Raw genomic sequence first — 70,576 nt, 5'->3', positions numbered from 1 at the left:
CTTCTTTCCTCCTAATTCTCAATTTTAATTATTTTCACTACTAAAATAGAGCATTTTCGTCAAGAAATCAGTTTGTTTGGATTGTAGTTTATTTGGCAATTTTTATTTGCTTGCATCATCAACGCATTTTTATTTGCTTTCTTAAATCAGTTTGTTTGGATTGTAGTTTATTTGGCAATTTTTATTTGCTTGCATCATCAACGCATTTTTATTTGCTTTCTTTTTTTTTTTTTTTTTTTGAGCTGAACCATGCAATTCTGACCCACGGTTTATGGCAAAAAAGAAACAACTTAGCTTTTGCTAGACTTTTTCCCCCTAATTCTCAATTTTAGTTGTTTTCAGAACTAAAACGAAGCATTTTTGTCAAGAAATCAATTTGTTTGGATTGTAGTTTATTTGTTAATTTTTATTTATTTGCATCATAAATACATTTTTATTTACTTTCTTTTTTTTTTTTAGCAAAACCATGTAATTATGACCCACAATTTACGGTAAAAAAAAAAACTTAGCTTTTGTTAGACTTTTGCCCCCCTAATTCTCAATTTTAATTGTTTTTCCACAAAAAGGAAGCATTTTCGTTAAGAAATCAATATTCATAGTTGACCATGGTTTAACTTGTCACGTACCCTTACTATTTTAATCTTCATTGTAGTCGAATATCTAGTGTAAAATAGAATAGAGAATGTGTATGGATATCTAATTGAAGGTGTGTGGATATAATTTTCCAAAAAATATATATTTATTAATGAGATTAAAAAATCCTTGTAAATTGTTATTCAAATCTAAATTATGGAAAAAAAAATTCAATATTCAACTCTGTTCGAATTTGCTCTTTTTGCTCAGTTGACCCCTTTTTACTGATATATTTGTTGTTCTATTTCTTGCTATTTCATAAGTTAATTAACATAATACATACCAATATTTGACCTTTCCTCCTCTAATCCTGGTTTAAAGTCATTCTTAAGCAAGGCAATAGATAGGCATTGAGATTCGCACATTAAATAGGAGGAGAGATGGATTTGGTGGCTTAAACAAGGAAGTCTAAGTGAGAATGTGAAATGTTTCAAATTCACGTCTTCCAACTTACTCTATAAAGAGATTTTAAAAATAACAATATTAATTATTAATGATGTGCGAGCGTGAGCACCTAGGCCGAATCATGCTTATTACTCTCTGATTAACACTCATATTTTCCGACTTCGCATACGATCCGGATCGCTCCTATAGATTCGGATCGTACGATCCTACGATCCGGATCACGATTTTGACAACATTGATTAACAATAGTTTCCAATCGATTATCGATCTGTCTATTTATTAGTATAAGCCCTACACTTGGCTGCTATAGAATATTTTTTTGTTTTATTCTTTTCTTTTTATTTTTGGAAAAAGGCAGGGCTTTCATATTATTGGCTTTGTGATTTAGAAGCCTATTACTGTAACTTTATCAATAATTAAAGAGTCTGAATAAGGGATGCCCAACTTCAAGTGTTATATTTTTTGAAAGATAAAGTTAATTGAAAAAAGTATATAAATGTAAGGGAGGGTAATAACTGTAAGTGTGTGTATATATGATAAGTTGAATAGAATTTAGGTGTATTAACGAGTATCTATTGGACACCTGTTAAAAAAATCTTTTCTTCATTAGTCTTATTTTTTTAAAAATATAATACCTGAACTACGTCTTAACACACCCTTACTTTTAAAGTAGATTGATGATGTGGTATTTGCTTTCCTTTCCTAGCAATTCTTATATTGAATAAAAATTGTTCATGATTTTTACTGGTCATGACCGACTGATCTTCATTTTTTTTTATTACTTGCTTTGAAAATTCAAAAGTAAAACAACAAGAATAAAGATTGTACCAGGTGCAAATTCAAACAAGTTTTTTCACCTTGATCAACAAATCATGGAAACTAATAAAAACTTACGTTTGAAAGCATTACATCCAAACACTTGGGGCCACCACGTAGCTGCTTAAGGTTCTTTTTTCTTTCTTTTTTTGATCTTTTGAAAAAAAGAAAAGTCCCATAACCACATGTGGTACGTACCATTAAAAATTATTTTGGTATATCGCATTATTCGGAAAGAAGTTTTTGTTTCTATTGAAAAAAAAACGTTTTCCAATTATCCTTTCATCTTCTTAATTACTGCCTTATCTCACATACAATCACCAAAAAAAAAGAAAAAAGAAAAGAAACAGTATTATTCAAAAAAAAAAAGTTTAAATTATCTTCTATCCAAAACATACTCTACAATTTTCATTACTTCAATTGGATCATGTCCCTGAAAATAGCGGTTTGTACAGAAGGAGGGATGTCATAATCTGATTCAACAATCATCTCATGGTTTTGGATTGTTTAATCCAAATTCGTAAGTAATTGCTGATTGATTCTAGTCATCCATAGTGCTTCTTTTTCTGCTCATTAGCCGTCAAGTCCAAAAAGTGTTTTTTATTTTTTTTTAATCATTGTTAGAAGTAATTGAATGATAAAGTTCCTTTATCTCTCGTTTCCTTCTGTCAAATGAAAATTTAGATTTTTGGTTTACATATGCATTGCGTGCTAGTACAAGTTTTACTCATTCGTACATAGGTTTAGTGAGTAAAATATTGAATTTAATCATAAGTTAAAAAAGGTGATCTAAGTTGTAGTGCTTATTTAATAGTATTAATATAGAGTTGAGTCTATGCAACTTAAAAGTGTGCAGGTAATGGTCCTAAATTTCCAATGGATGCAAGCTGATTTAATTTGTAGACATTAATTGTCACTTTCATGTATAGTCCATAGTACCATACCCAAGGTTTAGTATTATGGACTGGACCATATTAGTTGTCACTTTGTATTCTCATTGAATTTTAGGTTATTCATAGAGGGTCCCAAATTTCTTGTATCCTTTCAAGGGAATATATATATAATATATGTATGTATATGTACGTACATAAAAACATATATATATATATATATATATATATATATATATATATATATATATATATATATATATATATATATATGTATATATCTACACACACATAAGCATTGGCCATTCATTGATGCACTTAGATCACATTTAACCTACTATATGAATTCAGACGTTAACAATTATTATCTTATTTTACATTTATATGATTTCTTTAATTAACATTACGTTTTCAAAATATGAACATCTGAACTCCATTTTAATGAATACCTATTGGACGCCTGTTAGACAGACTCTTATTTGATTTCTATTCCTAACCAACAGACATACAAGTAAAAGAAATGAAAAAAAAAAGTAAAAGAAATTAGATAACATCATTGGCTCCCACTAAACGATAGCCTCATGTTTATTGTCTGATTACGTATCAAAACATGCCCAAAACGACAAGTGATAGAAAGGCATTGCTCACCTACATGTGGGAACCTCTTTTATTGTTTAATCCACAAATTGATACGTGGGAACCTCAACTCTTGATTTCTTATTAATCTGCTTCTCTAAAACTGTAGTAATATATTCGAACAAGTATGAACTTCCAAGTCTTGATAGAGATCTTAATTTACTTTTTTTTTGGAGGGTTCTCTAAAAATTATAGTCAATTTGATTTTCTTGCAAGGAAACTGGACCTCTCGCTATCGTGGTGACATATTCAGGTGAGACAAGAATCGGATGAAACATTGCAATAATAATATTGCTCTTTCAGCATCATCATTATATATATTTTTTTCTTGCACTATTCCACCAGTTCATGTTCTTTTTAGCAAAAGAAAACAATCATCTTTTTCACTAAATCTGCTGTAGTTTATGCATAAATAATTTGTGACACTTTAGATAGTACATTTAAAGTTACTGACATCATGCTAATATGCCAAGCAAAAATTTCTTGAATGTTTTTCTTGACCAAAACATAGGGAAAAAGAAGAAAAAAATAAGGCCTACCACTGCAAAGTAAAATTAAACCAATAACGTCTTTTCCACAAATTAAAATGCAATCCATCGTGATGAAATGAAAGTCTCTAGGCTTATGACCTATTGGAGACCATTATAGATGGTGGCCAACAACAATCTACGCATCCAATTCATTTTCTAGCTAAGATTTTGGAATATTTTCTTCCAAAAGGGATATGGTGCAAGTGATTCTTGAGGATTTTGGGACGATGTAATAAATGGGATTAAAAGTGGAAGATAAGACCGGTGTTGGAAAACTTTTTACTTTGGATCCTCTCAAATATTGCATACCTTATTGTGCTATGAGTGCTTCATCATATTCAACCATCTTGAAAAATAAAAGGCACCGACAACAGGATTGTATTCCACCTGTCAAGGCCTAATTCGTGCCAAAGTTAAAAGGGGCAACCACTCTTTTTCTTCTGTATGAGTTGAAATGAGCTAATGGTGCCAAATTCTTCAAAAGTATGGACATTGGAGAAAATTTTTCAATCGATTCATTCAACCATGTTCACTTACTTTTATGTTGCAATGAATACCATAGATATATATTTTTAATGTAACTAAGTGTAACTTAGTTGAAAAGACGCTTTACTTATTATCGATAAATCTCGTATTCAAGTCATTAAGGGATAGATAAAGACTCGGAACTGATTCTTTTTAAAAATAAATAAAAGAAAAGAGTACCATGTTCATTTTAAGAATTCACCATTTCGAGAGGATTTATGCCTATAAACAACAACTCCATTCTATACACAAAAAGTATAACTTGTCATATTTATCATTAGCTTGCAAAATAGGACAAAGGAGGGTGTGCAACCAATTCCACGTGCCTTCTTGGCGAAGGATTGGATCCAAGACAATTTGAGGTGGACTATACACATATGACAAATTTGATATGTGATGAGAAGAGAAGTAACGAGTGAGGTGATGATCAATTTGTATGTATGTGTGAACAAAACTACAAAGCTTTTGCATGAGATGGAATGCTCAAGATACAGAATAATAATGTTCCAAAATGTTTTAATTACTTCTTTCTTTGTTTTTGGAGAAGTGAGCAAAGCTCCAATATCAAATTGCTTGTGTGACCACAGGCCTTAGGCCCTAATGGCTCCACAATATGTTAGATTGATAAAGACTAGAGCTCATACATAAGCTTAAATGCTGAAGGACTCTATCCTTAGAAATTCTGCTCACATAGTGTAGAATCTAAAAGTTTGTGCACCCTCAGACATGAGCCTATAAAATTCTAGACCATAGAAAAATACACACAATGACAATGGAAAAGTCTTGATGATTCTACTAATTTTGTGAGAGGTCATCAATCACATTAATACAGCCAAATTACTAAATTAATTTTTGGTATGGGCCTAGAGTTGCTAATGGAGCATTTTTTGGGGTTAAAAATCTAGAAATGTGCATTATTATACACCACATACATATGAAGATTCCGTCACCTATAAGACTACGCCTTAAATCACTCCCATGTAGCATGCATGGGATTGGAAAACTAACAAATTGAATATCAAAATTATTGCTCCACTCGAAATATTTGTATGTATTGCCGGCCAAATTATACAAGATAACGTGACATTATTGGACATGACATTACTATTTTCTCCACATATATATCTTCTGATACTTGGCTGAATAAAAAATGAAGCTAACTGTACTAATTAGCGTAGAACTTAGCATAATGCAACAGACAAAAAGGGATTAAAAATCCTGCAAGGAGATGTTGTTTCTGTATAGATTGCTTTCTGTCATTAATCATTATTTATGGCCAGTTTTTGATAAGTATGCAGCAATCCAATTTAATGGTTTGTCAATAGACCATATCTAGTAGCATAATTAAGGTGATGATGTGATACTTTCTGAATAATTTAGGAAGAAATCATTTTATCAGATGCTTTACTTCACACGGCAAATTGAACAATTTGTTTAATGTGATTTGACTAAACCCCTTTTTGCCTATGTCAATTGTTTGTAGTTTAGACTATCTTTTCTCTGGTTTTCCAAACACTTCAATCATTATATGAATTAAAAACAAGAATGTCCTAATCACAATCTTATGGCAAACAAAACAGCCAAATCAAGAAAACGGTACATGGACCAAATCCTCCCATTCTATGTTCAAGAAATACTATCAGTAAGACATTCCAAGACAATCTTTGCTCCTCTATTTAGGTGAAATCTTTCTGCTACCCTCCATTTGTTTTCTTCCCCTTTTGCACTTGATACTTGGCATCAAGAATAAATATAATGTTTTTGCCGTATAAATGACAAAATCACAAGCCAGAATGTATGTTTTTCTTAACCACCAGCCTAGCCTTTGAGCTGATGATCACCACCAAAGCATTAAAGCTTAGTGGGGTGGGAGCCACATTAACAATGACTTTGCTTTAAAAAATCTAGGCGGGTGTATACTGCACCCGTTTGGTCCGGTGATGGTTCAGTCCTCTCCGGATTACCCCTGGCCCTCCTTAGGTCCGCCCGCTCCCCCTAGTGTAGGATAGATAAGGTTATACAACAGTTATCGTCGCTAGAAAAAAATAATGTATGTCTTTCTTACACGTGGCAGTTTCTAAATTGGCCAAGTTGCCATCCCCCATGGCCAATTATTGAAGAGCTAATAACCTAAGCTTTGTTAACATGGAAAGGTGATGAAAAATTTTAGCAGAAGTTCCATTGGCATATATGCTCTCACGGGTGGCTTATGAATGTTCTGTCATTCACATGACAGAAGACCAAATCCTCAAGCACACACACATATATGCTCTTGTTATCCTGTTTGCCAAGTCACTAAGTCTACCTGCCACTAACATGTGGAAATTAAGTGAAAAGTTTGATTCTATCTGGGATAAATTCCAAGTGTTGTGTCATCATAATATAGTCTTGTGGACTTTATAAATACTTCCACAAAAGTTGGATGCAATGATCTATAGCATGTGTGAGTGAGTTGTTTTGAGGAAAGAAAACAAGGTTCACAACACTTCCTGGTCCCCAACAAGAAAAAAGTTGTAGTAGGGGATAATTATAAGATGGACCAAACTTAAAAGAGATTCCCTAAACCTGTAATCGAAAATTTTCTTGGATTTCTAATTTCTAAAAACTGTAAGCCCAAGAAAACGGGGGGAAAAAATCTGATCAGTATGCCATACCCTTGAGCTTGTCTCTGCATGTTATAAATAATTTTGGTTATACAGGTGAATTATGTAACTGATATAACAAGAATGGAGGCGTGTGGATACCCAACAAATGTTTCTAGCCGACCAAAAAGAAGAAGTGATGATCAAATACCACAAGACTGAAATTTTAAAAGTGTACAAGGGTTCTAGCAACCAGATTACAAAAAAGGAACGTCATTTCAAAGTAGTGGTTGCTATGGATGAGTGTTGTTCATAAATACTCTGATGATTCATCTAATATAGTACTTGAAAAGTTTGATGAATGAAATGGAAGTGCCAAAAGTTGTAGGGTAAAGATGACCTAAAAAAATCTCCAAAACTCCTCTTTCGGCCCCAAAATATTTAATATGGCTCCCAACGAGCAATAAAGAACTGTTTTGAGTCTTTATAGGTGAGAGACTTGAGCAATCATCATGACACTGGAAGGGCTATAAGCCCTTCTGTCACGCAAGATTTACAACCTGGCCTTTCTTTTTTTGGGGGTGGTCCAAGGTAACTCATAGAGCTACCCCTCATCCTCCCCCCCCCCCCTCTTCCTCTCTTTCATCCCCACCAAATGAATTCCAATAACAGAAAGGATGGATTTGCAGATAAAGTATAGAACAGATGATTATCCCATGTTTGCATGACCTATATCCCTGGGGTATAACTTGATTGATTGTCATTATTGTGTCCATTTCAAGGCAATTGTAAGCACCAGCATTTTCTAAATCTTCGCAATAATCCATGAGGTGACAACCAAATTGGCATGTGGAGTTCACTTTTTCACAGCAATTAGCAAAGGGCATGTGAAGACGTATTCCTTTAAAAGCAAAAGGAGAGGAAGTGAATGTCAAATTTACAAGTGAAAAAGGTACATCGGGTTCAAAAGGAAAACATGGCCTGTGACTGAAATCATTACTCATTGACCTCCTCAGCAGCGAGAAAAGTCTCAGCATGCATAATCCGCCATATTTAGTACTACTAAATACAGCAGACATCCTTAAAGATGCAGGACAACTGTACCCAAACCATCAGTTTGTCCTACAAACTGCTGGTGTAGTCCCAAATATAAGTATTTGGGACTCTCTCTACAAAATAGACAACTGCATGGAAGTAGATGTTACCAGTTCTTGGAATTTGAATGGCTAGTCCAGATTGAGCTCATCTACCAATGTATGAAGCTCATCAGTTATTAAAAATTACTATGAAAATTAAGCTTATAAAGAAATGTTTTATCAGTGCGGTGGACTCCGTGCAACTTGCAGATGCTAGAGAGCAACGCATTGCAGAAGAAGGTCCATCCACAATAAAGATAAATTTACCAGGAGAAGCCAACAAAGGCACAGACACCAAACACCAGAGACACTCGAACAAAAAAGAATTCAAAAACAGCAAGTTATTAGGTCCACTCCAATTGTTTAGCTTACACGCAGGAAACTGTGTGGGTAGCATATATTAAGAATCACAACCTGATTACATTAGTGGCCTTCATGAGGCACAATTAGAGTGAAAAGACTCTGAAGGTGAGGGAGAGAGAGCAAAGAGTCATAGTAGCTACCGATGGTTACGAATCATCCATGCCGAGCAGAAATATGGACAGTCTCAATCTATGCATTTCCAAAACTGTACCACCATTAGTTCCCCTACTATTTGAGAAAAGTAGAAAACTAGAAAGCAGTCTGTCATTAACTTTACGACTTACTTACAGTGCAACAAATATACATCATTTCCATGAACCAAAAGAATGTTCTGTAAACATAGCAGAAAAATAAAGGAAAGAGATCTGCAATAGATCACAGACTGGGATACATATTGACCAAATCAAAGAATATGACACTCCTCTTGTTTTTAAACTACAATCTCTGGATTGTGAGAAACCCAGCAGGACTAAGAAGCGGGAGAAGAAGATCACACTTCAAGCCGGCACCACATAATCAAACCCGTACTAACAAAATCTAGGTCACAATAACGCAGACAAAAATTGCTATAAGTGCAAACCAGGCATGAAATACCTATAAAAGCAGGTTGCTCTGGCAGAGAAGATGTCAAAACCGAAGTCCGCAAGTATAGATAGAAAAAGAGTTGATAAGATGGTTGATGTTTTGGATTTTGTTTCTAGAAGAGATCAGCTTTCTTTTTCAGCATGTCTTGCTTCCACTTAGGCAATTTATAAAATGCTTCTTTTGTCATTCCCAGTACAGCCTCAAATTCCTCATCAGAGAGATAAGCCTGAAAATCACGGGAGGCAACTCATTATGACTTTGCTTATCACTAACTGACAATCCATCTACAAACTCTAATTAGAACTCCTATGTTGTCAAGATATGCCATACTCTAAATCCATAAATTAATGAACCAACTAACCTCCCTGCGTTTAAAATCAATGCCAGTGACAGGATTGTCAGATTTAGCCTTCAGTTGTTCATAACTAAATGTACTTTGAGTACTTTCACCGCCATTCTCATCCTGCTCTGAATCTGGCTTTGGTTCTGAATCTTCTCCATTGGTCTGAACTGCAAGCTCAGCTATCTCAGCCTCAACTTCTGACCCTTCTTTAGAATCTTCAAGGTCCGGAGGGGAATTTTCACTCTTCAACCCCGATGCTATCAGCATTTAATAAAATCTTACATTACAATATGCAGACATGCTTTTAAAACAAGAAAAGAAAAAACATCACCACCAAAACCTAGTGCTTAAATTATGTTTGAAATTAGGAATGGCTTTTCAGACATAAAGACTGACACCAGCAAAATGGCTTAACTAGATTCTACATAATTAGCTTCAAATCTGATTTTCTAAGGAGCTAAACAGTATCAAATTTGTGGAATATGCGAACTCCAAGAGTAATCTCTTAAAACGCTCATCCTTGTGCTTTATGTGAGTAGCTAACACTTAGCATGAGATAAGAAAAAAACTTGCCAAATATTTCTGTTGTGTATCACAAGTGCGGAAGAAACATAATCCAGGTTCAACAGACAGATTTATTTATGCAACAGCATAAGAATGCTGGGTAGTAATTCCAAAAGCCATAGGTACAAAGCAATAATGACAAACTAAGAATGATTCATATGATTACCAGGACTGCCAGTTTCCGATGTTGGACTTCGACCAGGTCGAGCTGGAGAAGAATCAGGTGACCGCTTTTTTTCAGCAGTCAGAACAGATGATAAAGCAGCAACAGCAGCTGCTCTTTGTGATCCCTGACTCAGTCCTGCAGACCTTGCTGCAGGAGTAGGTTTTGCAGAACCAGTTGAACTAAATGCAGAGTTTAAAGCTGCTAAAGCAGAAGCTCTTTGAGTTGGTCCGCCCTGATTTGTACCATTTGAGCGTTCCTGGTGGTCGAAAAACCAAAAAGGTCAAAACATAACACACCACATAGTTAGCAAGAATTTCCACATATCACCAAACAAAACAGTTTAGACAGAAACCAATAAATGCTCCTATAATTCAGCAACTTTCCCATCAAGTGGGCAAATAATATATTACACCTTAAAGATGACTACCATATTTTCTCTTCAAGATCACAAAAATTCAGCGAAAAAGATTAAGCACCAATACCATGAAGCATGACTGCCCAACATTATCATTTCCATAAAGCTGGAAGTGCAAGCAGAAATATTGCTACCAAGCATATAGCTTAGGTATCAGAGAAGGAACCAGAGAGCCCCTTTAATAAATTAGGACAATGTGAACCATTTTTCCTTCACTTTGCAAGAGAAATAAGACAAAACAGATTCGACATCCTTGCAACAAGTTTCTCTGATTATACTTTCTTTTTCGCTCAACTGTATCTCAGATCAATACATAAAATCAGAAACATAAAGAAAAATCAGAGCTACAAAGTTTGAAAACTGCTATTACAAGCTGTAATCTAGCCATCAACTTAAGTAGTTAGAATTGAAAGAGATATATCCTGTGGATGATGAGTTAAACATATCATATTCTTGTTCTTACCTCTGTGGCATGGCTTGCACCAAACAGCAGCAAAACCTTCTTCTGGAATGAGTTTCCATGTGCCTGTTATAGTGAAAGACAATTAATAGCATTCTCACACACACATCATCTACTCAAAGGAGGCAGTATTGAGACAGAGAGATTAAGAGATGAGTAAATTGACATCCATATGGATGTTCAAGCCATGACAAAGAATGCCAATGAACTCAACTAATGGCACAATCACTTTGAAGCCCCACCAGTGTATCTGATTTACAGACATAATAATTAAATGATGTAAAATGACACGGGATATTCACAAATGTGCAATGACAAACCATATGACAAAAATATTAGCCCACATCTAATTTTGATGAACAATAATTTTCAAAGAGATATCAAGCCTCAAAATGCTCAGAAATATGGGAGCAATTGCTAGTATGAAGTAAATCAACTAACAAGAGAATAAAAGACCGGTCACACTACAATTAACTTCAACAGTAAACGACCTGAGATAAATCATGCCACTTGGAGACACCCTCCAGCATACTACATCACTAGCATAAAAAGACAGCAAGAGAGGGTTCTATTGCCATGAACAAATCATCCCATGAAATAATTTAAACTGCAACCCATTTCAAGAGCGTCACTCTTTTACAATTTCTCATTCATTTCTAAGGGCATCATGGCATTGCTTTTAACACTTTGTGTGTTAAAAGCAGGACCAACAAAGCATAAGTGCAGACCATATCCAAGATCTCCCCCTATGCCTACAGAGTTGAGATGAATCTCTGTGCAACTATCAAGCACAAATGACACTACACCGTGAGATGAAGTCAGTAAAATGAAGAACTGTTTGATACATCAGACACCAGAATCTGTTTTTTATTTTCCAGATTTGGGATATTCTCCTTGAGTGTAACAGCAATTTAATATAAACTAGTAATTCTTCTTTCAGAATATCTTCAACAAAATCTGGGATCCATAAGCTCATGAAAGCTAAGTGTGCTATTTTCTGAAAAGCTAGAATGGAATCTTGACCAAAAGGGGGTTAAAAAAATTCTTCCCTCTTATTTGACTTTAACGTTCATTCCCCACATTGCCTCTGACTGAATGCAATTTGTTAAAGGTGATTAAAGCATGTCATATACATTAACCAAACATTAATAACCCTAATCCAGTATCTCATCAACAACTGCAAATAGACACATTAAGCTTGTACAAGGCATAAATATTATAGCAAAAGATTCAACAAAAAACCTACTGATTCTACCTAGGAAGAAGAATGAAGATTAAACTGAAATGGAGATAAAATGTGTGTCAACATACCATAGCTTTTGCAGGATCCCATGAAAAATATGTTGTGAAGAAGCAGGGCTCAAATCCTTCTGTGACTTTGTATAGTGGAACCTTAGGAGACAGCCCCTCCAAAGATGCAGCCAGCTCTACATATTTCTGAAATGATCTCAGTGGTTAGTAAATGAAAGGAATAACGACATGTCAGCAGAGTAGATTACAAATGCTAACAGCAGCTTAAGTTATACCTGCCCATTTTCAAAAGCACTCTGCTTGTCTTTAGCATCTACTGACTGACCAACCCAAATAAACACTTCAGCATGTGTATCGAGTATCAAAACATCCTCAGTCAGCAGATCATCTTGGGAAAAGTTGTAGACTTCTTCAATCTAGGTTTGATAATTAGCAAATGTTAGTAATAATACATAAAGTAAAACTTGCAACCAACTTTAAGGTCAAGCACATACCTCAAATTTCCCTGACAATCAACATGCGGCAGGAAGCATCATCAAAGAAACAGTTAGAAGTTTGACATTAAAAGAAGTAGACATTTGGATGACTAACTAAATGAGCTACCTTTGTTAAATGAAAATGTGAACAAGTGGGGATCTCTGGACACCTCTGGAGTCACTTTCTTACTGGTGTAACTTTGCTTTCCTCCCAGAGCAAACCAGAATGCAGAGCTCTCAGTTCCTTCTTTAGTATGTTTCATAGCTACTCCTGGCTGAAGTAACACAAGAAAGTGGACATGGGCACAAGAAGTGACCAGTTCAGTTTTGGATACAAGATTACAGTCAGGCTGTGGGGGAGGGATGGGTTGGGTGGTATGGGGGGAGGGAGTGTAAGTGAGAGGTCCTGGGTTCAGGACCTCCCACTTACACTAAAAAAAAAAGTAAAAAAAAAAAAAAAGATTACAGTCAAGAAAGGAAACAAACCTAAATTAGCTGTGTAAACTCCTTAAATTTTAGGCTCAATTCTAGAAACACAGCAATCTTGGAAAAGCTACACTAACTACATGATATCATGGTAAAATCTTTCTCAAGGCCAAAAGAATGTGCTCATTGATATCCAGAAGTCTTGTCCCGCCACTAACTCGAAACTCATGCTAAGACACAATCAGTCCAACATCTCCAGATAATCATGTGGACACTTTTCTTATTGCTTTCACAATGCCTTTAGGCCAAATATTCAATTGTTTTTGCCAAACATTTTTGTCAAATATTTTCAGAAACTCTTACCTTCAAAAATTCAGCAACCTTAGCCGCTAATTGCTGCTGCTCAAATGTACTCTGACTCCCATGCCAACTGAATAATGAAGAGCCAGATTGTAGAAGGAAAGATTCATTAGAGTTCAACGAGGCTGGAACCTGAAATGATGATAAGATGCACCTTAATCAACTCAAGATATAAATGTAATTTCTCGATTAGATAATTTATTAAAAGAAGCAAACAAAGTGCGTATTCAATTAACAACCATGTTCATGACAAAAGAGGAGACGAGGAAAGAAGTGTTAGAGAAATCAAAGGCAGGCCAAAAACCAAGCAACCAAAGAGGGGCAAGAATCAATATAGGTCAAATTTTAATTCCTATTGTCAATCATTTAGAAGGTGATCAATTGTCCTAAGGCCTGATTTATAATATGGGGAAGCTAAATAAGAGAAGATCCCCAGTATTATGTCTCTAGATAAAGAATTACAAAGCCCTGAAATCAGTGAATTAGAGCCAACTGCACTACTGATTTGATTACGAAAAACTTCTTTACATGAAGCTCAAAATGGACAAATAAGTATTTCAGTATGCAGCCCGAACAAAAGGTAATCCTGAAAAGGATACAAGGCATCCATATCATTTATGGCCAATTCATAGCCCATAACATATTGCAGCACAATTTTTGCATTAAAATTCTGAAAAGGACTAAAGTTTTTACATAAGCTGCAGAATGGCAGCTTCTCACAATAAGCTTTTCCAGCTTAAAATAAGCTAAAATCAAAAGTCAAGCAAAGACCTTAAACCTAGGTATTTTTAAGCTTGAGAAAACTATAATAAGCTATTCTTAAGCAACTGAGGAGAGACCCTATATTCAATTAAAATGACATTACTATACTTGAATTCTAGACAACCAGAAGGTTGATGATTAACCATATGAAATGCACCCAAAAAAAAGGTCCTTGAGGAAAGAGCCACCAATGGAACAAGAATAAGAAAATAATCAGTATATCTATGAATCTTGAAAATCCTATGGAAAATGACATCTGAACAGCTGAAGTGGAAATTGGATCAAGCATACCGCATCAACTTGAACTACTATGTCATTATGCATTGATGTTCCAGATATCCGAATGAGTGCAACGGAATCAGGAGTGTAAGTTTCATCATTCAATCCTTTGTCAGCTATGTAATTCTTATACCCAGAGCTGACTCCACCCTGTAATGGAGCAAAGAATCAGAAGCAATTAAACCAATACATTAAAAAAGTCAATCAGCATCAAAATTGCACAAAGACCAAGTACCTTAAGGACCACCATTGGCTGAAAGATGGCAACAAACTGCGGCGGCTCTTTCCCTTGATATATCCTACCCTGTACAATAAGTTTATCTCAATATTCATTTCATGATGCTAGAACAGAAAATAGGGCAAAAGAGAGTAGCAGTAACATTACCAATACAGGTCTTCCCTTCAGCGAGTTGCACATTGTGTTAGCTAGCCCGGCGGCCATAATTTGGTCCTCCTAAAGTCCGGACACAAAAATTCTCATCAGGACCAAAACAAATTATACATGTGCAAAGTTTTCAATGACTGATAAAAAAGAAATTTATCGTTTGTGCCAAGGGAAAGTATTAACATCGGCATATGGATGTATGCCCAGGACATGATGAATGATCATATTAAAAAAGACATCAAAAGGGGCTGAGTTTTGGAAAGATTCTTTCCCCCTTGGTCCCCTACACGAAAAAGTATAATAGAGGGGGCTTCACTTAATAAGTTTTACTGGCTCAAAGGTGAGACAGCCAATTACTTTAATATACTGAAAGTACGGTGATGAAAACAGTTTGCTATCAGCGACATCATTACTAATATCACTTAACAATAAAGCTCTCTTTCTGCAGGACAAACTAAAGCTCTTTAACTTAACCGAGGGTAAACTTGAAAATTGCAGACAAGCTCAAATGTATAAAGAACTGATGAATGCAGTAAAATGAGAAGCAAGTAGTTCTTATTTGGGGCTGTAAAGTGACAACAGCAATTACCTGAATGCTATCCTTTCCAATCCAATAGCACAAGTAATACTCTTCTTTCTTATCATGAGAATGGTAGGTGTAGAGAATGATATAGCAATCTCCGCTAAAGAATTTACCAATATCTTCTATGGGAACTGGAGTCTTTGCACTGCCATTAATGCACCAAACCTGGATATGGTATGAAAAACATTAGACACAAAACAAGGTAACCAGATTATGAACCCTCAGTAAAGATTTTATTAAGAGACATACCTCAATTTTTCCACCTACTTCTAGCAATGGAGGGACTTCTTCATTCACTGGAGCACTTTTGCTTGCTCCCTTAACACCAACACCTTGTTGCTTCAGCAAAGCTGTCAAGTATGAGAGAGTTCCAGAATTAAAGAAACGCACCCAACGAAAGGTCAAGTTTGTTTTCAAATGAAACCAACTTACCTGCTACTTTTCCTCTTCCCTCCTCAGCAACAGGTGCTGATCCTGATGGCCAAGAATCAAAGTTGGACTTAAATGAATGCGTCTCATAACCTTGAATTAGCCGTGTTATACTGGTTGACTTCGGTCTATTTTGGCCAACAACAAACTCCTGAAAGTGCGAGAAAGGAGTAAGAGTTTGCATCATCTAAAGAGCAGAAGAAGAAAAAGTGTAAAACTTGTACCTCAGCAGCTTGAATGGCAGTCTTCCTCTCATCGACTTGAGTTACCCGGCCAACCCAAACAAAAATCTCAGAGCCACAATCCAACAAAAAGCACTTGTTATTCTCCAAAATAGATTTTGAAAGTTCATCATCTACAGGCTTAACCTGACCATCCACAACACTAAAGAGAGCCAAGCCAAGGGCAGAGTATCAAAGTCAGCACCTCATATGAAACTAGATCAAAGCATCAAATCACAATATAAAACAGCTCAATACATGTGACTGCATGAGAGAGAGAGAGAGAGAGAGAGTTTCCTCAAATTATGACTGCAAAAGTAAAAGATCATCCAAACATTTCCACAGAAACATATGAATGACAAAATATCTGCAGATACAGACAACATTAATGAGAGCTGCAGCTATCCAAGCAATATCATATGTTTCGTGCACTAAAGTACTCTCACTCTATTGAATTGAGCATTTATTTAATATGAACCAAAGCATGCACTCCTAGTTTACATGTTGCCAGTCACAGATGAGAACATACTGGACAATGGATGCTTTGTATAGAAAAAGACAAGAACATTTGTAAAGTAACAGTCTGGATGAAGTTAATAAGCCAGAGGTAGAATGACAACAGAATCAAAGAACAATGACTAACACATTCAGAATCACTTCGCGTTTATGGTCATTTCTAACAATTGAAAAAGTAACAAATAACGCAAAGAACTCTAAAAAAATGATGAAGTGAATAACAAAAAACATGGCATTTTCACATCCAAAGCAAAACGATCTTCTTTTGAGCTGTAAATTTAGTTTCTACTGGAGTTTGTGCCAGCTGCAGACAACAGTTTAAATCATGACTCGTAAGTGCTTTTCAATTTAAGAGAGATAAATAACAAGAAATGAAGGTGGAACAAAAGGATAGTACAGAAGGGATTATTACCTGTAGAGTTTTGCAGGAGTCTTTTCTGGAATAATATCATCTTCACTAGCAACCTTTTTTCCAATTGGTGCAAACCCACCAAAAAGGACCCAGAATTCACCAGAATCGGACTCTGTCTGCAACTTTCCATCATCTGATACAGGAATAAATATTAGTATAAGCAAAAACATATTATATGAAGCTGTACTAAATAATCATTTATATACACTTGGACTAGTTAAAAAACTGAAGGAACATGATGAGACTAGAGAAGCCAATAATATGCTTACCAACAATTGCAACATCACATGTCCCCTCATGATACTTTTCCTTCAAAAACTGAATTACTTCCAGTGCTTTGGCCCTCTCCTGTATGTTGGAATTTGCACCATTGAACTGAAATATTTTATCTTTGGTATCCAGGATAAACACATCATCATGATTCAGTGAGGACCGAGAAAATGGGACCTAGGAAAAGGAAAACAAGCTTAGGCCTCTTTGAAAATAGCTCGATTAGAATAGCACAACTATCCAAATTCTTCTATACCTGCTTTAACCTTACAACACGTTTTCCTTTACACACATACAACCGTGTTTCAAATTCTTCCTCCTCGGGTTTCTTAAATCCAGATGCCACACCACCTTCCAGCGGTATAATACATGGTTTGAAGTATGATAAGAATTTGTCAGACTCATGACCTTGGAGTTCCCTGTGCTGTACAGCACGGCCACCAAGAATTGCATCAAGTTCAACAGTTTTGATAGCCGCCGTTCCAGCCTCATCCTGTACCAAAGTTTCAGAATGATAGTTAAATTTCACCTCAGTAATGGTTTTTACACAATTAAAAAGAGGCAGACAATACCTGGCTGGTATCCTTTCCAAGCCAGAAATGTATGTCATATAAATATGCTCCTCCCTTGCCAGGTGATGTCTGAAAGTGTAAATGGAAAATACAGATCGATATTAGTTTTTATAAGTTCACTGGATCCAAACTTAAAACAGGATAAAAAAAGTTAGCTCTTCCTTCAGTCATAAACACTCAATTCGTAAAAATGAGGCCCAAAAATAAGATAAAAAAGAAGAAATATCGGAAGCCATATGCACCTGCAGGACAATGTATGAATCACCCGAGTAAAATTTACCATAATCAGATTTTGGTAAAGGAACTGGTTGGAAGTTCTCAATTCTCCAAATCTCTGTCCCTCTATAGCGAAAGTTAAGTTCAGCCAAAATATGGTATGGTCAACATAAAAGAAATTTAGCACAAAAGGAATCAGCAAAGACAAACATACAAAATCCATGAGCGTGTTTGGATTGAAGATTATTTGGAAAGGTTTTTCATGTTAGCATAGTAGCAATTTTCGCAATGTGATGTATGTGGGATAAAAAGGTGGTAGGAAAATGTTTGGAGGGAATATTAAGAAAAACTTTGTGGAATAGCACTCAATCCAAACAAACCCATCTCATTGCAACATGTGACTCGTTCCATATTTCATGAAATAAATGGAATAACAAATATTGAAAGATCAGTATAATCATCCACTGTAGTCTTTCAATGAGGATACATTCTCTGACCAGCTCCCTGAAATGCAGGTTCTAAAGCTTTCACAGAGCTCGACATCTTGTCAAATGCTTCTTGCAGCCAACTCTTCCAAGAAAATAGTGAACAAGACTTTTAAAGCTTAAAGGTCCAGTAGCCTTCACTCTCTGAACAGTGACTACACAAAACAAACAGCAGCAGACAGGCTTAGCAAGAACAGAAAACAATATCAAGTCAAAAAGGTCGAGTCCTATATCATGATTTTAGTGAATGATGCAAACTACATCAAAGACTACTTTGGACAGATAGCATCCATTGTAAAGAACATGAGAATGTTGTAAATTTGGTAACTTAAGAAACTAAACCCATTCCAAATATGGGAAAAGAAAACAAACTGGAACTTAGATGTCACAGATGTTCTAATCTTCAACAAGAAGCTAGATGTTTTTGTCAGTACCTTCAACAAGCAAATCATTCTTTGCAAGTATAAAATTCTAGATCACTGAGCCATTTTGTATAACAACAGGCTAACAAATCTGCAGTGTAACTTGCTACCTTCAAATGACCTAAGAAAGTACCTGCAACCTGTTATGCTCCTGCCCATATCATATACTTCTAAAATGAAACCCCCTCATTTTATGTCCTTCATTTAATACAAGCAGATTCAAACTGGACACACAAGTGAGCGGCATCTCATTAATCCACTCATAGTCAATGAAAAGCCAGGCAGCAAATTCAGAAGACATGCAGCTGAAATGGTCACCAATAGGTCCCCTTGTTGGGCTTAATATTGTGCATTCTTTTTTGCAAGATGTGATACATTAAATTCAAAAGGAAATGCTGATATAGTTTCAGCATCAAATAAAATCATCTGATGCATGCAGGGCAACAATCCCTAAAACCACAAAAGTGGCAAAAAGCTGCTTTACACTTCTTTCTTTGATGAGTAGAGCAAAACTCAACTCACTTTTTAAATGCTCAACTCCCGATAAAAGACTAATGGTCTGGCAAAGTACGTTATGTAAGCTAGCTCGATAAAATGGCCTAGAAGGATAACAATAATGTAATTGATCATTGCTTGAGATTTTCATTGTAGTGAACCAAGATTTAAAGGCTTAAAGTGCAAGTGCTGGTAATATTGAAGTCACAGCATGGGAACATATCTCACTTTCCAGCTACGTTCTCCGCAGTCCCTGACATAATTTACAGAAGCTGCATCTCTCTTCCTTACCCACTCTTTGTAGCTTTGATGATCCAGAGCAACATTTTTGTGGGGTAGAATGCAAGCTGGATCGAGCTTAACTTCAGCTAATCTCTTTCAATATACACATTTCTTCAGTATAGTTGAACCATTCTAGCCACTGGCAACATCCAAATAAACACATCATCCAAGTATCCATCTGAAAAGCATTTGGCCCTTTTCTGTCTTGAACTCAACCTCCCCACAGCTGAGCTAAAGAAACAGTCATCAGCCAACCACTACAGAAACTTCCCGTTACAAATACCTTTCAGCTTTAACAAGAACTACTCCCACGAATCACCTTCTTCTCTTATTTTCCTTATTGACTTCCACCACTTCAATTAACCAATCAACTAAGATCGGAATCATTTCCTAACGAGAGTATCATGGAAAACTGATCAAAGCACCCAACTTCAACAGATTAGAATAAAAACCTCCAAGAAATTGATAAACCTCGAGAACCCACCTTCAGATACCCACGAATTTGATCAGAAAAAAGGATAAAGCTTGAGCTCAGTAAACAAAGACCCTATCTTTTTTCATATCCCCATTACAAAATCCACAGATCAAACAAGACTCGTAACAAATTAAAACGATTAAATTTCAGCATGCAAACCATTTAAATCAAATCAAAATCATCAGAAACACAAAGACACAAAGAAGATCATTTACAAAGCAAACACATTACAACACAATAACAACACTAATTACGCCAGACCAATGCTAGTTAAACATTTCAACCTCAGATCAATACAAAAATTCAAGAAAAGAAACCCAATTCCCAAATTTCCTGAAAAGCAATAGATCTTAACAGAAGCACCAAAGCCACAATTGACAGGCCAAGTATTGAGAGACTCACCTGAGGAAAAACTGCAATCAATCAATCAATCAATCAAGGCAATTCTTTCTAGGAAAGCTAATATAATTGAAGAAATTGTGGAGGGACACAGTTGTGAGGTGGGTTTAGAAAGAGAAACAAAGAAGGGAAGGATAGAACGAAAGAAAAAGGGGCATGGAACGAAAAGAAGAGAGCTTGCAAAGCTGGCAAATTATATATTTTTATTTACGTTTAAATAAACAAAAGTAGGCAAATATTGTTTGAATGATACGTAAAAATAAAAGCAAGGGAGAGAAAGGAGAGGAAATAATTGATCCCTTTTTTGGTGAATTCTCTCTCAAACTTTTCTTAGCTTTTCTGAGATTTGTTGCCAGAAAATTTGATAATTCTTTTGCAGAGTATATTCACAAATTTGAAAAAGAAGAAGAATCCTGTATATACATCATGATAATACAGGTGTATATGGAAGTGTATTTGTACCTTTCAGAGAGAGAAAGAGAGAAAGGAAGGGGGGGAAGAGAGAAAAAGGTGATGGTGATGGAAGGAAGAAGAAAGGATCGAGCAAAGGAAGAAGGCAGTTGTGGCTGGCAGTGTGTGACTGTGTGAGAGATAAAGAGGAAAAGCTATCTGCTTTGAGTGGCGTGATGAGTTGGAGAGAGAGAGAGAGAGAGAGGGGATTATGACTGATTATTAACGGTTAAATGGTAATAATGTAATGAAAACATTGATGAATTTTCGGGCAAATTTCCAGGTTGGCTTTTTTTTTTTCCGTTCTCCCTTTATTTTTTGTTTACCTAAATATAATGTCATAGCAATACGCAAATTGTATAGCTGTAGGAACTTGTGTGTGTGCAATCATTTGTGGCAAATGATTAATTACTCTAATAATATTGGGATAGGAGATTATTTGAAATAATTACTCTAACAATTTTTATGATATGTGAGATAAAAATGTGGTTAAAAATAAAACATTGATTGAAAAATACAAGAAAAATAATTATATTTTGGATAATATGAATATCCAAACACACTTAACATTGCCACCATCCAAATGTAATGGACATAAATTTTGTTTGTGTAGTTATCATGACAACAACTCAAATGTTATTTTCACACCAACTCTTTTGTTAAAATGACAAAATTACTCCCCTTCTGTCTGAATTGCATCTTGAATGTCAAATGATATGGTCATAGGTTAAATGTGTTCTTTTTTCTTTTTGTGACAACAATTTTTGTTAAAATGACAAGATCACTCCTCTTAAATTTGAGCTGCATCTTAACTTAAGAAAAGCAAATTTAGTATACCAACTAAAAGGGACGGGAGGAGGGATGGATTTGGATGATTCGGAGGAAGAAGAGTATAAGTAAGAGATCTAGAGTTTAAACTCTCTCATTTATACTAAAAAAAAGGTATACCGTTTAAAAGTTGTACAAATAAAATCCATACTCGTGGCCTTAACACCAACCCTTATGTATGGCTGTATGCATATGTATTTTCATTTTCTTGCAATTAGACAAGGAGAATGATTAGAGGAAATGGGAGATTGCATCCAATTCCAAAGCTTATTAGTACTATTATAAATCAGATTTCACAATTCCTTTTGGACGTCATACCTTCATATGTTTGGATTGCCATTTTCTGCCAGAAAATTGAGTTGTTTTCCGTGATCACATTTTTCTATTACCTTTTTCCCTCACATACATCAAATAGCTACAGTAATTTTTCCATGAAAAATGACGGAAAATGCAATCCAAATAGGTTGGACCCTTATAAAAATTTCAAACATTTAGAATATAAATCACTACTATCATTGATAAACATTGAGAAGCATGGTTCCCTAAGGGAACCATAAATTTTTTTTTTTAAACAATTGGTTCTAAATTTTGTGGTTTAAACATTTTGATTAATGATTTATATTTAAAAGTTATTAAGCAGCTCTCTTCCTTGATTGATTGTTTCTGTAGTGCATAGTGTTGGAAAATTTTACAGACATCTAGTCCATTGTGCCACTTTATCATGCAGGCAGCAGGCTATTACATAAAAAGTGTTATGCCACGATGTAGCTCGCATTTGTAGTCTACAATTTTCATAGTTAAACAGAGAGGCGAGAATTGCCTAAGATAGTCCCTCGCATTTGCAAGTTATTCTACTTTAATCCACGATGTATTTTGCAAATTATTTTATTTGCTCTACTTTACATTGGTGGAATGTAAAAATTATTTTTGGCGACTCTATTGTCTAGAGAGGTACCTCTTTACTCTTTAGACTATTACATGTATTAAGCTAATAATTAGCAAAAGCTCATATTCCACCCATCTATCACACATTTATATGCAATTTAAATATTCTCAAATTACCTACAATTGATGAATACTATAAAAATACTCATACTTTTCAGTTAATTATAAAATAAATAAAAAGACATTTTCCGTGTTATGCTTTATAATATACTTCAATTTGAGGTAATTTTAGAGTTTGTATATTGACAATGACATGTCATCCAAGTTTAAACAAAAGCAGCAAAGTTATATAATGATTTTGTACATTTAAAAAGGCAATAAAATGGTAAGGCAATAACAAATTTAAAATCTTATGCACAAGGATAAGAATTAGCATTTTAATTAATGTAGCACAATATCTTAAAATTATGGTAATTATTTTAATTACTCAACTATTAGATATATTTGCATTTTTCAAGTATGAATTTATATAGTATTTTTTGTTAAACCCGTTTTTTTTTTTTTGCTCCAACCTTTGATCATACGTTTTATTAAAAAAGAAAAAAGGCTAATAGAGTATACATACTACACAGTTTCATTTTATACCGATTCAAAATTTTACCCTACGTGCTTAGCCCATTCAAATTGAAAACTTGGAAGTAAAATGACATTTCTTCCAATTGCACGTCACATGCATGAAATAATGCTTGCGAGTAGCATTTTCATGCAAAAAAAAAAAAAATGGAGTTGTGGACCAAATTACTACGTTTCGTATATGTTGGGGGGGGCTAAAAACAGGTCATATAAAATGTGAGGGCCCATTTGTAAAGTTTTCTTTAGATAAAATTACATTCACCAAATAATTGTAGAATTGTGAATATCAAAATCAATGAGCTACCAATAATACACTGTTTAGGTCAACCAAGTACTTCAATTCAAATCAAGAAAGCACATTACAGGTACTCAGAAAACAATTGAACTCATTTGGGTAGAAAAGGGAGCAATGCCATGCTCATTTTCAAACTAGTTAAAGTTTATGCAAATAAAGGAAAAGAAGTCAGAAGTGTAAAGAGAAGAAGAGGGCATTCTTTAAATGCTAAAAAGAAGAAATGGTTGAGAATTTAAGATACATGTGAAGGCAACACAAATGGTTGAGGAAAATAGCTTTTTGTGCAGCTGGTTTGTATAATAAGAGATTAGATAGGACACATTATTTGAACCAGTGGAATCAATCAACTAGAAAGACGTACTTTAGAGGTCAATCTCTATGAAAATTACTGATTTCATCAATGGAAGTCTATACCAGTTCGAACAGAGCCCCATTTGCTGTTCAATTATTTGTTTATAGTTTTATTATGTAAGTGCTAAGACACTTGTGCGATGAGAGTAAAATTGATTATATAAAAATATATCTGTTACTTAAAAAAAAATTGTTTACCTTTTCAATAGTTTGAACTTGACTACTGACTAAGGCATCATTAGCTCCGTCACTTTGGCTAATTCTCTGTAGTGACAGATACATTTCAATTGGGGATTACCTTTGTAGTGACAAAGAGGGACAAGGGGCAGGAACGCTTATGTGCATTTTTGCACACGACGTAATTTTGTTTGCATATGGTGTAACACTTTCAACAACGTGTAACTTTAGAACAAAATTTTGTAGGTCCCACACATGTTGTTAAAATTGAGATACAAGATGAAATTTGGACTGTACAATTTTTTTGACCAAATCTTAGCCATGAACTGCCAGCAACCGTTCCTGCCCCTCTTCCGACAAAGAGGTACATTTGGAGTTAAATAAATACAATTCTGAAATGCAAGGGTTGATATCTTCTCTTTTTTGTGCATGTCCCTTTCTTATTTTCCTGGGATATTTGAATTGTAAAACAATCGCAATAGCATAAAGATGGTAACTAAAAAAGATAGGAAAGAAGGCCAAACGACATTCAAGAACCGAGGTTGCATATGATTCTAGCTGCTTAGGAGCCGCTCAAATAGCTAGTTGAAACATTCTTGATTTGGTAAATATTCAACTCGTTGAGCTTAATAGGGCTCTACATAAAACGTAAAGTTTGCTAAGTATTATCAACGATCATTTCGATTAATAAGAAGGCAGAAATATGAGCTTGGTTTTGATGTAATACTCCGTTCGAGTTGTGTAATCAATATACCAATCCAGTCAAGCTCGAAATTGTGATTAGATACTCTACCGAGCTTGAGTTAAGTTCGAGTTTTGCTCAACCCAAACTTAGGTCATTTTGGTTGAGCTTGAGTTATATAACCTAGACGTGGACTTGACCAATTCATTATTGCAGCCTAGTGGGAAGAACTAGGAAACAAGTTTAGGAGGGGGAGAAGGGATGGTAGACCAGTTAGTCCCATTTCTTTCTCGAATAAAAGAAAGCTGGCACAAATTTTTTTTTTCAACAAACAGAAACGGTACTTTTATATATTAACACTTAATAATACAAGAGTTAGTTATAAAAAAGGACGATTACTCTCGTATCTTTTTTTTCTATATCCATTAGCCACACTGGAAACTCATTGTCCCATTCTATGTCATGCACTAACTTGATTGCATGTTGAACTAGTGTATGGCTACACACATTCCCTACTCTATACACAAAAGAAAAGTTACACTGTTCAAATTCTTCCTTGATAGTAGTATATTCTCGTTAGGTCATATGCTTCTTCAAATTCTTCCTCCTCAATATCCTCGTAGTAGTATATTCTCGTTAGGTCATATGCTTCTTCTTTAAACTTCAAATGTACATATGGGCGCAACAAGGCATGCAAAGTCGTACAAATTCCTTAACTGTAAATGTTGGTGTGCTTTGTTGGCTCAAAAAGTTTGGTTCTTCTTTTTCCCACTTATTGCTGCTCTAGTGGTTAAGTTAGCTTTTAAATTGTCTGCGAAACACACATATATAATAGGACCACATTTGTACTGGATCAAGCCAGGCATCTTTAGACGTGAATAAGCAAAGCTCTTTTCTGGATGCAAGAAAGAAAGGGTAGAAAATAGAGAGATTTCTTGTTACTATAGCATTATTCTTGCAAACCTCCTTGGATCTTTTATATCACCTTCAAAATATTGTAGTAATTTGGGGTTACAAGATCATTTGCCTAATGGACATATGTACCTCAAATTTGTGGTATATCCCAGAGAGCTCAGTCAAAAGTAATCAGAATATTCGATGCTTCTTCCTTGTTCTTCTGATTATGAATTTTTCCACCTATAATCTGGTTGCTGGATTTTCCCTCTGAAATGATTTTAATTTGTTTAATTGGCTGACATTGCCTAATAAACTTCCTTATTTTTTTTCAAAAAAAGAGAAAAGTATTTTTAGTTCTCCATACTACAATGTTTCATCAACTCTTATTATCTTATTTTGTTGTTACATTATAATATCTGGTATTCCTTTTAACCAGTTTTTTATTTGTGGAAGAGAAAAACATTGACTCAAATTGCTGTAATAAATATGAAAAAAACTTAAGGGGGCCGGTTGGTTGGCCAGGGGCGGTGGAGAAGGGTGGCAATTGTAGGGCTGCCGATTTGCTTTCCACAATTCCACTAGTAGACACAAGTCGATTTAATTCATTTTTCATTTTTCATTTGGACACCTTTTTTTGAGTTTGTTTTAGAGGAAAAAAAAACTCAATATACTTATACGAGTCAGTTGTAGAGGAAGGGACACTTTGGTCACTTGACCGAATCCAGAAATATTAGTGCCTTTTTAAATGGGATAATTTCATAAACCTCCCTTGAGGTCTCTAACAATTTCAGAAAGCTCCCCTTAGGTTTAAAAAATTACACTCACCTCTCTTACTTTCACTATTTATGCTTCAAAATAGGCCCAATAGGCTACCACTTCCTTCAAATGTCCTAAACTACCCTTTTTGTCAAAAAGATAAAAAGGAAAAATAAAAAGAGTTTTGTTGATTGTCTTTCTTCCAACACCAAAGCCAACAAACTCTTTCTGCCAAAAACAAAAGTTTGGAATTTCAACTATGATAATTGCCTTCTTCCAAGCAACGTCACTACAAAAGCCAAGCAAACACCCGAATTTAAATCAAAATAAATTTCAATAATTCTAGCACTCAAAACACTACAACCTATTTTATGTCCAGTAACCCCAACCCCTACATTTACTACACAAGTCAATTAAATCCGTTACTTTGTGCTAAACTAGAAAAAACTCGACCTTAAATTATACCCAAAATCAACATTTCATTAACAATCGATAACATAACTCTTTCATGTTCCTCTTTTTCTAGCCTCCTTTATTTTTTTTCCAACCACCCATTTCTAAAACCCATCCATCTCTCATGTTTTTGACTTTTGACATCACTAAATTTTATCACCCATAATCAACCAACATTGGATAATATAAATAGACACAAAAAAATCAAACCCATTACACTTAGAATTAAAAGGATAAAAAGGATGAACCTAATCATATATTTGCAAAAAATAGATGAGAATAGAGATAAAAAAGAAGAAGAAGAAGAAGAAGAAGAAGGGGGATAAATACGGGTAAAGGATCACAGATAGAATTTGATCATAAATTGGAGGAAGAATATTAGACAGAGAGGAATGGGTAGCAGGAATCTAGCAAAAAAAAAAAAAAGGAAATGGAAGAAAGAGTAAGGTAGAAAGGAGGAAGCGAGAGAGATAGAATAAGTCAATTTTGATTTTTCTTGAAATTTCTGAAATTTTCCAAAAAAAGAAAGTCATTAAGTATCCTATATAGGGGTAGTAGAGTACTTTTGCAGCAATAGGAAAGGTATGTGTAATTTTGAAATATTAGGGGAAGCATCGTGAAGTTGTTAGAAACCTCAGCAGATGTTCCTTTTTAAATATTAAATTCCTCCAGCAGTGAGTTGATTGAAATGGATCATGAAAAAATTCATAATTTGAGGGACACTTTGCAACTCGAAGAAACTTCAGATTAGTGTTTTACAATTAACCCTGAAGAAAATTACTCTTTCTATTATATTTCATTTAGCCAAAAAAAAAAAAAACGCACACTTAAATATCCTCAAAGGTACATCATATCCAACTACCAAATTTAGATATTCTTCACAAAGCTCCAAGAAAAGAAATGTCACTATTGGCTTCCATCAAAATCAATCAAAAAAGAAAAATGGGAAATATCGGCTGAGACTTTGCTGGTGGGCCTTTCTAAAACCGGGAAAGAAAAAGGAAACAAAGAGAAAATGCTTGTTCGCGGGGCCATCTTCCAATAAACCTTCTTTTTCATGCATTTTTCTTCCATCTATCTTACAAACTTTGAACTTTGATTCACGTTATGGCATTCTTGAAGATATATACATATACAAAAATTTGTTTTTGAGAGAGAAATGTTGGATTCATCGTCCGTGGACGGTGGTGGGGTATAGCAGAAAACAACCACCATGAAACGGGGAGAGCAAATTCAACAATGTTTGTCGACATTAGGGCTGCAAACGAGCCGAGTCGAGTCGAGTTTTGAGCTAATCGAGCCGAGACTCGACTAAATTTTACCAAGCTCGAGCTCGAGCTCGAGCTCGACGAGCCGGCAAATTTCGAGCTCGAGCTCGACTCGAATCAAGTCGAGCCGAACTCGAGCTCGAGTTCGAGCTCGAAAAAAAATAAAAAATAATTATTTTATTTTTAAAAAAAAAAATAATATTTTTTCTTAATAAATAATAAAATATTAAGGATATATACGTAATTTTACTATAAAAATAAAAAATAAAAAAATATATATAATATACGTAATTTTATTATTAAATAAAAAAAAATAAAAAAAATATATATATATACCCAAGCTCGCGAGCCTAACGAGCTTAATATTCTGAGCTCGAGCTCGACTCGAGCCGCTCGCGAACGGCTCGATTCGTTTGCAGCCCTAGTCGACATCAACCAACGAGATAGAGAGGGACTTTGCTTTGAGGGAAATATAAGCTTAATTCACACACGTAAATTGTTTGCCAAGTAATTTTTTTCTATCAACTTTCTCCCAAGTCCAAGAAGATATAGAAAAGCAAAAAAAAAAAAAAAAATCCTACATAAATAATAACTAGCTGGTGATTGTGATATGACCTTTGTGTTGTATCTACACGTATATGTATGCACGTCTATGCATGTAGTTATACATGTGTTGTGTATAATTGTATATGCATGTATTATGAATACTAAGTGTATATATATGCAGTACATATAACTGGCAATATATGTAGAAAACGACAGCATTTTTTTCGGCAAAACAGAGAGATTTTGGAAGGAAGGGTACAAAGAAGTTTTTTTGTCTCAAGACTTCAAGAATCCAAACTGACAAACACCGGGAATGGCATGTTCGCATGTTTGTCATGTCATTTCATGGCTCATCACAGTTTGGCAGTTAGAGTTACCCTCACGCTTCTTGTCATCTTATCTGAGTACATATGGTCAATAGCAGCACAGCCTAGTCAACGGGGCAAAGGCCTGCACAAAAGAGTAAACAAGAGCTAGGGATTGAGGTCGGAAATTTGAGGTCCATCCAGGCTCAAGTTGAAAACAATTCCAGTGAATATGCTTGTAAACTGTTGAGATGTCTGTTTGTGTTACTTTTTGCAGAATCCAAATGGATATTTATAGATGTGTTTGAGGTGGTGTTATCCAAACCCGGACTGGACCAGTCGGTTCGATCATGAACCCATCTTCTTCCCGAATTAGTTAGTAGCACAAAATCGTTCTGTCAAAAATTAGTCAAAACCATAAAAAATTTGCCACAATCATTGACTCGATTCATTTGTTTTATCAGTTTTTTAACTTTTCTTTCTTGTTTTTTCCAAACATAATTTAAGTTACCTAAATTGTAAAACTTTCATTTATTAATAGGAATAAAAAAAATGCCATCACTTAGTATAAACACCAAAAACACTCATGCCCCATAATGATCTCTAAACCAAGAAGTTTTCGACCCTATCATCATCAATTTATCATTAGTGATTCCAACTTGCATTAGAAAGCCATATTCCAAACAAAAAGATCTCAAATTGGGTACGATTTATTTTAATTTAGTTTTTGAGAATGGACATATTTTAGACATGAATTCACATTTTTATATATAATTTTTAAGCGTATATTTAATTGCAAGCCTAATATTTTTGGAACATTTTGCATAGTTGGCCGAAATATAACTAAGAATTTAATTTCAATATTTTTAAAACTTATAAAGATATAAAATAATTATGACATCAAGCTAATGTCAACGGATTTTTTAGAACAGTTCGACCGATCAGACTAGTTGACCCCTAACCTAATAATTTAATGGAACCGGTATCCGGTTTTAGGTGGCAAATGCTGCCTATGTTATTTAGATACTTATGTCCCTAGTGAGTGACGCTTCCATTATGTAACAAGAAATTATTAGATATTATGTATATATATCATTACATAAGATCACATATTCAAATTTCAGTACTAACATGAGGATTGTATTCGTAAGCAATTTGTAAAAACTCTTAGACCTATGATCCCAAAAGCATGTCATGTGAATGTGATAGTAATTGAAGCTAAATTTATATAAACTTTTTATTGCAAAAAAAAAAAGGAAGTATCATAATAGAGTTTCCAAATTTCATAAGTACTACGGTGCACGAAATCCGTTCAGTCTATTAGTGTTTCAAAAGATGGAACCTTGTGTTTTCTCTTTTTCTTTTTTGTTTTGGGCAAAATAAAGCTCAAGATGGGCGAAAGATCATCCATTTTAAGGCCACGGTGGGTTACTGCCCTCTCAACGACAAATCGCTTGTAGCCAAACTCGAATCCAAAGTTCTACACTATTAGACAAGGTAAATAAACTTTGACAGCAAAAATTTTCTATTCAAAAAATCCTTTTCAACTTCTAAAAGAAGCCATATATGAGTTTTAACATCACTGGTACTGCACAATCATCAGCTTCACATCAAAATCTAAGAGCATTTTGGATGGAGATTATTTGCCATTTTTTTTTATCATGAATATATTTTTCAATCATTTTTTAATTTTATATACGTCACATTTAAAAAATGTTATAATATTTTTCACAAAATTATCCCAAATAATCTGCTATTCAAACACACTTAGTTCAAAAAATACAAAGAAAACATGTACTTCAATCCTATTATTTGGGTGCTAAATTAGCAAACTAGTCCTCAGTTTATATTAACCTTTTTGTTAAAAACTAAAAACTTTTGAAAATTTGATTGCGCTGTTATAGCATTTGACAACTAGACGGCTGTGACCTTTTTCTGAGTTTTTCATCAGAAAAAGGAAAAAAAAAAAGAATAAAATCTTGACACTTCACCAGATACCACATAAAACTGTATAAATAACCATCAAATATGAAATGACCTATTTTTTTGGAAATCAACTTCCTCATCTTTGATAGCTCTAGGAACAGTAACCATTAATTGATGGAACTTACCATGCATGTTGTATTGGGATATCAAAGATTTAAATGCATGTTGTCTGGCCCTTTGCCCTTTGCGCATCTCCAGCCACATGGGAGGTTAAACTAGGACTTTTGGGGCAGGCAGGACATATTTAAAATGTTTTAAAGCTCTACGGCTATTATTTTAAGGGTCGTTTGGGGTTGCGGTAATATATTGAAAAATACTTTCTTAATAGAGTTTTTGTTTAAATTTATAAAGTACTTATTAAATGCTTTTAAAGTATGTTGTTTTGAAACATAGTTCAGTAAGTATACTTACTGTATTAGATAATGTGTGATTTGAAAGTTTTTAAATATATTTATCTCTTTATTTAGTTTATAATATAGAATAAAATGATTAAATTTAATATTTTAATTTTTAAATCACAAAAGTATCAAATTTGAACTCTTGCTAAAAGTACTTTCACACCAAAAATTTTATTTCTAATTTTATGGAACGATATTCACCAAACGCCTTAAAAGTACTTTTTAACACTTAAAAATGTTTTTTGTCCAAAAGCACCGCAATTGAAACGGGACCTAAATATAAAAATATCATGGGCCCTTCATTAAAAAAAAATCTTGGGCCATGATGAGAAAGCATATAGGGCCTCCAGCAGGCAGCGTAACTAAAAGTGATGAATGGAAGGGTTAAAATTCCAATTTGAAGTTTGGTTGCTTCTCTGAAGAAGCATTAAGGGCACCATAGGTCCACAAAGTTGATCTTTCCCTAACGAATTAGTACAATAATTAAACACCTCCATGATGTAGAAAAATAGAAACCCTCTGCTAAAACAATTTCAAAAGTGGACAAATACATAGTGTTATAAAGGTAATAATAATTCCTTTTCATTTTTAGTTGTGTACACATACTATTATAAAATACATACACAAATAGAGATTAGAGTATAACTTTTATCCAGTCGGATTTTTCTACAATAATAAAAACGTGTTCAGATATGCGCTAAATATGTTACACTCGTGAAAAATTCACAGGACAAGTTCCTTTTGTCTCCTAAAGTTTCTGTAGTGATCAAGAATCGTACATGCTGAACCCAACCAATTGCCTAACCTCTCCATCTTCACCAAACCCATCCTTAAAAGAGTAATAACTAGTTTTGGCAGTTATATAGAGCACTTCAACAAAGTTAATAAATGCTTGTTTCATGTTTTGACATTGCTAGATGCCCCAAATCTTCTTTCGTTCCTCAACAGGGAAGACAGACTAAAACTATTGTCAGCTTAGAGTGATAATAGGTATTGCTTTTATAGCAACTACTAATTCCTGGCAATGCTCTGAATTGCAGAAGGAACTGCCAACTGCTGCTTCATTTACTTACACTCAGAGCCAAGGCAGTAAAGGTTGGTGGTTGCATCAAACTCTTCAAATTTCTTTTTGACTGTTCAAACTGTTCATCCACCACCTATTTAGTAATACTAACATGTTCAGATCAAAATTCACTAGGACCAGCAGCAGACAAAAACAGGCGTCACATTTACCAGTTAATAAATGGTAGGTGCAAGAAAAGACCACCGGAATTCCTAAAGAACTGGAGACTATTAGGAACTGTGTGTACTGAAAATAAATGGTAGTGGAAGAGGACTCTGCTTCATAAACTTTCCCCTCCATTTTTTCTGTTTACCACGCTCCATTCTGGAAAGCTCCCCTTCCTGATAAAACATGGCCATGTGGGGAGTTAACAGCAATACAATGTCATGGAATTGGTGAGGGCGGCGAAAAAAGTTGGGAAACCGATAGTAACAAATAGGAATGAATAACAGGATAGATAAAGCTCCAGTTCCATCAAGTGCTTGCACCAGCAAAAGGTAAGATAAAGGAAACGAGGGGCCCCCACCACCTGCCTGATAAGTGCAACATAGGTCCCCAATTCCGGTTAAAGAACCAAGTCCACCAAGAAATGTGCCAATCAAGCACAATCATATACAACTCCAAGTAGAATAGTGGATCACACCAATCGAACACAAGGTATGTCTGGCGCGAAAAGGATAATAAGCAGAACACTCACAATCCTGTGACATAAAACAGTCATGATTGAGTATAATGCTTCCTGAATCTCCATTCTGCGGTTCAGAAGGTTAAATAGGTTATGTGATTGGAGGCCCAAAGACAAGTCTTTCCTGCAAAATAAAATCCAGTCAATGGCACACATCATAATCTGCAGCATGTCATCTCTGAACAAGAAATTTAACATTGAAAAGACCTACAAAGACCAAAAATCACATAAGGATCACATTTAAATGCAGCAATGCCTTCATCAGCACTATACAGAAGGATGGTGGGATGGAGGAACCGAGCAAACTAACAAAAGTTCTCTTTCTTTAATTGGGTAACTAACAACCAAGGATACACCATTTTAGGCATCAAATGTTTAGAAAAGATGGGCCAAAAAAAGGGGCATATACCAAATTTATCTAAAGAGGAAAAACAAATGAACAATGCATGCTGTGAGACCAAATAACCAATATATCGTTTTCTGGCACCATGATGCCAGTTAGTAGCTATAATGTGATACTAAGTATTGAAAACTATCAGAGAAGGTAAACTGGCAGACAAGCTATGCATCAGTCTCTAACACCTCTGATGACCAACACAGTAATAAGATGACTATATAGCAGCAGGGAATTATCAAATAAGAAGAAAAGGATACTCAGCAACCACAAACAAAAAAAAAAAAAAAAATCAATCGAGACCCAAGTCTGTACTAGAACATGACATACAACCAAAAAATTAAACGCAATAAAAATGGAGAACAAATATGAATCAGCAGTGACCTGCACAAACCATTCATGCAAGTCATTGTCTATTTGCTGCATCCTTTTTGAACTAGTAAGAACTGTTTCTGCTTGAGGCATTTGATGGATAAGGAAGGAACTCATCTATGCTCTTTTAACCTCAACAAAAGTTGACTCAGACCTGATTGCTTCATGTGAAACCCCATCATAAACCTGTATGCACTTCTTAGCTAGTGAGACCACTTAGTGTTTTCTTTGGAGTTTAGATTAATAAAATCCCCATACGATCATCCAAAAAAATGCAGCTAAATATTTAATCTATAACAAATCAAGCACCACACTCCAATAATGCTTCCAAGCACCATCAGTGAAATGTCTGAAAGCCATTTTACAAAGCTGCTGCCAAGACCTTCTTGAAAATCAGTTGCAGATACTCAAAACTGCCAAATTCAAGAAACTCAATTCCTTTTCTTATCATCTTCTTTAGTCTTCTTAAGTACCTTTGGCCTTGGCTTCACGGGCTTCAAGAAAGAAACTTGAAATTTAACCATAGCTCCCAAAACTTCAGTTAAAATTGATTCAATCTCAAGTCCATTAGGCTCAAAAAGCCGTAAACAACGTGCAACTGCCTCCATCGTACTCATGCAACCACTAAAAGGTTCCTTCCTAAGAGTCAAATCTGATTCAAATATTGTCCCACCCTCAATCCTATCATCATAGTCCAGGCAAGCCTGAATGGCAAACTTGGACAAGAATGATAAACTTGCATGCAACATCTCCTTGGCGTGCTTCCAGGTTCCATCAAATACCACCAGAACACAGTTAATCATGTCAGAATCACCTGCTGATGAATTTGGCAGTTTAAACTCCGCTAGTGGTAATGCATCTTTTCCTGAAAAATCACATCAATGATACAACATTATAAGCTAACAGCTCAAATTAAAGTTTGTATGGAATTTGATATATTCAATTGCGAAAGAAGAAGGGAACCGAAATAATGGTCTCAGGCATAAGTCAGTAATATATCAAAGAGTGTCAAGAAGCCAATCTTACAGGTCTGCATCTTATTCTTAAACTTTTTTTATTTCACAGAGTTTTTGTTGTAAATGATAGAAACTCTGATAATCCATCCGGAGTAATAAGGTATAAAACCATATTAAAATTCTGACAAAGATTTCAAACCTTTCTACCAAAAATAGTCTTGTTCTGTTTTCTACACAAAGATCATCATATAGCTTCGTCATATAGTTTACCTACTACTGATGAAGGAAGTCGGATCATTAGGATCCCCCACTGAAGGGTGAGGCGGAAGGGGTTCTTTGTACCCCTACCCTGGTCAAAACCGCTTGGTGCTAAACCCATGTATGTATACCGAAGAGCAGTATGGTAATTTTTGCATCAATATCTATTGCCTTCTACAACCATCAAAAAAGACATCGCATTGAGTTTCTCAAAGTTGGTCATCAACCCAATTAAACTAAGAAAGTGAATGTCAAAAGTGCAACTTGCATCAAAGACATCTAATCTGCAGGAACCCGAGGCGGCTAAACCGACTTTCTGGGCGCTGACTTCTCTGAGTCCTCTTCTTGGGAGGAGTGCACTTCTTCTCTTGGGTTGCCTTCCCCAATCAGTCCCTTGCTTCTAGACCTTAAAATATTTCCTTCTCACTTGGTGGAGGAGACATCTGCAGATGGATGCCCCAACCTATATTTTGTTTGGGCGGACGGACCCTTATCTCAAAAAACTTGAATTTAATTAGAAACTTCGGAAATCAGATCCATGGAAGTTATCTACCCAGATGCATGCCTAACTTCGGAATAAATAACTGCTTGAAGCATTGATTTAGAAAGAGTACTAACTATGCTATCTCCATCTCAAATCAGTCACTCAGCTGTAGTAACAAAATTTTCAGTGTACTCCATGAAAGTTACGTTTATGGTGTCCTTCCTGATCTCAATTTCTTATTTTATTTCTTTTCACCTAAAATGCTGTATAAAACCAAAACTGGAAAAAAGAGTTGATAATCAGAATCCCATCAACTTAAAAAAGCAAATACTTCTTCAATCTGCAATTGATATCCCAGCCATGCAAGCTTGTCCACCTAAAATATATTTTGTCTCAATCAACCCTCATTTTTTTTCCGATTCATGCGCCACATTGCAAAAGCTAAATCTATCATTACTTGCTTCACAATCTCAAAGAATTGATTTGAAAACGAAGTTATGATTTTTACCCGACAAAGGAAGCAATTTACTAAACAAACTATAACTCAGTCCTTGGAAACTCTAATTCACACTCATCTCCACTTTTCATTGCAACAAACAAGGATCCAAACTAAATTAAAACATTTCTGGCACATGATTATATTAATTTAACAACTTCATTGGCAAAATTTTTTTTGAAAATTGATTCCTTGGTCATCGATTGGGCTGGCCAGCGGACCAATTGTTTGACACAACTAAATTCAAAAACAATTTAGAATGTCATCATTTTCTTTAGCAATTGCACAATTCAATTTTGGACAAGCATAAATCATAAATTCCATTTCAATTATTTGCACAAAAATTCAATAAAAATTAGGCAAATTCCAAGAGGTGCAACTTTACAGCACAAGGTACAATGACAAAAACTAATTCTGAAATGAGTGATAAAAAGAGCAATCAGGGAACATTCCCATACCAGGAAAAAGGTAAATTGTTCGGAACGGCAAATCAGGGTTTTCAACGGCAAAGTCATGTAGAGAATCGAGAAGCTCGGAGTCGCCGTAGCGTAACTTTCTTCCGACTATAACTTCACAGTTGTCGAGGCATTTTTTTAAGACGGGGACGGTGGCAAGCTTGTGGCGTTGCTCGTGAGGGTGGTGTAGAATCACGATCTTCGTGAGGGTTGGGATGGGTTTTTTGGGAATCGTGTCGCAGAGGCAGACATTTATTGGCCTCTCGCAGCCTTTCTCGCACAATCTCCGCCGCGGTTGGTGGTGGTCTTCGACTGCAGCGGTGGCTTGGTTATCTAGCTCCATTGCCAAGAAATCTATGAGACTTGAGAGCCCAATTGGAATTTTCACTAAAAGCTTGCGGCGAATTGTAAGGAGGATGATCTTGAATAAATTGGACACAGAAGCGTGGTCACGTGGCTATAGTATTTCCGCGCCTTTGAGTTCAGAACTTTTCCCACCCCCACACACTTCTTTTTTTTTTTTTTTTTTTCCTTTCCTTTTTAAAGTGAAACAAAATCTCCATACATCGCACTAGGCAGCAGGCAGAAGGCAGCACCTTCCTCCTCGTCTTTCAACTGATACCATTTTCGCTTTTGCGGCGTTCATCAGAGTTCTTCAGCCAGACTGCAGAAAATTAAAAAAAAAGGGAAGGAAAAAGAAAATGACGACTTCTTCAAAATTTGATGCACCCCCATCATCATCGTCGAAAGCATCTTCAGTCACAGGACCTGTAGAAGCTTCTCAGTTTCTTCACACCCCTAAATACTGGTTCATCTCCTCTTCTCTCTCATGCCCTGATGTAACATAAATGTTTGATATTATAAAGGTGCTTGAACCTAAACGTTTCTGTGATTCAGAAAACAAGATGTTATTGCATTATGAGGAAGCCCTTTTGATTTAAAGGCATAATTTATGTGTATTTAATGGGTCTGATCAGTATTATATATGTTTTAGTTGTTCTGGCTTTTCCTTTTTAATCAGTATGAAGTATCCACCACGTTGTTTAACAATTAAGTCATGATTCTTGCTGAGGAAATATCTGCTAATTAACTGTTCTCCGAGATGGTTTTGGATGTATTACGCAAGGATTGGATAATTAGGAAATTTTGGCTGTGGGTGTTTCTTGCTGGCCTAGAGAAAATGTGATTCTCTTTCTGGCATTTTAACAAACACGTAGTGAGGATTTGTTAGTGATTTGTTTTCTATGTAATTGCTTTAGCATCATTGATGCAGCTTGCTTGTTATATGTAATAATCATGTTTCATTTCTAGAGTCGTTGTTTATTTACTTTTTGTCCTACCTACATGGTTATCAAAGAAAAGTTAGAAGTTGAGTATTAACTTTTCTTTTTCCCAAAACAAGAATCTTGAGAAGGTAGTCTGTGGACATATATTGTTTCTGCTAAGGATTGGTAGATAGGTGTTTTATGTTGTGCTTAAACTTCATTTACTGAATTCTTTGTAATAGAGCTTTTGCTGCTGCGTACTTTTACAGTGAGGAGAACATATACTTGCTATGCAAGAAGCTATGTGCGAATGGTCTTGCTGATTCTGATGGTTCAGATTTATTTGTTGTTTTTATTTCCAACGAGAAGCAGCAGGCATGTTTTTAAGTTGATTTTATAACCTTGTTAGATTGTGTTCCCCAAGTTTGTTGATACCTAATGAATCCATTGCATTTGGACCCTTAGTACCAATTTCATATATGATATAAGCACTGTTCTTCTCCTCTTCTGCTCTGTTATATTTCAATCTTTTCTGTAGGACAGATATTAAGATTAAGTGAAGGGAATAGTATGAATTGCAACAGTTAACGGATAATTAGTAATTACTTGAGTTGAGTTTCTCGGATTGGTTGATCCATCTCTTGTAGTGCTTGTTTTACTAAAGAAGTTGTGATGCTAGGTGCGCCCAATTATGACGATGGCATGGAAGGAAAAATTTTAGGATATAAACTAGCGTGAGATTTAGACTGGAGATTCATGGATTATATTTTGCAATGGCAATAACATGGCCAAGTCCCTGCACAACACTAGTATAAGCCAAGTTTACAAATATACTATGCCATTGGAAATTATGGCTTTTTTTAAAAATTTTTTGGATTGGTCCAAAAATTCAATTTTATTTCATGAATGGCGTGCATAATTACTAATTTTATCAGACCAGCTCATCTGATGAGTGATGACTCTTTTGCAGATTCCACTGTGGCATCAGAAAGCAAGCCAGAGAGCAGATGGGGTTGTTTTGTGGGATTATCATGTTATTTGTGTACAGGTGAGTGGATGTTATCACTTTATCTTGACAGTGGTTGGGTCATTCTGGTCTAAATTGTACTAGTGAAGAATTTAGTTATGAGGAACTTATTTATCTCTCCTCTTAATGAAGATATGATATTGTAGTGTCTGACTGCAGAAAAGAAAAGATGGAAGCTCCTCTCATATGGTGTGGGACTTAGATTCAACTCTTCCCTTTCCATCTCGTCTGGCTTCTTATGTTGCTGAAACTTTCCGTCCATCTTTCAAACTATTCTCAGAGTTTCAGAGGTAAATAAATGACTCTGAGTGCTCTGTTAAATTTGTTATTGGGACATACGTGTGGGGTGAATGTTAATCTAGATGATCTAGTGATTTATTTGGTAAGTAGCTATTTTACTATCACATGGTACCAGCTAAAGACCCTGGGGATGGCAATGGAGGGTACAATGTTTCATCATGATTGCTTGTTTCCTTTGGAAGCTTATATCTGTTCGCAATAAGCAAGCTAAATGTAGAATTTGGTGCATGTTCTAGGTAACAAATATATGTAGCAGTGCTTTGTAGGAAATAGTCTTGTTTCATATGTTTCACTTTCAATTAAACTATATTTTTAACTTAACACTATATCAGGCAGTCTCTCTGCACTTTAAGAAAATATGCTAGCATGGTTATTAGTTGATTTCACTGTGTCATATTTTTAGATTTCCTCATGCTTGTTTACAACAGTAATCCTTCCAGCAGAAACTCCGTGAATGGGATAATGATATCTATATCTTTAGCAGCTAAGTGCATTGAGAAGTATTTCTAATGCTATTGCCTAACCCCTAACCCAACTCCCCCAAACTCCCAAGCTTGAAAAATGGCGAGCACCAAAATGTGGGCATTTCTCTCTTACTTTAGTTGACTCAATGTATGCCTTGAATTCTAACCAACATTATGCTAAATTATTAGAGGGGAATTTTCAAATTTCAGGCTTTTCCGGATTGTACATGCACCAGTTCTCCTCAAATATTTTGCGTCTGACAGAAGACACATGAAAGATTCTGCGGGAAATTGGATTTCTGAGCCACCTCGTTATCAGGCCATTGTAGCTGAAGGTAATTTTTTGAACCAAAGCATTCCAGGCCTGTGGTACTAACAATAATTTGATAACTAATTGATTAAACAGACAATAGAAAGCCAGCCTCATCTAATTCAATGGCAGAAGGATAAGATGCTTCTAGGACACATCGTAGCATTTACGGTAGATCATTTGTCCTAGAAAATCAGTCAATATTTTTGGTTGTGCAGATGGAACTGTGCACAACCTGAACGACTACATAAACTTTTCAGCTGTGGAGGTGTTGGAAAATGTCGAAGCTGATTCAGTTAATGCTGTTATCAACCAAAGATTTGGCATTGTAGCGAGTGAAGGCCAACTTGAGGAGTTCTTTTCACTGATCTCCTGATGATTGGCTCAAATCGTCCCCATTTGTTGAGTTGTGTCTTTGTACAAATTCAGTCTCTTGCAATGATGCAGTATTTGCGATGCATGCATGAAGAGTAAGATCGTACTATACTTTAGGGTTGTGTCCGCTAATAATCGTCTGGTGGAGGGTGAACTCATTTTTGAAGGAACTCATTTTCCCCGTATCTCGTCACTTTCGAGCTTCTCTACTGATGCTAAGAGATGAATGTTTTATCAAAAAGAAAAGGAAGAAACGGCAAGAAAAAGGTAATGGGCGAAGTGCTATAATTTCCCCAATGGATTTCTGCTTGCCAGAATGTGATACAGACTATCACTCTGCTGATCAAGAATGCTTACCCACCCTCTCACTAGTGCAAAATAAGGTAGGTATTTGTAATAGAGGAAACTTATGAGCATGTTATTTAAGCATCGTGTTGGCTTCCCATTTTTTGCACGAGCCTACTGGTACACACACAAACTTCTCAAGGGATGCTGATCTGTATTGATTTGTAGGAACTATTTGGTCTGAAAAACAGTTGCTTGTGAATGATATTGTCACATAGCTCATATTTTAATGCTAGAGCAATTTTTACGAAAAATAACAAAATTACCCATTTCAAGTCCAAATGCAATATTGAATTGAGAAGCAAAAATTTGGCAATTTATTCAAAAACTATTATGACATCAAAATTTGAGCTGTTTAGCATCAGACATGTTCTCCAATAATTCAGACAATAATAAAGTTTCAATTTACAGGTTTCTCGCGATGTGCACATAAGGACGTATAAAGAATGAGCCAATGTCTTCTAGCAATGGCAAAGCAAAACCATGTAGGAGAAAAAACCCAATTAAGATCCCGAGAAAAAGGGACCTGGAGAGAGATGCAAAGCGCCTGGTAATTCCTCACTTTACTATAAGCTGAGATGTCAAACAAGATGCCCACAAATTTTGAGGATCAAAAGGAAAAAAATTTCAACTCAATGCCCAGCTCCTGCTTCGTGTCACCATCTCCCTTTAATCTGCCCAATTGAAGGACGTGATTCAACAGGGTAAAGCATACAAGCAATCTGGCATGGCGAATCCAATCTGTTGCAACTCATTTGTCTGAGAAGACCATCATGATACCCTAGGATCAGGTTCCATCCTCAGTGTCTGAAAGCAGACAATCTTGTATCTGCTCCCTGCAAAATTAAATATATATAGCAGATATGAGAAGCAATAGCAGTAACATGCACATAGCTCTTTTTAGCTAAATTATAAGATCCAAATAACAACAATGCAGAAGAAAGTTTCCAAGATAGCAAAGGATGCACGCTGATCACCCATCAAAAGCACAGGGCAAAATTAATCTGTCTGCTTTTATTTAGATGTCCATTTAGACTTTGTCACTGTATTGTGGATAGCATCCAAATGTCATCCTTTTCGACATTAGGATTACAATTTTTTGATCTACACTATCAACTGTTCAAACACTGTTTGCAGTAAAGAAAAGCAGATGAGAAGCGTTCATCTGTAGAAAGTCAGAAACTTTTCATCCTTGTCCCTTAACATTTACAATAGCCAAAGTGATGCAAAACAAATGCAATTTTAGGATCACATACTAAGTCTTTGACACCGCATAACAAGATAAAGTAAAGGTTAACAGTTCATGTCACATGTGCTAAAGAATATTGCTCATTTCAGATGATAAAGGCAGATAATTTCTCACCTTAGCCACCTATCTTCACCAAGGCAGCTATATTCACCTCGAGCAACCATTTGTTGTGGTAGAAGTGAATAAAAGTGCTCCAGCAGAGAAATATCCTTTGGAAGAATTTGAAACTGGCAACTTGTGCAGCATCCGTTACTAATATCTTCTGCTGACATTATTTGATTCTCCAATTTGTAACTTTTGACATCAGATTTCTTGAGTGGACTATTGCAAATTCTGCAGAATGACTCCGGAGGAAGAGATTCATTAGGTTTCAAATTGTACTTTTTCTGCCGCCTTTGCGATGCCAATTGCATATTGCAGTCATCTGGCTCTGGCATTCTATTGAAATGGAATGGCGTAAGCTTTCCTGCTGTCCTAACGATAGTACTTTCTCGAGAAGGATTTTCTTCCTGAAATGGAAAGCCTAATCAGCTTCAAGGTAGATTAGCTACAATAAGCCACCTTGAACAGCTATTCAATGCCGTATAGGTGTTCTGTTGGACATTGAAGAGCAAGAGCCCAACTCAAATGACCATCAGAAACAATTCATTCTCTTAAATTCTAGTCATAGTATGTGTAAGAACCAGCTCAAAACCAAAACAAATCAATCAATAGATTCACCTGAAGCAGTTTGACAAATGAAGTAATCAAGGCATTGATGCCAGAATGATGATCATTATGAACTTCTACAGTCTTCAAACTGCCCTGCCAAATTGACATCAGTACCATCATGGTAATAATTTGAAATTAATGACAAAAATAAAAGGTTTGGAAAAGTATTATTTGAAGTCAGATTCAATTATTACACCAGGGAGAAAAAAAGCGGACAGGGAGGAGAAGCCAGAGTGCCTGTAACAAACCTGTCAAGGCTGCACATTATATTCAGCTCTTGAGCAAGACAATCACGCAGAGGAAGTATAACAGGTATCTCCCACCTTGCATCGACATATTGGATATCTGCAGCCAAAGAGTAACCTTGGCCCTGGAGAGACAAGGAAAACCATTATAGGAGCTTCCAACACCAAAACTTTTTCATAAACAACTAGTAGCTCTAAATGGTAGTGTTGACAATAAATTACTCTTAGCGTGCTCCCCCCCTCCCCCTCCCTCTCTGTGTTCTTTTCCTGAATCCTAAAAGCATCTGATTAAAAGTAGCCAAGGTTTGGGATTTTTCAGAATCATATTCCCAACTAAAAAAAGTACAAAATACACAGTACACTAAACAAGATTCCAAGTCACAAGTTGAAAACTAAATTTGCTTTATCTTGTAGCAACTAAGACCAATCATCCAAATGGGTAGTAAAAAGAATCATGGTACACTTTTACGTAGCATTTTGTTTTCACTTTCCTATTTGGGAACCTGAAAACACACCTTAACAGTTGCTTCAAGGACATGACAAGCTATCCTAGAGGTGCATGTGCCTAGCAAAATTTTGGTATATCCATTCTTGAGCGCAACCTGCACATTGAATTAGAAAGAGCTTGCAATTACAAATATGCTTTCAACAGAAACGACCTTAAAATGCATGGTACCAGATATACGGTACAAACCTTTTGTAAGGCTAACATTCGCAAATGCACCAATAGATCTTCCTTTCCAGTGACATCAGCAACAGCATTTAGCAAATCTTTCAATCTATTTCTTCCATTGTTGGAATCTGAAGAATAAATACTTTCAGTAGAAACAACATGGAACTCCTTAACTGGAGGAGCCAAATTCGAGACAACCAATCTCATTTCTTCAACTGCTTGGCTGAATTTCTCAGCAGGTATAGAAATACTCGAACTTTCATCAATAAAAGCAACCCCAACGCCAAAGACAGGCAATGATCTATCTCTACTTGCATCAAAATTCTTCTGTGCTTTCATTTGCATCTCATGAACAAACTGAAGAGCCACCCTACATGATATACAAAAACTAGCTCAGGGCTAAATATTTAAACTTGTAACACGCAAAATTCAAAACTTCGCGTGATAACTATCACTCATCCAATATATCACAAAGAAAGTACAGATTATGTGCTTCATGTAACAACATTGTCCGGGGAAATCAAGAATATCAGGATTCTCCTTTTTCTAGTATAGTTATTCTTCTTTTCAAGAATAAGGAGGACGAAGCAGAAAGGGAGAATTCGGTTGGTGAGAACCAACCATCATTCTCTAAGACAAAAGGAACAAAGACAATTTAAATACATTACTGGGCTGTATTCTAGGCTCTATTTTGTCATCATCAACAAACGTTTACTCATAAATCATCAATGAAGATTGTGTCAAACAAATCCTAAGCATGTTCAACTAAATCAACAAGAATTTTAAAGCCACAAGTATAGTCAAACAACACAAATTTAATACAAGAGCTCCTCTAGCTCAAAGAATGAAAACGAAGAAAGGGTACCTAGAAGAAGGGCCACCGGAGAAGGCGACGAGCACGTTGTCAGAAGGCGAAATCAGAGCATTAGAAGTGACGGCCAACCTAAACTTCCCGTAAAGGTTGCTCCGGAAACAATCTCCACAGAAGCGGCTGCTATCGCTAGCACCACCACCGCCTCCGCCTCCGCCGGTAACTTGAGCTGAGGCAGAGGAGGAGGAGAAGGCCGCTGCCATAGATTCTTTAAGCTTGCATTTGATGCAAAAGGCGGAATCCGAGTTCTTGCCATTGGATAAGGGCTGCTGGGTGGACTCAGTCGCCACAGCCGGCGGCGGCTGTGGAAATGGATCATCTACTCTGTCGCCGTTGTCTTCTCTGTAGCAACCGCCGGATTGGCAGGTTGCCGAATTGCAAGCCATCACACAAATAGCAGCACAAAGCCCAGCAGAGGAGCACCGGAGCACTTCCCCTGCCAATGGCCCAAAGATTAAAACCCCCCAGGGTTTTTTTTTTTTAACGTAATTTTTTCCCCTTAAACCTCAATTTCAGTTTTAATGGTCACTAAACTATGCGAGAAAAAAAAAATCCTTAGTTGTACTTAGGAAAAATATAGAAAAATATTATTTACTACTCTATATTTCGTTATTTACACATCCACCATTTGTTATATCATATAATTTAATAAATAAAAATTATATAATAAATAAATAAATAAAAATTATATAATACATATTATATAGTTTAATAAATAAAAACTATATAATAAAATAGGAGTGCTCATAACATTTATCAAAATATATAGTGCTAAAAAATCATAAATTCCGCTTCTTTAGCCCCATGCAACATGGCAAATCCGGTTACTTATTAATCTAATCTAAAAACTAAAAAGTATTCAGTGCTAAAAATCAAATATTTCGCAAACAAAGAGTGAAGGACATAGGGTTCCATTCTGGATTTCCAATTTGGTTAAAGGATCTCAGTTTAGACACCTTTTTCTTTTACTTGTGTTCTAGATTTATGTGAATTATCTTTTCTTTTTTATTTGTTGTTCTTGTTTTTAACGTTAGGAGGAAAAGCCCGCATGGCGCGCGAGAGTTTAATGCATGTGATTAGAGATAGTTAATAATTATTATTTTGTGCTTTATAATATAGGAAATGAAGTATGACAATTTTATTATGTGATATTAAACAGAAAAATCTTAAGTTACATATTGAGTCAAAAAATTTAATGTGCAACGAAATATAATTATAAGATAAGATCAACCACTTTGCCATGAACCAATTTGCATCCAACCTAGTAAAATAAAGGATCTTATACATTTCCTGCACTTTAGGGATATTAAATTCTACTATTTGGTTTCAATTTGATTTTGATACAAGGGCATTCCACCACACTATCTTGTCATATATAAGTAAGATTTGAACAATTAGCTTACTTAAAAAAATCATTGTGTCAGACTCAAGCGCTTACCATTGCACCAAAACCTATAGTTATTAGCGAAGGCGCAACTTTATTTTCTTAACCACAATGGCAGCGCAAAGCATCGTACCACGCTCGCCCAGCATGAGGGACTGCACCCCTGGGTGCCACGGGCTGGGCGGTTAGTCCTTTCGAGCCGGGATCTGAGGGATATTGCTGATTAGGCCAACACATTGCTTGTGGTATTTGGTTCTTGCAAACCAAGTTCTTGAATTTATATTGACTCCAACGACATTTAAATTATCACGAGACCTCTACATTGACTAATCAATCAATTATGAATTTATTGTATGATTTAGAAGATATACAAAGCATCTCTTTCTTGATCGTTAGGGGATCACAATCACAAAACATCAGTTTTTGAATTAGTTGCAGAGATATACAACAACTAACCTGCAAATTTAGAGGAGTAATAAAAAATGGTACTAAGGCATCTTAGTCCACTTAATTCAAGAAAACAATTAAAAGTAATGAAGTACATACTTTGAATTTGCAGCCAAATACTTTAAGTAGATAGTTAAACCTATTGGCAAACAAAATGAAGTGAAAAAATTGCCCAAATGAAATTGCCAGTAAAGTAGCAAACAATTTGAAAACTATCATAATTAATTATTAAAACAACAAAAGAAATAGATGCAATCTATAAATGGGAAAATTTATGATGATAAGCTTACCTTAAACCACAAATAAAAGATACCCGTCGAGAAAGCTGCTGCAAAATGGGGAAGAGGAGTAGCTAATGCAGTAAAATTCGAATTTAATAGGTTGGATGATTGTGCTGGACCAAAGTTTTAAATAAATGCTCTAATTACACTTCAAACACTCGACAAGCCTTGTTTGGATTGTCGTTTTCCGTCGGAAAATTACGTCGTTTTCCGTGATCACATTTCCCTATTACCTTTTTTCCTCACATACATCAAATCGTTACAGTATTTTTTCCATGAAAAATCATGGAAAATGCAATCCAAACACAAGACATTTCCAAAATAGTCCCATTCTTGGGGTTGAAATTCAAAGCCAAACTTTGACCAAAACTCAATCTTATATATTATAGGGATTTGGGAGGAAGTGAAGATTGAGAATTCAAGATTAATTAAGGGTTCGAGAAATTGAGGAATCACTATTTAAATAAAGGATTCACGCTTAACTACGGAGTGGTATTGAAATATGGTACTTAGTAAAATATGATGATCATAATAATAATCTTAATAATCATAAGTTCTGTTTGAATTAAGGGATTTGAGGAAGGATTTGAAATCCTTTAAAGTATCTCTAGGTTATTTGAATTATTCAAAACTCGCCAAAAAGTCCTGAAAATTTTGAGAATATATCATGGGCTTTGGACCAAAAAACGGATGAATAAAGAACCACGCCTTCACTTTTAGCGAAAGAATCATAGAAGAAAAATTAATCTGGGTTGTTCGTCATTTCAATTAAACTCAAAGATAGCTACCTAAGAAAATCTGCTTAAAGGAGTGATTTACCAACAGATCCAGAAAAGTAGAATGATACAAAGAAAAAGGGCACGAATGAGGGGAGAAAAAAAAACGGAGAACTATTAGGTTGGGACATGGGTCGAGGGAAGAAATTAGAGGGAATTTTTCGCATGCGCGTTTTTCACCTAAACTTCTTATATAATTTTCTTTTTCAATCTGTTGCCATCCGGACCCCTTGGCCATGATAAGAGCCATCCTTACTGCATCAGCTTCCTCTGTCATTGCATCCCCTTTCCTTTGTTTCTGTATCCCCCAAACATCGACCACTTTGAGAAGGCAACATTAGGTTTGTTTGCTTTAGTCATCATTTGTCTCTAGATTGCTTGTTCTAAAGTTGCCTGTGGTCACCTTTCAAATGGTGACTTTAAAATAACTACTCGAAATGGTGGTGATTTGAAAGTTACTCTTTCGAACAATAAATTCTCTATTTTGAAAAGAATTTAAAATTTTGAATTTGAAACTTTCACTAAACATTGGACTATTTTGATAAATACCTCCCCTATAGTGCACCTATGTCACAATGTTGTAATTTTGGTAGAAGATTGAATTGAGTAGTACGGCGAGGGAAATTGCAAGCAGGAGCTCTTGAATTCAGAAACTCCCATTTATATATAAATAAAAAAAACTCCTATTGCCGAAATATTGACAATAAAATTTCCTAGCCAAGACTTTAATGGTAACATAGGAAAATTTCTTTTTTTTTTTTTAAATTAACAAGTACACTTTTTTTTTTCATTAGCACACTAAATAGTAGTATGCAGCAATCTAAGTGCTTGGTCAAGTTTCCATTTTGCAAAGCACGATCTTATTCTGTTTCCTACCAAATGTCAAAGTTGTTTAGGTAGAAACATGGATAGAAAAATTGGATGATGGCAGAGTCGCAGAGATATCCACATGGAATTCATTTATGGTGCTTAGGCTACTCGTCCCATCTGCGCGGGTTTGGTCAGGCAGTGAAAGTACTGGTGGACTAACAGGCTGGTTCACAGCAATGGTGTGCAAAGGCCTAGTTGGTTCTCGCCTGCCCGCTTCAAATCGGTTCACCACTTGCTGCATTGTTGGTCGACATTTCGGGTTTGCGTTGACGCAATCCAGGGCTAACGCTGTCGCGAGAGCCACATTTCGAACCACCAAAGGGTTAGTCGGAGGGGGCAGACGGGAATCAAGAAGATCCTTCAGCATTATTGGTTCATTGGGTTGTGATGATATGCAAGAAAGGAATTCTTGTGGATGCTCTCCAAACAGCGTTTCCAGCACCACAACTCCAAAGCCATACACATCGGACTTTTCAGTGACCACCATGGTATAGGCTAGCTCTGCATTGACAAGTAAGTCTATATTTGGATACAAATAAAGTTAATCTCAAATGGGACAACTCCAGACTTACTATTCCAAAAAAAAAAATTAATCGTTTCAGTTGGAAGAATTTTTTTCTTTTCTGTCCTTGAAAGTTAAGCCTAATATGTGCATCAAGAAAATATGAAAAACAAGGTGAAAAGCAGAAAGGGATCTGGGATAGCAAGGCAACCTACCTGGTGCCATGTAGCCAAAGGTGCCTGCAATGACTGTTTGATTTGATGAATCAAGTTCCAAAATCCTCGCGGTTCCGAAGTCAGAAAGAGTTGCTTCGAGCTGTGAATTCAAAAGAATGTTGTTGCTTGATACATCCCTGTGAATGATTGGCGGATCACAATCGTAATGCAAGTAGGACAATGCACTGGCAATGCCCTTGATCAAATTCACTCTTTTAATCCAATCCAGCTCCACAGCTTCGGTTTCATCTCTCAAGATAAAAAACAAGCTTCCTCTGTCCATATACTCATAAATCAGAAACATGCATCGCTTGTGCAGGCAGAATCCGAAGAGCGTTACAATGTTCCTGTGCCTGATTTTAGATAGCATGTCGGCTTCGTTCCTAAAGCTCTTGTCAAAATTTGGATTCTCGCCTTCCAAACGGTGAAGCTTTTTCAAAGCCACTACTTTCCCACTTGGCAACCGCGCTCTGTATACAGAACCATACCCCCCTGTCCCGATGCAATAACTGACATCAAAATCGTTTGTTGCTTTAATTATGTCTTCATAAGCCATATGTCCATCGTAGTTCCATATTCTGAAAATGTCTCCATGTTTATTGTCCATCAGCTCAACTTCCACTTTCTTGACTTTGGTTTTGCAGAAGATATAAAGCACTAATCCGCCAATTAATGAGAACACCAACAAGGACACGCCATGACCTATGATGTAGTATGGGGGGTGATGTCTGTGATTTTTCATAACAGGAGGAGATGCACCACAAAGAGCGGAAGTGTAATGCAAGTCTGGATTGCCGTCAAAACTTCCTGGACCAAACTTATTGACAAGCTCACACGGAAGTTCACCTTCCAAAGCATTATAGGACAGGTCGACGTCCCCCAGTCGAGAAAGAGACGAGGGGACAGTGCCAGAGAGAATATTGTGGGAAAGATCCAAAGTCGAAAGGTACCACTCCGATTTAATAATGTCATCCCCAAATTGGGTAGGAATTGGGCCTACAAGCTGGTTTGAGGAAAGATCTATAATTTGTAGAACAGGCAGATCGACAAGTCCAAGAGGCAAGGAACCACTTATTTGGTTAGAAGAGATGTCCAAATAAAACAGAGCAGTCAGATTGCCAAGGGTCGGAGGGATTTGACCAGTCAGCCGGTTGGACCCAAGATCTAGATATTCCAAATATTTCAAATTTCCTATTTCAGAGGGAATGGAACCATGCATTTGATTCTGAGCTCCTGAAAGAGAGACTAGCTTGGTTAGGCCGCAAAGAGATGAAGGAAGGGCACCTGAAAGATTAAGGCCGCTGAAATCTAATTTAGCTAAACTCTTCAATTTTCCTATTTCTTCTGAGAGAAATCCTCCCATTGCAGGATTAGAGTGAATGTCTAGTCGGGAAAGATTTGTCAAATTAAAAAGAGCTGAAGGAATTGTCCCATTGAAGTGGTTATTGTTGAGGTCAAGGGAGGCAAGATTGGACAATTGACCAAGAGCTGGAGGGATGCTACCAGAAAATCCACTGTAACTCATGTCTAATTCAACTAAACTCTTCAAATTTCCTATTTCTTTAGGGAGAAATCCTCCCATTGCGGGATTTGAGCGAATGTATAGTCGGGAAAGATTTGTCAAATTAAAAAGAGTTGAAGGAATTGTGCTACTGAAGTGGTTATTGCTGAGGTCAAGGGAAAGTAGATTAGACAATTGACCAAGTGTTGAAGGAATGCTACCAGAAAATCCATTGTAACTCAAGTTTACTTCAAGTAATCTCTTCAAATTTCCTATTTCTTCTGGGAGAAATCCTCCAATTTTGGGATTCCATTGAATATGTAACCAGGAAAGATTTGTCAAACGACAAAGAGCTGAAGGAATCGTTCCATTGAAGTTGTTATTGCTGAGGTCAAGGGAGTCTAGATTGGACAATTGACCAAGAGTTGGAGGGATGGGACCAAAAAATGAATTGTGGCTCAAGTCTAGAGTAACCAAGTTTGTCAAGTTTCCGATACATGGAGGATTTAAGCTGTCAATCAAATTCCAAGAAACATCGAGATGTGCTAGTTGCGTAAGGTTTACTAGAGAAGGCGGAAGCTCACCTTCAAGTTCGTTGGAAGACAAATTGAGATAGGTGAGTTTGGAGAGTGCACCAATTTGACGTGGGATGGCCCCGTAAAGACCATTTCGACTGAGATCTAGTCTAACCAGGTTCCGAAAAGAAGAGAAGCTGAAATTTGTCAATTCATCTTGAATTCTGCAGTTCGGAAGTAGTATTTCGGTAACGCTGCCAACATCGTTGCAAATGATACCAGGCCACTGGCAGTGGGCAGAGATGTTTGTCGCAGTAGTACTGCTGTCTCCCCACCAGCCACTCGTGAGCAGTGCCTCAGCTTCCAATAAATTCACAGCAGACTCCTTTGCTGCTGCTACTGCAACTGGTGCAACAGCCAGTATCATGAGAAGAACAACTCCGCTGCATACAACATCCATCGATGCTATAGGACTATGAAAGACCGTAATTAAGATAAGATAGATGAAAAGTAAGCGCCCGCCGCCCGCCCTGATCAAGTAGTCTGGATTGAAAGACTCGCACTTAAAATGGAGTCAAGCCAGTAGTAGTGTCTTTCCAATCTGTATCTTTCACACGGATTGTTAAAAGCAATGTGATACAGGCATTTTAATTTGTGGTCCTGAGTTGATTCCACTTTTGAGAAAAAATCAGAGTTAGATTTGGTAACCTTTGCCAAAAGCGGTTCAATCGGAAAGAAATTATTCACAACCTTTTTTTTTTTTTTTGAAAAAAAAATTTTAAAAACACACTCCATCATCTTCACATGGCTGTCGAATCTAATTATTGCTCTTTGTGCTAAAGAGTAAATTATAAATTCTAAGGACAGATTTCTAAAAAAAATCAAATTGTATCTCAGAAAGGGAGCAAATTAGTAATATTTCGGTCTTAAAAGTACATTTTGCTGCCAGTAATTCAATATCGGTATGTAACCTTTTTTTTTGCTGCCTGTAACGTGTTCTTTCTGGCCTTGATTTGCTTTCACATTTGAGAGTCAAGTTCACTGCAATTGTTGTGCAAAATTTCTTAGAAGACTTTTCTGCGGGGCTTAAAACACGTGGAAGACTTTTTTATAAAGGGAGCTGCACTACTGTATTAAGGATTTTTAATGAATGGCGAAACCCGTTAAAACATTTAAATCGCATTTACAGTATGAATGCGCAGTCACTTTTTTAAAATAGTTACACTTTTTCCAAACTATAAACAGCTGACACTCTTTTAATAGCCAACCTATCAAATGAAATACTCTTGTATGGTTTAACTTTTATTTAAACTAGTTCTTAACCTGCTTCTTTAATGGGACTGCATCTATTGTGTTGAAAGACTTTTTAATAATATTGTGGATCAAAACATAATTATATACTAAGAATTGTAAAATTGACACATTTGGAATGCATACATTATTTAGGATACATGTGGTGCTTTTTGGTATGAACAACTAATTTAAAAGTTAGGAAAAATGATCGGTTTCATCCTTCACATTTCACAAAAATATTATTTTCATCCCTCACTTTTAAAATGAAACAATTTCGTCATTGATATTTAAAAACTGAAATTATTACATCCCTGAACCCAAATTTCAATTTGAATCAAACCACCAATCAACCTGATTACAAATTTTGGAGTGTAATTGATAGATCATTTGGTTAACTCAACTTGATATTCATGTGAAATTTAATGAACCTAAAAATTAAAATTAAAAAATTATAACATAAAAAAGAAAGATTAATCTTTCATACATTATCATTGTATACATTGACGGTTTTATGTACCGCCATATCATTTTAATTTAAATTTGAACACCAAATTTTATATTTATGATACACATCTAGATTCGCAAGCGGATATACTAACGGTGCATAAAAAGATTTACCAAAAAAAAAAACTCTACTATTCTAAGACAAAGAATGGCCTTTTATTTTATAATTTTTATTTATTTGATTTAATAAATGTCATGTGAATATGATGAAATTGACCGAATGATCTATCAATTCTATTTCCGAAATTTATTACTGGGTTATTGGATGGTTTGATTCAGATTGAAAATTAAGTTCAGGGATGTAATAGCTTTAATTTTTAAATATCCGGGATGAATTTGCTTCATTTTAAAAGTGAGGGACAAAAAGAATATTTTTGCAAAACGTGAGGGATGAAACAGGCCATTTTCCCTAAAAGTTAATTTCATGAAATTATTGAATTATGTTTATGATATAATGCACCAATTATGATCAAAACCAATAATTTGTCCAAATTAATGATCATGAATGATCAAACCAATAATAAAAATAGAAAAAGTGCTTGAAGAGGATTAAAAAAAAAAAGAAAAGATGAGTTGATTAACAAAAAAATAAAGAAGGTACAAACATACAAACTTATATAAGGTAAGTAATTAATAGATTGGTTGCCAAGAAAAAAAGACAAAAATAAAATCCACAAAAAATAAAAAAACAATTTATTTATAATTTGGTTTGCCACATGGCAAAAAGATAACAAAATCCACTCCGCAAAACATGAGAATATATATATATATATATATATATATATATATATAGGTGGAGCCATAGCCAGCCCAATTGGACCTTCTCAATTTTTTTTTTTTAGAAATTTTAGAATAGTCTATAAAAAGTTTTTTCCTATTGTTGCCTCACTTTTGCACCCCTTGAAATTTGGTAATATTTCCTCTAACCCCACAATTGCCTAACAAAAGTTTTAAAATTTTATACAATTATCACCACCATTTCTACAATGCAACATTAAAATAAAATATATTATAGAATGCTATTTTTATTTTCTTTCTAACAAATCTTATGCACGTAACATTAAACTTTTCTTAACCTTACGAATTACAAGTTAACTAAACATTCATTTGATAGTTAAACTGTGTATACATTATCTGCCTATTGCGTATATGAAAATATACGTCTAGCACTAAATGCATAATTTATTATTGTGCACTTTTATACAATTTTTATGTATAGTTTTAATAATTATTATACGATTAGATGACCTTATAATTATTGCAATTAAAAACAAATTGTAGATAATTCTTCTTTAAATTGTTTTAACATCGAATAAAGTGGTCTACTCATTGCAGACATTTAGTTATTCTGAAACTCTATACCACATTGTAAACTTATAATTGTGAGAGATTCTACAATCTCTTTTGGCATCATGCCTTCCAAGTTAAACTCATGGTTAAACTACAAACCATGATCAAAACCTTACCGATACTACAAGCCTTACAATACAGCAGGGAACATCAGGCAGTTAAAGTCCGCACGTCAAAAATAAATGTAAGACCGTAAGGTAGATGAAATGTATAAGCACTCTAAGTACAGTAGTCTGGATTGAAAGACTCTGCATTTAAAATCAGTGACAGTGATATGGATAGTTAAAGCATGCGGTTTGATTTGGAAGTCGCGCAATGCAGTGTTTGTGGTCTTGATTAATTGATTGCTTTTAAGAGTCAATGTCCATACGTCTTCAAACTCGAAGTGTAGACAATCTGTGATGCTGCTTTTAGCTGTATTGACTGTTCTTATAAATCAAAAGAATTGTAGACAATCGTCAATAAGAGCAAAAAGGGGGGAAAAAAAAAACCATGATCAAAACCTTACCGATACTACAAGCCTTACAATACCTGAGGGAACAGAAAGCCTCAAGGCTCGTAGACAGTCTGGATTTAAAGACTACATATGGAGAGTTAAACGAGCACCATGACATACGCGTTTTAATGTGTATGACTTGGAATTGATCTGATTCCGCTTTTGAGAGCCAAAGATCCGTCTTCCACTAGAATTGTTGTGTGGAATTTCTTAGAAATGCCATTAAACACACTGGCCCTCAAGCTGGAAGACTCGCAATATTAATGCAGTTTTTCTGGTCTTGATTCATGGATTTCACTTTCGAGAGTCAAGGTCAGCCTTCAAACTTGAAGTGTACGTTGTGTGGAATTTCTTAAAAATGCCATTAACTGTTCTTATAGAGCAAAAGAATTATAGACAGTCTTCAAGAAGTGGGGAAAAAAAATATAAGAACTCTTCCATTACTACTTAGAACTAATGTGGGTGTCAGAATAGGACTTCTAATAAGTACAGAATTTTACTAATTGAATTTCAACTGAATTGATATGGTTTGCCAAAAATCAACAAATGCGGTACAATTAAAAGGAAATTACTCATAACATTTTCATTTTCAATTTTAAAACATACTCCATTATCCTCTTATGGTTCTCCATTATATTTATTGCTCTCTTTGTGCTAAGGAGTATTATATTAAGGGCAGCTCTAAAAAAAATATTTAATTGTAAATTTTAGCAGATAAGGCTTAGCTTGTCAGTTTAGGAGATTAAAAAACGAAAGAAGAAAGAATGACCTAAGTTACCACAAAAAAGAAAAGAGGAAATATTAGAACTTTCCTATCTGTTTGATAGGTTGCAATTTTACTATTTATTTTATAATTAATTTTCCCTATTACCTGACCCGATGTGGATTAATTGTTAGATTTTACTCACTTTTGACAATTTGTATTTATTTCAGCGAGTAGAACGAAAATACCATAACAAATGTCAATTTGGCAGTTATCAAAAAAGAATTCAAGTAGCAGGCATCTAGGGACATTTTTGAAATATCAAACCGCGACCCTTCTTGGTAATTGGCCCGAAGACAACATTAAAAAGGGGAGGCTGAAGTCTTCTTTTTCCGCTCTCGGCTGGGCGGCGGCCGCCGCACAGTAGCAATTAGAATAGGAACGATTGATATATGGCTGACATTGAGCACTACCTTGTTTTTTAGCTTTTGACTTTTGTCTCGTAGCTCTAGATTAGGTTTTCACTTAGACTTTTTCCATTTTTTCCGTTCCTTAGTGATTTTCTTCTCGTATGTCAGAGACCATGAGAAACCATGAATCATTCGCTGTAGCTTTGTTCTTTCTTTTTCCTTATTGAAGCGAATTGAGTTTTCCAGGTCAATGACAAAGGCTGCAATTGTTCCTTCCGCTTCGTGTGAGTGTTCCTCATTAGGGATGAACTAAATCCCTTTTTCTAGTCAAGAAACAACGGATGTTTTGGGTCGCCTAAAAATTGTGAGATCGATTTAATTTTATCTTTTTCTTTTATTTATTGGTATTTGCATATTCCCTGGTTGCAGTGCTTATGGTTGTTTAGTTAATTGATTGTCTTGGATCCGGATAATTAGTTAATTTAATAATCTATTGTCAATTGAGGTATTAAATCCGTAATTGTTTAATTGCCCTGAAATAGTGACAACTGACACGATTAGATTCGTGTCAGGGGGATACGCGGGCTAATCTGAAATAACCCTGGTAGTGCGTTATTTGGTTAGAATAGGGCTCCTCTCGTACGTAAGGCAGTTGGGGAATTAAATCTTACGGACGTACCTAGGATTATTTCTTAATTAGAGCAGTGATTAACGGGCGTACCTTGATCACCGACACAGTAAGGAGGGGTTGACTGTCATCGCTTGTTTGGTAGTTGTAACCTATTTATTGATGAATAATTGGAATTGCCCTTGCTTCGATGATCAATTAGGTGAACCATTGCTGAAGTTATTTCTTGGCTAGATCCTTAATTATCACTCATTTGATTTTAGTAATTTGTTATTTAATTTCTAGTAGTTTCTTAGATTTTATTTAATTTACTTTGATTGTCGCCTTCTGCATAAAAACACCTCCTTGTCACTGTGAATTTGAAAAGAAACAATTACTTCCAGTCCCTGTGGATTTGACCCTGCTTACCACTATCTACAGAAATTACTTTTAGTTTGAGCAGGTTTTTATTATTGCACAGGTTTCGACACCCTGTCAATTTTTGGCGCCGTTGCGGGGGACTGGTGCCAGATTAATTTATTTCTTTTTGAGTTCATCTTGTTTTTTATTTATTTATTTATTTTTCTCTTATTTTTTTATATAGTTTATGGCTTCTAACACTCCGTATTCTGCTGATAGACTGGATTTTGTTTCCAGGGAAGGCAATGAGGCTTGTTTTTTTTCTGAGTTTGCATATGCAGAGGCACTAAACTCTATTAGAGAAAGAATGGCTGCTACAACCTGTAAAATTTGTTATGCCAGGGATCATTCAACCGGTATGTGCCCCGAATATCAAGATAATCTGAGTGTCACATTCAATAATTATGGAGATTTTTCACCCTGGTCTCAAATGTGGTATAACCCTAATCTAAACGGGTATGATCAAGGATGGTGGGATAACTCCAATTATAATTATACAACGGGGCCAATGAATTTTCAGCAATATGAGTCTCAAGAATCGTTATCTATGTCAGGTATGTCTCTTGAAGAAATAGTTGAATCAATAGCTACTAATACATACCAATTCCAATAGGAGACACAAATGAGGAATGAGATGATGAAGGATGCAATGAGTTATCTGGCAGATCAACCATGTCTATTGGCATCCAGAATAAATCGATTGGCTTCTCAAATGGAAGAATTGCTCTCGAAAACCATTGTTGATCTAGAAGAAAATGAGAATGCAATTTGCTTGACTAGTGATGAGGAGATGCAAGAGTGTCAAAATGAGAAATCTACAGATGCAGTTGAAAAAGAAGCCGAAAAGGAAGAAATGGTACCTCAACCGCAACCCATTCAAGTGAAAGAATCCAGTGAAAAATCATCAAATATGGTGACACCACCTCCATTCCCTAACCCACATTTTCTTAACTCTTACTCCATGATTTCTGTTAATGAGATTGATTTTGTTATATCGGAAGTTTTTGAGTCTCATGGCAGAAATAAGTTAAAAGTAGCTATGGTCAAATATCTTGAACCGTTGAGTGCTCTTGATAGAGGAGTGGATGAAAAATTGAGATCACTGCTTGATTATTTGGCGCCATCAACTAGTCCATGGAAGACCGTAACTCGTGTGTTCAAAAATTACTCCATCTATGAGGGTTACCAGGATCACATTGAAGATGAAGCATTGAAACGAGCCACAAGATTTTATCCTCCATGAGCAAAACATGATAATGTCTAGCCAAAGACATTAAAGAAAGGCGCTTATTGGGAGGCAACCCAATTATTCCTTTTAATTGTTTATTTTGATTTCGTGTGATAATTTAAATATGTTTTCCTTGAATTTGATTGATTTCGGGTTTCAATTTTCGTTTTTGATAATTTGTAGGTGTCTTTCTGTCATGACGCGCCCGCGTCATGACGTCTGGAGAGCTCACAGTCAGAATCGTCAGAAGGGGTTCCTGCCCTCATGATGTACCCGTGTCATGTCATATGGAGAGTTCCAGATTCCGTGCCTTCATAACGTGCCCACGTCACATTCGCGGGAAAGGTAAGTATTCAAAAAAAAAAAAAACTCAAGAACGGTTATTGATTTTCGGTTAATCTCTAATTTTGAATTTCGAAAATAACATTTGCAAAAAAAAAAAAAATGTAAACAAAAAAAAAAAAGAAAAAAAATTTCAACCGTAGCTAGGTTTCTCAATTTCAAAAAAAAAAAAAACATTTTTTTTCTCTTCTCTCTTTTCTTCCTTTTTCTTTCTTTCTTCCCTTGTTTTTTCTTCCTCTCTGTCGGCCGAGCACACCTCATGCCCGCCGCCATCTCTCCACCCGCGACTCCACCACAGCAAACCCATTGGCCGCCGCCGTCCGCAGCATCGTGCGCCGCCGCTGCCCAAGCCCGCACGCCACCATGGCTACGCGCCACAGCCCGCTGCTCCGCGCAGTCCACTCCTCCACTTCATAGCCGTGACATCTTTTCTCTGCCCTTGCACCAGTGACAACCACCATCGCGTGACACCGCCCTCACCGTTGCTGGAGCTCGCGCGCCTCTGCCCAGCAGGCAGCGCCACCAGCAGCTCACGCTTTTCTCCCTCTCGATCTCACCCTCCACCCGCAGCCACTACCGTCGAGCTCCACTACTGCCACCCAGGCTCCACCTGCGCTCAGTTCCACTCCAGCAGTCAACCAGCCGCGCGTCTCCTCTTCCCCGATCTCACTCCAGCGACTGTCACCACCTTCCTCCACATTGCAGCGCGACCTCTTCCTCGCAAGCCACTAGCGAAGCCGCGCCTCCCACAGTCGCTGTTTCTCGCTCACGCATGCACGCCAGGAGTCGTGCCTATCCCACTTCTTTTGACCATCAAACAATTGAGGTATTTGACATTCGTTCCCCAACTCCTTAGTAGTATTTGGTGTTGTTTGGGGTCGTCTTTTGTTTGAGCAGGACGCGGAGTTGTTTTCTTTTACTGAGGAATCCACCAGTGGTACTGGTGGGGTAAATTGGACGTGAATTTGGTACCTTCATTTGGTTGTCTGAGTTATTATTGTCAAATTTCTAAACTGTTATCATTGAGATTGCTAATTTTGAGTTAAAACTTTAACTGGCCAACTGGAGCCATTTGTTGAGAATTTGGGTGAGTTGAAATATTGCACTTGTTTGTTAAATTGGGAGGCTTCTATACCATTTACATCGCTTATTCCAGTTCAGTGCATCTAGTTGAAATGCTGGGGTTCATTATTAGATTTGACTGAGAATCCTGTGGATACGTTGCTTGTTGTCCGAATTGAGTTACATTATTTGGGAGGTCTCACTAGTGTGGGTTAGCCGTTGAACTTGTTTCATCCACTGTTTGGGCATTTTGGCTTCACTGGGTCACTTCTACTCTTTTGGCTGACTGTTGGAGGCTGGGCACTTGGAATTACTCTGCTACTGTCGAATTTATGAGTTATTATTGATTGCATTGTTCTTTCTTGGGGCTGTTTGATTGGGTTGTGCATTCCATTTTTCGCCAGTGGTACTGGTTGGATTGTTTTCACTTCAATTTGATGCTTCTTTTGGGTTGGTTAACAGTGTGCGGTTAATTGTCAAATTGGGACCATTTGTTGGGATTCTGGTTGACCTTTGTCTACTTTTACCTGTAAATTTGGGAGCCGTTGTTGCCTGATGAATTGGGAGACATAGATGACTATTGCCCTGCCCTGATATTGCTTGGTTGCTGGCGCATTCTCTATCTTACGATTGGGTTAATACTTGGGGCTGTCGATTTACTACTGCTTTGTTCTGCTATAGCAATTTCTCTCATTTTGGACTGTGATTTGCACCAGTGGTACTGGTTGGGGTATTTTGACTAGCATTTGTTATTTCCAATTGGTTGGCTACCTGATTGTGATTGTGTAGTTATTCTCCAATTTCTATACTGCTATTACTGGAATTGTTGCTTTTGAGTTGAGAAATTAACTGTCTATTTGGAGGCTTTGTTGAGATTTTGGGTGGACAGAGTTTTGCATTTACTGGTTGAATTGAGTTATGATGACTCAGAACTTGGGCGCGTATTTCCACCACATCGGTTTCCCTCCATCGTCCCCGCCTATCCCGTAGCCACTTGAGAGGGAAGTTTCGTTGTCCTTTTCACTATAATTGCTTTATTTCCTCCATTGAGGACAATGTAGGATCTAGGTGTGGGGGGCAGTTGTGCTAGTTTTTCTACTTTTTAGTTTTTTTTAGATGTTTTTGCTTTCTTTTTTTTAATTTGCTATTTGTCCACCTCTCGTTCAATTTCTTTCTTCCTTTTTAGTGATTAGCTCATAAGTGATACCAAAGTTTGATGTTGGATTATTGCCTCTATTTCTGCTATTGCCGAGTTTTAGTAATAAAAGGGTATCAAGTTAATGTGGTTGAGTTCAGAAATATCCCTCTGGTGAATATCAGTAATTGATTAACTTTTCTAATTTTTGGTTAACTTTCCTAGGTATAGGGAATGATTGTTGGCTTTTTCATGTGAAGTGGTCCGATTATTAACTTTAGTTCTCCATGTTTGAAATGAGGCTAGCTGATGCATGCTTTCTTTTGGTTCTTGTGTTATATTGAGTTTTTGATTTCTAGCTATAAATAAACTTGAATGTACTCCGCTATTAGTTACTATTGAGTAACCAGGGATCTGCACCTAAAAGTGTTGATTCTCGCGTAAAAAGGTAGTACTTTCTATGAGTACGTGGTCGTATAACGATAAGAGCTGAATAACCGGGCTCCTTCATCTAAAAATGTTGGAGTTCACATCAAAAGGCTCCAATTGCTAGCGACTAAGTCTTTTGTTACTATTGAGAAAAGGAAAAAAAAAAGAAAAATAGAAAAACGTGAAAAAAAAAGTTGAAAGTTGTGTTAGTGTATAATAAAAGTCAGCTTGCCGATTTATGAATTTAATATTGAGATTTTTGTTAATAGTTGGACCATTTGCTGATAAATGTTGTGCGTCATTCCTTTTTCTTAGATTAGTTAACCTGAAATTAGAGGAGTTTGTGGTTTAGAAGCTAACCGGAGTGATGTTTCTTGGACTTGACCATTGATGCTTGATATATGTTTTTCTTGGTGTCTTGGCAATATGGTAGGTAGGGCAATAGTCTTTGTCAAACATTCGGTTTGTTTGCTGTTATCATGCTTGAAAACAAGCATGGTTTAGGTGTGGGGGAAATTGATAGGTTGCAATTTTATCATTTATTTTATAATTAATTTTCCCTATTACCTGATCCGATGTGGATTAATTGTTAGATTTTACTCACTTTTGACAATTTGTATTTATTTCAGCGAGTAGAACGAAAATACCATAACAAATGTCAATTTGGCAGTTATCAAAAAAGAATTCAAGTAGCAGGCATCTAGGGACATTTTTGAAATATCAAACCGCGACCCTTCTTGGTAATTGGCCCGAAGACAACATTAAAAAGGGGAGGCTGAAGTCTTCTTTTTCCGCTCTCGGCTGGGCGGCGGACGCCGCACAGTAGCAATTAGAATAGGAACGATTGATATATGGCTGACATTGAGCACTACCTTGTTTTTTAGCTTTTGACTTTTGTCTCGTAGCTCTAGATTAGGTTTTCACTTAGACTTTTTCCATTTTTTCCGTTCCTTAGTGATTTTCTTCTCGTATGTCAGAGACCATGAGAAACCATGAATCATTCGCTGTAGCTTTGTTCTTTCTTTTTCCTTATTGAAGCGAATTGAGTTTTCCCGGTCAATGACAAAGGCTGCAATTGTTCCTTCCGCTTCGTGTGAGTGTTCCTCATTAGGGATGAACTAAATCCCTTTTTCTAGTCAAGAAACAACGGATGTTTTGGGTCGCCTAAAAATTGTGAGATCGATTTAATTTTATCTTTTTCTTTTATTTATTGGTATTTGCATATTCCCTGGTTGCAGTGCTTATGGTTGTTTAGTTAATTGATTGTCTTGGATCCGGATAATTAGTTAATTTAATAATCTATTGTCAATTGAGGTATTAAATCCGTAATTGTTTAATTGCCCTGAAATAGTGACAACTGATACGATTAGATTCGTGTTAGGGGGATACGCGGGCTAATCTGAAATAACCCTGGTAGTGCGTTATTTGGTTAGAATAGTGCTCCTCTCGTACGTAAGGCAGTTGGGAAATTAAATCTTACGGGCGTACCTAGGATTATTTCTCAATTAGAGCAGTGATTAACGGGCGTACCTTGATCACCGACACAGTAAGGAGGAGTTGACTGCCATCGCTTGTTTGGTAGTTATAACCTATTTATTGATGAATAATTGGAATTGCCCTTGCTTCGATGATCAATTAGGTGAACCATTGCTGAAGTTATTCCTTGGTTAGATCCTTAATTATCACTCATTTGATTTTAGTAATTTGTTATTTAATTTCTAGTAGTTTCTTAGATTTTATTTGATTTACTTTGATTGTCGCCTTCTGCATAAAAACACCCCCTTATCACTGTGAATTTGAAAAGAAACAATTACTCCCAGTCCCTGTGGATTCGACCCTACTTACCACTATCTACAAAAATTACTTTTAGTTTGAGTAAGTTTTTATTATTGCACAGGTGTCGACACCCTGTCACTGTTGTTTGAGAACCGTGAAATGGGAGACAATTAGCTTGTCAGTTTAGGAGACTAAAAGAAAGAATGACCTAAGTTACGACAAAAAAAGAAAAGAAGCATCAGAACTTTCTTTCTTTTGAGAGAGTCACGAGAAATCTTTCTAGCCTTCAAGATTCCTTTATGGCTATCATTACATGAAACAAATGCTGAGTTCATATTTGTCTAATCAAAAACCAAATGATGACTAAGGGTTTGTCGACAATCAATGGGCATGTTTGCATGGCTTTCCCTTGCCCACTTTACTATCATGGTTGGTTTCTGCTTCTCAACTTCTCCGGAATTTCTTCGAGTACCAACCTCTTTAAGAATTGGTGTGTACTGTGTATAGCTTGATCATCTAATCTCAAGCCAGAAATGAGGAAGCAAAAGTATGAGTGAAGCATTCGCATTGGTATTGGATGTTTGGGTTTTGGAGTAGTGATATCGGATCATGGGTGAAGGGATGGATAGGAAGAAAAATTGTAACTAAGGCTTAGCAACTTCACCGTCATGGGAGTAAAGGGAGGGCAAAATTGTCCAAAAATTTAACAAAATTATAACAGTGTGAAGCCCTAAGGTTTTCTATGGAACTTACAAAACTACATCTGCTAATACTGTTTATCATTTTCTAATAATAAAAAAATTAAAGGGAGATGGGATCTAACCTAATAAGTGCATAACATTTATAGCATAACTTAACTTTCTATTAGCCTTCTACTAATATATTTCTATATTTCCATTCATGCACAATACTTGCACGTATAGCTTTTTATACCAGAATGTTTGCTTTGGAACATATGGTTAGCTAAGAAAAGAAAAGCCAAATTAGCTAACTACATAATAATTGTTTATTTATTTTTGCATTTTTTTGTTGTAAAATAGAATTATAAACCAAGTGTCTTTTTTTGCACCTCCTGAAAATTTTTACATGTACAAGAAGTATAGTATATCCTACAATGTATGTTAAGAAGCTTGCAAGCAACCAGAAGATTTCCAAATTCCAAAAGCTAATATAAGATGGTCAATTTGTCAGCAGGGAGGCATCACTATTTCGACTATGAGGAGCAATATACACATTAATTGATAAAACTTTGCTAGCATTCATTTACAGCAGTTTACAGATCCTGCATTCAATTATCATGGCCTCCAACTTCTTCCATAAGCAGGTCAAACTGGATGGTTGGCGGCAAATGAACCAGAAGGTGGCCACCAATTTCTTCCAAAAGTATATTTGCAAGAACCATTTTAATCATCGAATCTACCAGAAACATGAGACTAGGTTTCTTGGTGAACAATACACCCAGGCAGAGGCATTCCTTGGTTCACATATGAAGAAAGGTCAAGATTACTCAAAATATCAGTTCTACTCTTAGAAGCAGATTCTGAATGCGTACCAGGTATAACAGTATCATCAACCATCTGCACACCCAACCATAATTTTTTTTTACCAACCATTCTGTAAACAACTTAATAAGCCCACTAACCCAACGCAAATGTCCACTCCACTCCAACCCAACAGCCACCTCCCCTGCCTCCTTGCACATATCAAGTCGCTGTTTTACTTGGATGCTATGGGGTACTTGATGTGCTCCAGAATTTCTTTTAGGGTCTGTTTGGTTAGAAGTAAAATATTTTCCTTGGGAAAATATTTTTCGTGGAAGTAATTTTTCATGAAAATCATTTCCCTTTCATCATTTTCAAGTGTTTGGTTAGCTTATTGAAAATATTTTTTTACTTCATTTTTCTGGTGTTTGTTTAACTTTTGAAATATTTTCACTTTTATCTCTATCTTTACTTTCTACACATTATAACTACATACTTCTTCCCATATAAAATAAGAAAATTTATCTCATTATTTAACTTTAAAAATTTTTGGAGAAATGTATATATGAATAAAAAATATCTCTTTAAACAATAAACAAATTGCTGGTCATTTAGTGTCAAATATCAATCACATGCAATGCTTATTGTAACATATATCTTACACTCTTATTGCTGGAAGTTTTTCTAGAAAAGAATGTCCCTATTATACATAATTAATTACTAGCATAGGATGAGCAGGGTGGAGTTTTTTTTTTATTTTGAATATACTAGGGGGAGGGTTGGGTTGGGTGGTACGGGGGAGGGAGTGTAAGGAAGAGGTCTTGGATTCGAGTCCTCCTGTTTACACTAAAAAAAAAAAAGAACATACTACAAGATGTTTTCAGCAAGTTTGAAACATACTACAGGCGGGATGCATGCATTTCGGAAAACAACTTCAGTAAGTTTGGAAGGGAAGTTGTTTTCCATAAGATGAGTGAAAATATTTTACATAGAAAAATGTTTTCAGTAACTTTTGTGCAACCAAACACGGAAAATTAGAAAAATATTTTTCTGAAAAACATTTTCACCCGAAACAAACGGACCCTTAATAGTACAACGTTTTCTCAAGCTATTATACACTTTAGGTTAAAAATCCAGGAAGCAATAAGGAATCACCAGCTTTTTCCTCAAAAAAAAAAAAGGGAATCACCAGCGTTTTCCTCAATTGATGAGCAACCGGGAAACTCTTTTTTTTTTTTTTTTTTTTGGGGCCATCCTAGGAGGAAGTAAAAAATTGCAGCAATCGACTTATGGGGTCATAAGCACCAAAATAGTAGCCCGCTGAATATAGGTTCCATATTTCGAAACTTGATGTTCCTGTTTTTTCTTTTCTGTGGTTGAGTTTAGTGAATTAAAACTACTAGGTGATATAATAAATTCATATGAAAATCATTCTATGTTTATATGGCAAACTAGAGATTGATAAAAACTCGCACATTTATATTAATTTTTTTTAAAAAAAGAAAGTTTGCACCATTTATGTTTCAATAATTTCTTACGTGTGAAATTCCTTTTTCTCTTTTAACTAGTAAAGGCAAATGCATGCTACATATTTAGAGTTCAAATTTTAAATGAGGTTATAGGTTAGGGATAATTTCACAAACCTCCCTTGAGGTTATGACAATTTCACTTGGCTCCCCTCAAGTTTTACAAATTACACTAACCTCTCTTGTCACAATAATATGACTATAATGACCTTCACTTAATAAATAATTCATAGTATAATGAAATGAGATTTAAAAAAAAAGAAAAAGAAACTTAACCTTTTCGGCTATCCTGTTTACAAGTTACAGCTAACGACGATTCTCTCGCTTACTAGCATTCTGTTTTCATTCATCAACCCCTTCTTCCTATAATTCGCTCTCAAATTACCACCAACCATTACCTATAATTGCAGCCAATCACACCCTACTATATATTTCTATTTCTCTTTTCTTCTTTTTGAAATTGTCAAATCACAAGTTTATTTAAGAGATTGGTCAAATTAAAAGGAAATGAAGAGACACACAATAATAATGGAATAAATAATGCAATCATTGGTCAAAAGAGGGAGAGCGTTTAAAATTGATAAATTTGCTAATTTGTCTATCATCCATCCAAAAAATCTTTTAAGATGTCAATAAGTACATTTATATTTCTTTGGGTAAAATACCAAAAACCCCCCTGTGGTTTGCCAAATGTAAACTTTACCTTTCTATGGTTTGGAAATGTACAATTTAACTCCCTGTTATTTCAACTAAAGTGAAAGTCTGACAGAAAATATCTACAATAACGGTATTTGAGTGTCACGCACCCCTGCTGAGAGTTGTGGTTGCGATAATATTTTCACTTGCCAATGATACCCTATGTGTTTCCAAACCATAGGGAGGTAAAGTGTATATTTGGCAAATCACAAGGGGATTTTTGGTATTTTACCCATTCTCAAATGCACGAAACATTCTTCCGAGGAATTGACTTATAGAGAGGCAATTTTGACATTTTCCATTCAGACATTAGTTTAGATGTTTTCTGTCAGACTTTTACTTTAGTTGAAACGACAGAGAGTTAAATTGTAGGTTTTCAAACTATAGGGAGGTAAAATGTACATTTGGCAAACCACAGGGGGGTTTTTGGTATTTTACCCTGTTTCTTTTTATGCTTGACAATTGTTGGTTGTGTTTTCGTTATGAAGATAGAGTTTCTTCTCTGTATTTAAAACGTTAACATGTTTGGAGATATAATAGTAGGCTAAATTATTTTGTTTTGAGAAAGTGTGGGCATTAGGTTTGAAGTTTGGGGTGTAATTAATTGTCAATAGAATTTTGATTTTTGGCACAATGAATTTTTTGAAGATCTCTAAAGTCATAATGATGCCTTTCCTTTTTTTAAACTTGATTAATCCCATCCATACCTAAATCTTCCCTAAGGATTTTCTTCAAGACCACAATGTGGCTCATGTAGTAGGAGTTAAACTACTTATATGGAATCAAACCATGGCATCCTATATTAAAGATTATGCAAACATAAGAACAGTTAATTGTGAGTTTGACCGTTCCATGTAACCATATGGTGAGAATATTTTTGAAGAATGGAACGAATCTTCAAAATTGAATGCATGCTTTGGGAGAAGCAATTTTATAACTATGATGCTGGAATTACTTGAGTTTAGAATTTGGAATTAGACTATTTGTTAGGTTAGTTTGTTAGTACAGTGGGTTCGGTTGAAATATGAAAGAAAGGAATTGGCAAAATAATTTTTGTTTTATTTTTATACAAAAAGGGTAGTTTAGGATTTTTGAAAAAAAAAATATAGCCTTTTGACAGGTTATCAGCCTGTGCAATAATAAAGACCTGCTCAACTAAAGTTAATTTTTGTAAATAGTGGTAAGCATGATCGAATCTACAGGGACTGGGTGTAGCTGCTTCTTTTCAAATTCACAGTAATCAGGGGGTGTTTTTGTGTGGAAAGTGCCAATCAAATAAATTCAAATAAAAATAAATAGCTAACTACAAATTAAATGACAATTCACTAAAATCAGAGTGATAATAATTAAAGGTCTAGCCAAGAAATAACTTTAGCAATAGTTCACCTAATTGATCATCGATGCAAAAGCAATTCCAATTATTTACTAATAAATAGGTTATAACTGCCAAACAAACGATGACAGTCAACCCCTCCTTACTGTGTCGGTGATCAAGGTACGCCCGTTAATCACTGTTCTAATTGAAAAACAATTCTAGGTACACTCATAAGATTTAATTCTCCAATTGCCTTACGTATTAGAGGAGTCCTATTCTAACCAAATAACACACTACCAGGGTTATTTCAGATTAGCCCGCGTATCCCCCTGATACGAATCTAATCGTGCCAATTGTCACTATTTTAGGGCAATTAAGCAATTACGGATTTAATGTCCTAATTGACAATCGATTACCAAATTAACTAATTATCCGGATCCAAGACAATCAATTAATTAAATAATCATAAGCATTACAATCAAGGAATATGCGAATACCAATAAATAAAAGAAAAAAATAAAATTAAATCGATCTCACAATTTTAAGCGACCCAAAGCATCCGTCATTTCTTGACTAGAGTGGAGAAATTAGTTCATATTTAATGAACAAAACCCATATAAAATTGAAGAGAAAGCTGCGGCCATTGTCACTGATTTTTGAGAATTCAATCCGTTCCAATCAAAAAGAGATAGCAAAGTTAGAAGAAGTGATTCTCTGTTTCACTTGGGATGACATACGGAGAAGGAAAAGAAAGTACTAAGAGTGCAACTGAAGAAAAGTCAAAGCTTTCCTAATTGCCCAGACATGTGCAGGAGGGGTCCTACCAAGAAACATGAAAAGAAAACATCAAAAACTAAGCTAAAGCTATTGCCTTTCCTCTGCAATTTCTATTTCGTCTTTAGTAGCCTCTCTGCACCGTGCCGCCGGCCTCCTTGCGGAGAGGACCTCCTGTGTGGTGCTCCAGCTCTCCCAGAAAACCTGCGCCGTCCTTGCCTTTGTAGCAATTACCAACATGGGAATAAGTTTCCCTGTTCCAAAAATGCCCCTGGATTAAGCTTTATTATTTGGACTCTTTTTTTATTAAATTGGCACTTGTTATCATATTTTCGTTCTACTCCCTGAAATAAATGCAAAATACTAAAAGTGAGTAGAATCTAACAATTAATTCACATAGAGTCAGGTAATAGGGAAAATTAATTATAAAATAAATGATAAAATTACAACCTATCACCTTTTGGCCTATATTGTTACATAAATAGTAAAAGCAAGGGAGGTAGGTGTAATTTAATAAACTTGAGGGGAGATCTCTGCAATTGTCAAAAATTTCAAGGGAGGTTTTTGAAATTATCCCTATAGGCTATGCAAGCTTGAATTTATGCAACTTATTTTTTTTAAAAATACAGCTTTGGATTGACCTGATCCTATCATTTTTGGCATGAGTTTTGTATATTTGAATCCTTAAACTAATATTTCTTTAAATCTAGACTTGGAATTGCAAATTGTTAGATTGGTAAGTGTTGCTCTGCCTAGAATTCACCTACATAAATAAAGACAAGTGATAAATTCTCCTTCGGTATAAATATTATAGGTAGGTAGACACATCGATAGAAAAATTGGATATGGCAGAGATATCCACATGAAAGTCATCCATGGTGCTTGAACTACTTGTTCATTAATGAGTACACTTTTTTTTTCATTAGCACACCAAATGGCCGTATGTAGCAGCAATCTAAGTGCTTGGCCAAGTTTCCATTTTTGCAAAGCACGATCTTATTCTGTTTCCTACCAGATATCAAAGTTGTTTAGGTAGAAACATGGATAGAAAAATTGGATGATGGCAGAGTCGCAGAGATATCCACATGGAATTCATTTATGGTGCTTGAGCTACTCCTCCCATCTGCGCAGGTTTGGTCAGGCAGTGAAAGTACTGGTGGACTAACAAGCTGGTTCACAGCAATGGCGTGCAAAGGCCTAGTTGGTTCTCGCCTGCCCACTTCAAATCGGTTCACCACTTGCTGCATTGTTGGTCGACATTTCGGGTTTGTGTTGACGCAATCCAGGGCTAACGCTGTTGCAACAGCCACATTTCGAACGACCAAATGGTTAGTCGGAGGGGGCAGACGGGCATCAAGAAGATCCTTCAACATTATTGGTTCATTGGGTTGTGATGCTATGAACGAAAGGAATTCTCGTGGATGCTCTCCAAACAGCGTTTCCAGCACCACAACGCCAAAGCTATACATATCGGACTTTTCAGTGACCGCCATGGTATAGGCTAGCTCTGCATTGACAAGTAAGTATATATTTGGATACAGATAAAGTTAATCTCAACTGGGACAACTCTAGACTTACTATTCCAAAAATAATAATAATAATCGTTTCAGTTGGAAGAATTTTTTTTCTTTTCTGTTCTTGAAAGTTAAGCCTAAAATGTGCATCAAGAAAATATGAAAAACAAGGTGAAAAGCAGAAAGGGATCTGGGATAGCAAGGTAACCTACCTGGTGCCATGTAACCAAAGGTGCCTGCAGTGACCGTTTGATTTGATGAATCAAGTTCCAAAATCCTCGCAGTTCCAAAGTCAGAAAGAGTTGCTTCGAGCTGTGAATTCAAAAGAATGTTGTTGCTTGATACATCCCT

General features: G+C 35.8%; 6 protein-coding genes across 12 annotated transcripts in view; 1 reads left to right on the top strand and 5 right to left on the bottom strand.

Moving 5' to 3' along the window:
- Positions 1-8,760: 8,760 nt before the first annotated feature.
- Positions 8,761-21,398, bottom strand: LOC113697100 (villin-2). Of its 4 annotated transcripts, XM_027216562.2 has the most exons (23): positions 20,769-21,395; positions 18,695-18,847; positions 18,234-18,333; positions 17,992-18,060; positions 17,676-17,912; positions 17,419-17,596; positions 17,150-17,282; positions 16,225-16,384; positions 16,004-16,151; positions 15,821-15,921; positions 15,578-15,736; positions 14,989-15,057; positions 14,839-14,907; positions 14,616-14,753; positions 13,566-13,694; positions 12,904-13,051; positions 12,795-12,805; positions 12,576-12,716; positions 12,361-12,486; positions 11,053-11,115; positions 10,175-10,430; positions 9,463-9,701; positions 8,761-9,327 (listed from the first exon to the last, which is right to left on the bottom strand). In XM_027216562.2, the coding sequence occupies exons 2-23, from the start codon at positions 18,748-18,750 to the stop codon at positions 9,214-9,216; spliced, it is 2,844 nt and encodes a 947-aa protein (XP_027072363.1). In that variant the 5' UTR covers positions 18,751-18,847; positions 20,769-21,395; the 3' UTR covers positions 8,761-9,213. The 4 variants fall into 4 exon arrangements, 2 of the variants coding, with proteins under 2 accessions (XP_027072363.1, XP_071911548.1); XR_011816996.1 differs by lacking the exons at positions 8,761-9,327; positions 9,463-9,701; positions 10,175-10,430; positions 11,053-11,115; positions 12,361-12,486 and adding an exon at positions 19,838-20,375 and having other exon boundaries at positions 12,795-13,051; positions 20,769-21,398; XR_011816997.1 differs by lacking the exons at positions 8,761-9,327; positions 9,463-9,701; positions 10,175-10,430; positions 11,053-11,115; positions 12,361-12,486 and having other exon boundaries at positions 12,795-13,051; positions 21,228-21,398.
- Positions 21,399-32,309: 10,911 nt separating this feature from the next.
- LOC113694873 (tRNA-uridine aminocarboxypropyltransferase A) lies at positions 32,310-37,329 on the bottom strand. Of its 2 annotated transcripts, none has more exons than XM_027213770.2 (3): positions 36,842-37,329; positions 34,202-35,054; positions 32,310-33,547 (listed from the first exon to the last, which is right to left on the bottom strand). In XM_027213770.2, the coding sequence occupies exons 1-2, from the start codon at positions 37,179-37,181 to the stop codon at positions 34,621-34,623; spliced, it is 774 nt and encodes a 257-aa protein (XP_027069571.1). In that variant the 5' UTR covers positions 37,182-37,329; the 3' UTR covers positions 32,310-33,547; positions 34,202-34,620. The 2 variants fall into 2 exon arrangements, with proteins under 2 accessions (XP_027069571.1, XP_071911547.1); XM_072055446.1 differs by having other exon boundaries at positions 34,212-35,054.
- Positions 37,330-37,379: 50 nt separating this feature from the next.
- On the top strand, positions 37,380-41,159 carry LOC113694872 (protein N-terminal glutamine amidohydrolase). Its single transcript, XM_027213769.2, has 6 exons — positions 37,380-37,646; positions 38,373-38,478; positions 39,074-39,151; positions 39,290-39,420; positions 40,105-40,229; positions 40,423-41,159. The coding sequence occupies exons 1-6, from the start codon at positions 37,540-37,542 to the stop codon at positions 40,578-40,580; spliced, it is 705 nt and encodes a 234-aa protein (XP_027069570.1). The 5' UTR covers positions 37,380-37,539; the 3' UTR covers positions 40,581-41,159.
- A 59-nt stretch (positions 41,160-41,218) lies between these two features.
- LOC113694870 (cytoplasmic tRNA 2-thiolation protein 2) lies at positions 41,219-45,202 on the bottom strand. 2 transcript variants are annotated; one of them, XM_027213767.2, is made up of 7 exons: positions 44,668-45,201; positions 43,824-44,172; positions 43,645-43,731; positions 43,133-43,254; positions 42,894-42,972; positions 42,288-42,682; positions 41,219-41,760 (listed from the first exon to the last, which is right to left on the bottom strand). In XM_027213767.2, exons 1-7 carry the CDS (start codon positions 45,057-45,059, stop codon positions 41,712-41,714), a joined length of 1,473 nt encoding a protein of 490 aa, XP_027069568.1. In that variant the 5' UTR covers positions 45,060-45,201; the 3' UTR covers positions 41,219-41,711. The 2 variants fall into 2 exon arrangements, with proteins under 2 accessions (XP_027069568.1, XP_027069569.1); XM_027213768.2 differs by lacking the exon at positions 43,645-43,731 and having other exon boundaries at positions 44,668-45,202.
- Positions 45,203-48,185: 2,983 nt separating this feature from the next.
- Positions 48,186-50,745, bottom strand: LOC113695450 (MDIS1-interacting receptor like kinase 2-like). 2 transcript variants are annotated; one of them, XM_072055445.1, is made up of 2 exons: positions 49,149-50,745; positions 48,186-48,950 (listed from the first exon to the last, which is right to left on the bottom strand). In XM_072055445.1, exons 1-2 carry the CDS (start codon positions 50,728-50,730, stop codon positions 48,454-48,456), a joined length of 2,079 nt encoding a protein of 692 aa, XP_071911546.1. In that variant the 5' UTR covers positions 50,731-50,745; the 3' UTR covers positions 48,186-48,453. The 2 variants fall into 2 exon arrangements, with proteins under 2 accessions (XP_071911546.1, XP_027070353.2); XM_027214552.2 differs by having other exon boundaries at positions 48,186-48,932.
- Positions 50,746-69,542: 18,797 nt separating this feature from the next.
- LOC113696461 (uncharacterized) overlaps positions 69,543-70,576 on the bottom strand; it is a 2,759-nt gene continuing 1,725 nt past the window's right edge. The window contains exons 1-2 of the mRNA XM_027215871.1: positions 70,438-70,576; positions 69,543-70,218 (exon numbers count right to left, since the gene is read on the bottom strand). The exon at positions 70,438-70,576 is cut by the window's right edge and continues 1,725 nt beyond it. Coding sequence (XP_027071672.1) covers positions 69,740-70,218; positions 70,438-70,576 — 618 coding nt within the window. The 3' untranslated portion in view covers positions 69,543-69,739. The remainder of the gene's footprint in view (positions 70,219-70,437) is intronic.

The sequence above is a fragment of the Coffea arabica genome, chromosome 6e, assembly GCF_036785885.1.
Source record: "Coffea arabica cultivar ET-39 chromosome 6e, Coffea Arabica ET-39 HiFi, whole genome shotgun sequence".
Taxonomy (NCBI): domain Eukaryota; kingdom Viridiplantae; phylum Streptophyta; class Magnoliopsida; order Gentianales; family Rubiaceae; genus Coffea; species Coffea arabica.
Note: the sequence above shows the minus strand (reverse complement) of the source record. Positions and strands in the feature narration are given on the sequence as shown.

What these genes read in the sequence shown, in the direction of transcription:
- LOC113697100 (XM_027216562.2), bottom strand. Translation starts at nt 18,750, where the DNA reads ATGTCGAGCTCTGTGAAAGCTTTAGAACCTGCATTTCAGGGAGCTGGT. An exon ending in GTGTTGTAAGGTTAAAGCAG is followed by an intron (nt 17,597 to 17,675) that starts GTATAGAAGAAT and finishes TCCTTTTCCTAG; the next exon opens with GTCCCATTTTCTCGGTCCTC. An exon ending in CTGCCATTCAAGCTGCTGAG is followed by an intron (nt 16,152 to 16,224) that starts GTACAAGTTTTA and finishes TCGCACTTTCAG; the next exon opens with GAGTTTGTTGTTGGCCAAAA.
- LOC113694873 (XM_027213770.2), bottom strand. Translation starts at nt 37,181, where the DNA reads ATGGAGCTAGATAACCAAGCCACCGCTGCAGTCGAAGACCACCACCAA. An exon ending in AACAATTTACCTTTTTCCTG is followed by an intron (nt 35,055 to 36,841) that starts GTATGGGAATGT and finishes GTGATTTTTCAG; the next exon opens with GAAAAGATGCATTACCACTA.
- LOC113694872 (XM_027213769.2), top strand. Translation starts at nt 37,540, where the DNA reads ATGACGACTTCTTCAAAATTTGATGCACCCCCATCATCATCGTCGAAA. An exon ending in TTTCCAACGAGAAGCAGCAG is followed by an intron (nt 38,479 to 39,073) that starts GCATGTTTTTAA and finishes ACTCTTTTGCAG; the next exon opens with ATTCCACTGTGGCATCAGAA. An exon ending in CTATTCTCAGAGTTTCAGAG is followed by an intron (nt 39,421 to 40,104) that starts GTAAATAAATGA and finishes TTCAAATTTCAG; the next exon opens with GCTTTTCCGGATTGTACATG.
- LOC113694870 (XM_027213767.2), bottom strand. Translation starts at nt 45,059, where the DNA reads ATGGCTTGCAATTCGGCAACCTGCCAATCCGGCGGTTGCTACAGAGAA. An exon ending in CATTTGTCAAACTGCTTCAG is followed by an intron (nt 42,683 to 42,893) that starts GTGAATCTATTG and finishes TTTCCATTTCAG; the next exon opens with GAAGAAAATCCTTCTCGAGA. An exon ending in GGTGAAGATAGGTGGCTAAG is followed by an intron (nt 41,761 to 42,287) that starts GTGAGAAATTAT and finishes TTAATTTTGCAG; the next exon opens with GGAGCAGATACAAGATTGTC.
- LOC113695450 (XM_072055445.1), bottom strand. Translation starts at nt 50,730, where the DNA reads ATGGGAGGATTTCTCCCTAAAGAAATAGGAAATTTGAAGAGTTTAGTT. An exon ending in CTTTGGCTACATGGCACCAG is followed by an intron (nt 48,951 to 49,148) that starts GTAGGTTGCCTT and finishes ATCCAAATATAG; the next exon opens with ACTTACTTGTCAATGCAGAG.